This window comes from Tiliqua scincoides, chromosome 7 (genome assembly GCF_035046505.1).
Source record: "Tiliqua scincoides isolate rTilSci1 chromosome 7, rTilSci1.hap2, whole genome shotgun sequence".
In the NCBI taxonomy this organism is placed as follows: domain Eukaryota; kingdom Metazoa; phylum Chordata; class Lepidosauria; order Squamata; family Scincidae; genus Tiliqua; species Tiliqua scincoides.
This window is the reverse complement of record NC_089827.1, coordinates 59074360-59130682: the sequence shown is the minus strand read 5'-3', so window position 1 is coordinate 59130682 and position 56323 is coordinate 59074360. Positions and strand designations below refer to the sequence as shown.

General features: G+C 45.4%; 2 protein-coding genes across 2 annotated transcripts; both read right to left on the bottom strand.

Annotated features, from left to right (window-relative positions):
• Positions 1–779: 779 nt before the first annotated feature.
• On the bottom strand, positions 780–24734 carry WBP2NL (WBP2 N-terminal like). The gene is made up of 8 exons (XM_066633465.1): positions 24607–24734; positions 20327–20435; positions 16260–16395; positions 15005–15097; positions 13033–13236; positions 5579–5722; positions 4753–4829; positions 780–3421 (listed from the first exon to the last, which is right to left on the bottom strand). The coding sequence occupies exons 1-8, from the start codon at positions 24663–24665 to the stop codon at positions 3374–3376; spliced, it is 870 nt and encodes a 289-aa protein (XP_066489562.1). The 5' UTR covers positions 24666–24734; the 3' UTR covers positions 780–3373.
• A 10788-nt stretch (positions 24735–35522) lies between these two features.
• SEPTIN3 (septin 3) lies at positions 35523–46011 on the bottom strand. The gene is made up of 9 exons (XM_066634474.1): positions 45849–46011; positions 44648–44776; positions 43644–43725; positions 42429–42566; positions 41545–41662; positions 41325–41420; positions 39835–39934; positions 36588–36639; positions 35523–35658 (listed from the first exon to the last, which is right to left on the bottom strand). The coding sequence occupies exons 1-9, from the start codon at positions 46009–46011 to the stop codon at positions 35523–35525; spliced, it is 1014 nt and encodes a 337-aa protein (XP_066490571.1).
• Between the last annotated feature and the right edge of the window lie 10312 nt (positions 46012–56323).

Here is a 56323-nt window from a genome sequence, read left to right as displayed (position 1 = left end):
GTGCATAGGACTGCAGCTTTACAGCCCAAACCTAACCAATTTCCAGCACCAATGTAAATGGAGCCCCAAGGCAAGGGAAAAAATGTTTGCTTACCTTGAGGAGGCCTCCATGACTGTACCCCCCCCCCCAACAGAGTGCAGCACATACCCTGTTGGCACTGCTGCATCGGCACTAGAAAGTTGGTTAGGATTGGGCTGTTCATCTCTCTACACAGTACTTTCACATTTTAGGGTGTGAGCCCTTGAGACTAGGATCTACAACTTGCTGTTCTTGAAAAGCACCAGGCACATAAATGGGACTTTATTAACCCATTTTTCCCCAGCCCACAGACGTGCACATTTGGTCCCAGTGGTGTATATGCAACATTGGGCAGAAATTTAACAGCAACAGATGGTAGAGCCACATTCAGCTCACCATCTTCTTCTGGTACCATGTAGTGAACACTCTCTTTAAGTAACCTGCTCTGGAGTCCCATTTCATATAATGTTAACAACTTGGGCTGTCTTCACATGCTATAGCTGAAGACTGTATGAGCCACCAAATTGAACTTATACAGGCCACAATGTGTATGACTAGATAAGATATTGGTACCTAAAGCCTCTGCTATCACTGCAGTTTTAATTTGCAACAATGTTTTTTTTTTAATTTTGAACATTTAGTATTTCTCTAAGGATTAATCATCATTTAAGGCACCTGTGCATCAAAAGTATTTGAAGCTAGCACAGAAGGCCTTCTACAGGAATCTATTTACTTCAAAGTCAAAAAGAAACTGCGTTCCTTAGAGGGAAATTTTTCCTACCATTTATTAGTGAAAGAAAAAAGTACAGTACAATCAACTGAGGGATAAAAAGAAAAATGTATGTGAACTGTCAAATCCTAGGAAGTCTCTCAAACCAGTTTTTATTTTATGCACACTACAACTTGGAAACCTTGTTGGTTATACCTCCCCAGCTTGTTCAAATGTACTCTTGCTCATACATAGGTGTCCAGTCTGAGAAACCTAGGCTGCAAGAGTCACTCAGATGCGTTTCTCCCCCTCAAATGAAGGGGGGGATGTGTGTGTCATAGCTCACACTTCAAACACCAAGCCCTTATTTTGTACAGTACACATTCTAGTACGGCATCCAGAATTACTTCTCTTCAGCTGTTCAGGCTCCAGTTAAAGCAAATGGTTTAATGCTTGTTGTGTCAGCCCTGGAGTTAAGTGACCAAACAAATATTCCCAAACAATTCAATTACTAAAAAACAAATTCCTCATCCAACCATACCCCCCCCCCCCAAAAAAAAAATCCAGGTTCACCAAGTTGCCAACACATCACAGACACAGTACAAAGATTTCAATATGACTGTATTAAAGTGCAATCCAAAAATATTACAAACAGAGCTAAATATTAAGTTATGGAAAGTTATAAGCATCTTGGGTCAGGTTAAAAGATTTTATTTAAAAAGTTTATCCTATGCCTGCTACATCAAATAACATACTCAGGTACTAAAGGAGACCAGATGGATGGATATGAACACATACCAGTGTGCCTTGAACTTATTTTTTAAAAAGGAAAATTCAGCTCTAGGATAGAGAAGGAAAGAAAAATTTTCTAAGTGACTGGGTTTTGTGTCCATTACATTGGTGGTGCAAAAGGTCTTTTCAGAACAAATAAGGGAATTAGCATGTGAAAAATCACAGGTAAATCATACCAGCTTGGTTAAACTAGGGGCCAAAATGTTATTATGTTATGCCGTTATGTTAACACCCCTTACTGTTCCTGACATGCTTAATGCTTGTTTATTAAATAGCAGGGGAGGAAGAGAGCCAGACTGTGGCTCAGCATGGGGGGGGGGAAGCTTTAATCCTCCCTCCCACATTTCCAAAAGTCCTGTAAAGGTTCAGTAAACAAAAGCTAAGCATGTCAGAGCCAATTACACAGTAAACATCATGTGTAACTTGACCTCAAGACATCTAGAATGAGTATACCAATTGTCTCTACTTTGCACCTTGACAAGTGTCTTTCTAGCCTTAGTCAAATTTAATCAGGCTCCTCCAGGACGGTTCAGGTGCAAAATTCACATTCCAACATGGCTCTGTTATGCGTAAAAGGAACTTCCAACTGTATTTTCCCCCACCATTCCCCTGTAGTGCTTTATAGCAACAATAGTGCCCAGTAAAGAGAAATGGCTTCAGTATCCAAGACTTTGCCAAAATCATTTCCAGAATTTGTTTCCTGCTAGATAATCTCTCTGCTGTACTGCCTACTACTCAATAAAGAGGAATATTGGGCAGGGAAGTGGCTGACTTCTGAGAGGCTACTTTGGATCCCATTCTTACTCCCATTGAGGGCTACTGTCTGTTCTTAAGTTCTGTATGCAGACTCTGTATCAGTTACTTAACTACCTTTTATTTTGTACCTGACCAGTAGTTTCACAGAAATGGCTTTATGTTCCAGTCCATTCAAATGGATAACCACAACCACCAAGGTCTTCTGTTTGCATGAATAAAAAGGGGAGTCAACCTGGCCTTATTTTCATGAGACCATTACTACATCCCCCACACCAAGAGCCACCAACACAACAGCCAGAATGAAAGAAGCAGAGGAGCCTAGTACAGAAGACTTCAAACACACACATCTCCCTTGGTGCTTCCACATTTTATCAGGGATTAAGTTAATGAGGCTTCAGAAGAGGCAGAGATCTCTGCTGCAATATGGTTTTACACCTGTGGCTGGAAATGCAGTGACATTTCAAGGGAGCACTCCTGGTAGACCTTTTTGGTCTCTCCCACTCTACCAGCAGCCTTCCTTCTAGACATTACAGGAGATTCTCCCCCAGATCCTTCCTGCTATTTTTCCAGTAAGGAGGTACAAACCTCCACATATTTGCATAATTCTCTCTAATGCATTAAACTGCACAGAAAGTTAAGAGTGAACACATCACATGATGCCAATAGGCAAGCAGGGATAAATGACAGCATAATCTATTCCTTTCATACTTGCACCTGCAGGTCACAAGAAGAGTGTGTCACTTCATCCAAAGAGGTTCAGTATTTTGTTCCTACATATATGAAGTGGCTTCACCCACATTATTCATAATTCACCTTTCTCTTCAAACTACAGGGCTAAAGCAGTCATGGAACTCCTTCCCTGGCCTTGGGAAAGAAAGCAAGCAGTCAGGAAAGCATTGCTGTCACTGTTCTCTTGTATTGCCATGCTAAAAAGTTTAAGAAGAGCGGACACTATGCCACCCAGCACAATGCATGTTATTGACGCAGGATGACCTAGGGACAAAGAACCAGAAGGAGGAGGTGGCAGCGACAGCAGCAGCATTGACGGCAAAGTCTTCAAGGGCAAAAACCAGAAGAGGGTGGCTGCTAGGCTCCTGTTAGTTGTTCTTTTTTTCATCAGGTGGTGCGTAAGGAGGTGGCGGATCCTAACACAAAAGATGACAGTATGCATTAGTATATCCATTCTATATAGGTTTTTTAAGACTCATTCCTGTCTTTTCCCCTTTTCTTCCCAGGGCCACTATTAAAATTCTACTGTTAATAAAGCAGGGCAGCCCAATCCTGCCCAAGTTCTCCTGCACCGATGCAGTGGCGCTAGTATGGCTTCTGCTGCAGCCTGCAGAGTAATCTCAGCTGCTGGAGGTCTCCAGGGATTAGGGGACATTTGTCCCTTGCCAGAGGGTAGGCCCCCAGGGTAAGCCCCAGCAGCCACAATGGACTACTCAGGCCCGCACCAGCTGTATCACTGGTGCAAGTCCATGTTGCCCCATGTCAGCAGATGAACTCTGGTGCTGCTGGTGCTGCCCCCCTTCACACTCCTCCACACTCTCATGCTGCTCAGCATGGAGCTTCTTTGCTCTAGCAGGTGCTGCTTCTCACACAGGCACTGGTGGGAAGGCTTCAGCCTTCCCACCAGCAGGCCTAAATGGTGTACTGTCAAAATGCACTGCATAGCACATTTGCAACAGTATGTGCTGGTGAACCATTCGCTCCACCAGTGCAAAGCTTCAATAGGTTTCTGCAATAAGACTCCGTTAGGTTAAGAAATGCCAATCCAATATCCTTTGTGATCATTCTGATAATGTTCCAAGAAGTACAAGCCATCCAACTGAGAGTCCTCAATTAAGAAGGCATCCTATTCTCCACACAGTACAAGTCCATATCCCTCAGAAAAAAGGTTTCAAGTCAGAGGACACAGTTTTACATGATCTGTGCATGCTTGCAGTAGGCCAGCAGGCAAGCAGATAAAAGACGTATCAGCAAAGCAACTACCACAGCTTTAAAAAAAAGCAAGGGATGGAGAGGGAGGAGCCTCTGCATTGACTCCAGCATCTATATTTTTAATTAAGTAGAGTTTCTTCTCTACAGTTCAATCCTCTTCCATTCTTTAGCCTTGCTTCCTTCTACATCGTAGAACAGGGTTGGTCAAACCCCGGCCTAAAGGCCAGATCTGGGGTTCGGTTGAATCCATCTGCACCATAAACAGACCGTTCCATTCCACATCAGCACCATGCAATGTCCCCCTTGTTTGGGGGACTGGCACAATGGAAAGAAGCAGTCTGAACAGGGACTGCCTTTCCATTACACAGCAGGGGTGAGTTTGGCCACTGCAATTTTAGAAAGATGCCAGGCGTTGTTTACTGTGCTGCAAAAAGCTGTCCAAAACCAACAGCAGCAAGTTACATTAATTGAAAAGAGTAGTCTAGTGAGTCAATCGCTTCCCATCCCCAACAGGTCAGTTCTGGAAATTCCTTACCACAGGCATGTAGACGTTATGAGGATTGGCCGGATTATAATAAGCACTGGAAGTTGCCTCTGCTGCTTTGTTGCTGGCTACAGCATAAAAAGAAAAAATATCAGTCAGAGTTTTTTCCCACAAACAAAACAGGTACTCATATTTACAAATCTCTCTGTTTTAGTATCATTTTCTGAGTAAGGCAGGAAAGCAACAGGCCCCGACTAGAATTTCAGCAGCCAGGTTTGGGACACACTAAACTACAATGATTTTGGGAAAGCAGGGGATGAGAGAAGAGATTCCACAAGGCCCACACAGACTGAATGAGATCAAGAAACATGTTGACAGAGAGGAAAGCATCCACATGTGGATAGTCCCATCTCTGTTTGGAGTATTAAGTAGCCACCTGAGCTTTAGCCAAGTTGCGCACTAGTGAGTACTTTGGAATGCAAAGGTTTTGAAGCTGAGTAGTCCCTCACAGGTCTCCATACTTCTCAAAACTACATACACTCTCACTGGCTCCCATGGCTATTACAAAGAGGCAGGTCTTCAGTATAGGATGTGACAGAGGAAATCAGTGATCACATCTGAACAAACTCTAGATTTCAAAAATATATTTCAACGAAATATCATTGTCAGAAGAAAACTTGGAATTTCACGGAGTATGAAAGAGTAAGAACCAGCCAGATCAGAAGAGAATTACTGAGATACACAGCAGCTTGACAGTTTATATGGCTTTAATGAAAAACCACTTATTTAAAACCCAGGAATTGGTACCTTATGAAGAATCCAATGAGGATGATCCACATCCCAAAATAAAAATTCAAGCTCTATCTGGCAACATTACCTGGCATCCCAGGCTCTGTCCAATTTGCAGAAGGGCCTGCCTCTGTTGGGGCTGAAGGTCTTGAAGCAGAAGGAGGACCAGGGTATGGAGGAGGAGGTGCCACGTACATGGAATTCATCCCAGGAGGAGGAGGAGGATACATGCCTGATATAGGAAAAAAGACCCTTGGTTCTATAGCCATCTATGCACACATCACAGAAGTATTCACAGCGGCAATTTACCCAGATGTTACACTGCTGCATTACATTCCTTCCCCAAAGAGGTTAGGCAGCTTTTCCACCACCATTTGCACGTTCAAAGTTGGCCAACTGTTATGCAAGGTGTTAAGTCTGGACTGGCCTTGCAACTGTTCCCATCAGCTGTATAGCAAGCAGGAGACCTACAAAAGCCAAATCACTCTAGAAATGGATATGCTGAAACAATGCAAACAGTATATGACTGTAAGAGCCCTGCAGACATACCTATTTTATTTAATAGACTTATTTACACTGAATGTATCCCAAGAGTTCAATATTTAACACATTTTAAAACATTTTTATCCCACTTTTCCCTTTTCCATATGGAGGTGTCCAAGACAGCTTATAAAAAAGCTAAACACAGTTTTAAGAAATCACAACATAAGCCCAATTAGACAGAACAAACCTGATAAAATCAAATCTACAAAGAACATGACGCCAATTCAACAGGGAGAATTAGGGTAACAAAGGCCTGGCCAAAAAAAAAAAAAATGTTTAAGAGGCATCAAAACAAAACCAGGGAGGGATCAATCTACTCCCAGGAAATACCACAACACCCTCTCTCTTGGTTCTGAGAAATGCGAGACATAACACAGCCTCCTCAGATGACTTCATGGAACTAGCAGTCACATGTTAGGGAAGGCAACTTCAGGTACTTTCATCTTAAGTCATGTGCAGCACAATCCTATCTTGTGCTGGAACAGGCAGGCCAGGGCGCCTATGCTGTATCCAGTGCAAGACTGGGGCCAGAATGGGTTCAGCTGGAGGCAAAGGGAATCTCTTCCCCTTATCCCTGGGTAAGCCACCACAGCCCCAATGGGTCTCCTTGGACCTGCACCACCTCAGGAGGTGATGCAAGTCCGAGGAGAACGAAGAGGCTTGGAACCACTCCACGCTGCTCAGGAAACAGGTTGGGATCCAGCATAACTGCCAGGTCCTAGCCCACCTCCCGCTCTCTGCCCACCCCCTGGAACACCCTTTGCCTACCCTGGAATGCCTCCCTCTTGCCTCCTCCCTAGACCCCTGTGTTGGCCAATGCAACCTTCCCTCCCTGCGTTGGCACGGAGGCTGGATGTAGCTTCTACGGGCCAGCACGTGTTCCTGCGCTGTCCCAACAGATTCACGAGGAGGCGCGAATGTGCTTTACAGCACATTTGCAACCCTCCTGGATCAGCGCGAGGGACTTGTGCGGGCCTAACTGTTAGGATTGTGCCCTTAGAGCTTTAAAGGTAATAAAAACATCTGCAGTTGTACTTGAAAACAAACTAGCCGTCGGTGCAGTTGTAGCACTAGTGTTACTTGATGGAAACACCTGGTGCTAGTCAGAACACAAGCAGCTGCATTCTGCACTAATTCAAGTTTCCAGATGGTCTTAAAACAGTACCCCCAAACAGCAAATCTGATCATTTGAAGGGAGTGAAACCCTGTTTAAAATAGACCAACAATCTATAATCAAAGTTGCAGCCCTATTGAGCAGAAGGACCTCAGTTTTGCCCAGATTCAATTTCAATTTGTTTGGCCTTATCCAGTCTACCATGGATCCCAAATAGTGGTTCAGGAATTTTACAGCCACGACCAGTATCCAGTAAAAGGGAGATGCAGGGCAAGAGTATCACCTGCATATTAATGGCATCCAACCCCAATAAATTCTCCCAGTGGTTTCACGTAGGTGTTAGCAGGGGAAAAACAGAACTCTGCAGCATGCCATGAGCCAATGCCAAAAGGTTGAACAGAAGTCCTCTAGCACCACTCCTGGAGTATTGTGCCCAGTTCTGGTCACCACATCTCAAAAAGGATATAGTGGAAATGGAAAAGGTGCAAAAGAGAACGACTAAGATGATTACTGGGCTGGGGCACCTGCCTTATGAGGAAAGGCTACAGCGTATGGGCCTCTTCAGCCAAGAAAAGGTAGCGTTCTCTGAAGTGCTACCTGTTCCACGCGCAGGGCCAGCTAGGCAGGCGGAGATCAGGGGTCTCAATGCGTGGATGAGACGGTGGTGTAGGGAGGAGGGGTTTAGATTCGTTAGGCACTGGGGAACGTTTTGGGACAAGCGGGGCCTGTACAAGAGGGACGGGCTCCACTTGAACCAGAATGGAACCAGACTGCTGGCGCATAACATTAAAAAGGTGGCAGAGCAGCTTTTAAACTGATCCCTGGGGAAAGGCCGACAGGAGCCGAGGGGCATCCGGTTCGGGACTCCTCATCCCTATGGGATGAGGATGGGGAGGTTAGAGAACAACAAGACAAAGGCAGGGTAGGAGAAGAAATTGGGAAAGGTAGGGTGATGGGATGTGATAGACGGTTTGGCACAATGAGAGGATGCGGGGACAAAGGAGCAAATAAGCAGCCCATCCTGGGGCATTCCGTGTATAAATGCTTTTATGCGAATGCCCGAAGTCTACGAGCAAAGGTGGGAGAACTGGAATGTCTGGTGACAAGGGAAAATATTGACATAGTGGGCATAACGGAAACCTGGTGGAATGCGGAGAATCAGTGGGATACCGCAATCCCGGGCTATAAACTCTACAGGAGGGACAGGCAGGGGCGTGTTGGAGGTGGGGTGGCCCTTTATGTTAAGGAAGGGATAGAATCCAGCAAAGTAGAGATTGAAGGTGGGTCCGACTCCACCGTAGAATCTCTGTGGGTTAAATTACCAGGCTTGTGCAGCGATGTAATACTGGGGGCGTGCTATCGTCCTCCAGACCAGAAATCTGATGGGGACCTTGAAATGAGGAAACAGATCAGGGAGGTGACAAGGAAGGACAGGGTTGTAATCATGGGGGACTTCAATTATCCTCATATTGACTGGGTCAATTTGTGTTCTGGTCACGATAAGGAAACCGGATTTCTTGACGTGCTAAATGACTGTGGCTTAGATCAGCTAGTCAAGGAGCCCACCAGAGGACAGGTGACTCTGGATTTAATTTTGTGCGGTACGCAGGACCTGGTTAGAGATGTAAACGTTACTGAGCCATTGGGGAACAGTGATCATGCTGCGATCCGTTTTGATGTGCACGTTGGGGGAAGAATACCAGGCAAATCTCTAACAAAAACCCTTGACTTCCGATGGGCGGACTTCCCTCAAATGAGGAGGCTGGTTAGAAGGAGGTTGAAAGGGAGGGTAAAAAGAGTCCAGTCTCTCCAGAGTGCATGGAGGCTGCTTAAAACAACAGTAATAGAGGCCCAGCAGAGGTGTATACCGCAAAGAAAGAAGGGTTCCACTAAATCCAGGAGAGTGCCCGCATGGCTAACCAGCCAAGTTAGAGAGGCTGTGAAGGGCAAGGAAGCTTCCTTCCGTAAATGGAAGTCTTGCCCTAATGAAGAGAATAAAAAGGAACATAAACTGTGGCAAAAGAAATGTAAGAAGGTGATAGGGGAGGCCAAGCGAGACTATGAGGAACGCATGGCCAGCAACATTAAGGGGAATAATAAAAGCTTCTTCAAATATGTTAGAAGCAGGAAACCCGCCAGAGAAGCGGTTGGCCCTCTGGATGGTGAGGGAGGGAAAGGGGAGATAAAAGGAGACTTAGAGATGGCAGAGAAATTAAATGAGTTCTTTGCATCTGTCTTCACGGCAGAAGACCTCAGGCAGATACCGCTGCCCGAACGGCCCCTCCTGACCGAGGAGTTAAGTCAGATAGAGGTTAAAAGAGAAGATGTTTCAGACCTCATTGATAAATTAAAGATCAATAAGTCACCGGGCCCTGATGGCATACACCCAAGGGTTATTAAGGAATTGAAGAATGAAGTTGCAGATCTCTTGACTAAGGTATGCAACTTGTCCCTCAAAACGGCCACGGTGCCAGAAGATTGGAGGATAGCAAATGTCACGCCTATTTTTAAAAAGGGAAAGAGGGGGGACCCGGGAAACTATAGGCCGGTCAGCCTAACATCCATACCGGGTAAGATGGTGGAATGCCTCATCAAAGATAGGATCTCAAAACACATAGACGAACAGGCCTTGCTGAGGGAGAGTCAGCATGGCTTCTGTAAGGGTAAGTCTTGCCTCACAAACCTTATAGAATTCTTTGAAAAGGTCAACAGGCATGTGGATGCGGGAGAACCCGTGGACATTATATATCTGGACTTTCAGAAGGCATTTGACACGGTCCCTCACCAAAGGCTACTGAAAAAACTCCACAGTCAGGGAATTAGAGGACAGGTCCTCTCGTGGATTGAGAACTGGTTGGAGGCCAGGAAGCAGAGAGTGGGTGTCAATGGGCAATTTTCACAATGGAGAGAGGTGAAAAGCGGTGTGCCCCAAGGATCTGTCCTGGGACCGGTGCTTTTCAACCTCTTCATAAATGACCTGGAGACAGGATTGAGCAGTGAAGTGGCTAAGTTTGCAGACGACACCAAACTTTTCCGAGTGGTAAAGACCAGAAGTGATTGTGAGGAGCTCCAGAAGGATCTCTCCAGACTGGCAGAATGGGCAGCAAAATGGCAGATGTGCTTCAATGTCAGTAAGTGTAAAGTCATGCACATTGGGGCAAAAAATCAAAACTTTAGATATAGGCTGATGGGTTCTGAGCTGTCTGTGACAGATCAGGAGAGAGATCTTGGGGTGGTGGTGGACAGGTCGATGAAAGTGTCGACCCAATGTGCGGCGGCAGTGAAGAAGGCCAATTCTATGCTTGGGATCATTAGGAAGGGTATTGAGAACAAAACAGCTAATATTATAATGCCGTTGTACAAATCTATGGTAAGGTCACACCTGGAGTATTGTGTCCAGTTCTGGTCGCCGCATCTCAAAAAAGACATAGTGGAAATGGAGAAGGTGCAAAAGAGAGCGACTAAGCTGATTACGGGGCTGGGGCACCTTCCTTATGAGGAAAGGCTACGGCGTTTGGGCCTCTTCAGCCTAGAAAAGAGACGCTTGAGGGGGGACATGATTGAGACATACAAAATTATGCAGGGGATGGACAGAGTGGATAGGGAGATGCTCTTTACACTCTCACATAATACCAGAACCAGGGGACATCCACTAAAATTGAGTGTTGGGCGGGTTAGGACAGACAAAAGAAAATATTTCTTTACTCAGCGCGTGGTCAGTCTGTGGAACTCCTTGCCACAGGATGTGGTGCTGGCGTCTAGCCTAGACGCCTTTAAAAGTGGATTGGACGAGTTCCTGGAGGAAAAATCCATTATGGGGTACAAGCCATGATGTGTATGCGCAACCTCCTGATTTTAGGAATGGGTTAAGTCAGAATGCCAGATGTAGGGGAGAGCACCAGGACGAGGTCTCTTGTTATCTGGTGTGCTCCCTGGGGCATTTGGTGGGCCGCTGTGAGATACAGGAAGCTGGACTAGATGGGCCTATGGCCTGATCCAGTGGGGCTGTTCTTATGTTCTTATGTAAAAGAGACGCCTGAGGGGGGACATGATTGAGACATACAGAATTCTGCATGGGAAGGATAAAGTGGATAGAGAGATGCTCTCTACACTCTCACATAACACCAGAACCAGAGGACATCCACTAAAATTGAGTGTTGGGAGGGTTAGGACAGACAAAAGAAAATATTTCTTTACTCAGCGTGTGGTTGGTCTGTGGAACTCCTTGCCACAGGATGTGGTGATGGTATCTGGCCTGGATGCCTTTAAAAGGGGATTGGACAAGTTTCTGGAGGAAAAATCCATTATGGGTTACAAGCCATGATGTGCATGTGCAACCTCCTGATTTTAGAAATGGGCTATGTCAGAATGCCAGATGCAAGGGAGGGCACAAGGATGCAGGTCTGTTATCTGGTGTGCTCCCTGGGGCATTTGGTGGGCAGCTGTGAGATACAGGAAGCTGGACTAGATGGGCCTATGGCCTGATCCAGTGGGGCTGTTCTTATGTTCACTCTAAGGAACCTGTCTGCAAGAGTGGAACTACTACAGAGCAGCACCCACAAGCACCATCCCTGCTAGTTATTTCAGAAGGATACCCTTTTCAGTGGTCCTGAATGCCACTGAGAGGTTCAGTAGAAACAGGGATATGCGCTCGCTCTCTCTAGTTTGTTGCATAGGTAATTATCTAGGGCAGTGTTTCTCAAACTGTGGGTTGGGACGCACTAGGATGGTCGCAAGCCAATTTCAGGTGGGTCCCCATTCATTTTAATATTTTATTTTTAATATATTAGACTTGATGTTACTATGGTATGTGTATTTGGGGAAATGTCACTGACCTGTACTTTAAACTACTATGTATAATCTTTTAACAATGATAGTAAATGGGACTTACTCCTGGGTAAGTGTGGGTAGGATTGTTAAAAATTTTCCTGCTTGATGATGTCACTTCTAGCCATGACATCACTTCCAGTGGGTCCTGACAGATTCTCATTCTAAAAAGTGGGTCCCAGTGTTAAATGTGTGAGAACCACTGATCTAGGGGCAACCAAGACTGTTTCAATCCCTTAGCCCTGCCTGAAGCCAGACTGAAATAGATCCAGATATCAGTCTCATCTAGGAATTTCTGGAGTTGAGATGCCACTGTCCACTTGAATGCTTTGCCCAAGAACAGAGTTTAGAGACTGACCAGTAATTGGTAGGGCAGAATCTAGGACTGACTTCTTCAGGGGAGGGTGGACAGTTGCCTTCTTGAGATAAGATGGCACTATGCCTGAACAAGGTGTTCTTAACCTTCTCCACCCACTTAGCCAGCTTCCCCACCCCCAGGCATCTTTTATTAGATCAGAAGGGCAAGAATAAACAAAGCACAGGGATAATCTCATGTTAGTAAGAATCCTATCTTCACCCTCAGGCTGTACAAAGTGAAAAAAATATAACATCACTGGATAGTTGCAGAGGGCACGTCTACTGTTCTATAGGAACTGTTAATGTAGTATCCAAGATGTGGCAGATTTGAGCCAATTTATCTGCAAAGTATCTATCAAATTTATCACAGCAGATCATTGAGGTATCCTCAACACTCTCTAATTGGCTGAGATTTAAACAGCCATAGACTAATAGGAATAGCTCTACTGGATAGTTCTTCAGATGCAAGGATGGCAGAGGCATACACTTTCTTTGCTGCCATCATCACAATGGCACAATCCTCTCTACATTGGCAAATGTTCCTTATTTTCTAAATTTAGACCAGTTGCTTCAGTCATTTCATCTACATGGAATGATTACACATTTATCCAGTCCCACAATACACACTACAGATAAGTACAATACTGTCCTAATTTGAGCAACATTGAAGACTTTTTATGAAGATTATTAAAAATATTTACCTGGAGGTGGCGCATATGGATATCCCATAGGTTGTGGAGCAGGTCCATATCCATTCATTTGTGGGGCCATATAAGGGTATCCTTGAGGTGGAGGTGGAGCATAGCCTCCTGGCACAGGTGCATACCCTCCCATAAAAGGTGCATATCCCCCAGGAACAGGTGCATACCCATAGCCAAATCTTTGGGTAGGAACTCCCCTGGAAGCTAATCAAAATAGTTAGGAAGAAAGATGCAGAGCAACCAACTTTCACAACACCGCGCACACAATAAAAATGCCAAGAATTCATTTGTATATATTTATCTAGTTCAGGAGTGCCCAAACCCCAGCCCTGGGGCCACCTACGGCCCTTGAGAACTCCCAATAGTAATAGTAACAACAACAACAACAACAACAACAACAACAACAATTTTATTTTTACCCCGACTTTCTCCCCAAAGGGACTCAAAGTGGCTTACAACAGGTTAAAACAGATTAAAAACATAATTTAAAAAACAGATAAAAGCATATAACACATCATAAAAACAGTAGTCAGATAAAAAGTAATCAGGTAAAAAGAGCATAGAGCAGCAAATCATAAAAGAATCAGGCCTGTAACCAAGTATTTAAAAAATATTAAAAGGTGTTGAAAAGATGTTAAAAAGGCCAAGAACTCAGAAGGCTTGTTTAAACAGAAGGGTCTTCAGGCCTCGCTGAAAAGTCTCAAGAAAGGGAGCCATTCTTAAGTCAAGGGGAAGGGAATTCCATAGCGTTGGTGCCACTACTGAGAAGGCCCTATTTCTTGCCGATGCCCCACGTACCTCCCTAGGCGGTGGCACTTGTAAAAAGGCCTTCTCTGATGACCTAGGCGGACGAGCCGGATTGTACAGGAGTAGGTGATCTCTAAGATACCCTGGCCCAGAGCAGTATAGGGCTTTAAAGGTCAAAACCAGCACCTTGAATTGGGCCCGGAAACGAATGGGCAGCCAATGCAGCCGCTGGAAAAGCAGAGTCAAACCGCCTACCTCCAGTAACTACATGGGCCGCCGCATTCTGCACTAGTTGCAGTTTCCGAACCGTCTTCAACGGCAGCCCCACATAGAGCGCGTTACAATAATCTAACCTCGATGTCACCGTGGCATGGATCACCGTGGCCAGGTCGGCATGATCCAAGTACGGCCGCAGCTGGCGCACCAGCCGAAGCTGAACGAAGGCCCCCCTAGCCACCTGGGAACCCAGGAGCAGCTGCGAGTCCAGGTGGACCCCCAATCTGCGGACCTGCTCCTTCAGGGGGATCCAGCCCTTAGGGAGCCCTCAGTCTCCAATGAGCCTCTGGCACTCCAGAGACTTGCTGGAGCCCGCACTGGCCTGATGCAACTGCTCTCAGCATGGCGGCCAACTGTTCAACCTCTTGCATGAGCTATGGGATGAGGGCTCTTTCCACTGCTTGCTGTTTCACATCTGAGATGCAGCAGCGGCAGCAAAGGAAAGGCTGGCCTTGCTTTGTGCAAGGCCTTTTATAGGCCCTGAGCTATTGCAAGACCTTCATTCATTCATATAAGTTTCATCTCTAATATATTCATTTACGTAAATTAATTCAAATTTGAAATGTAAATTAATTCTTTTTTTCCCTGGCCCCTGACATAGTGTCAGAGAGATGATGTGGCCCTCCTGCCAAAAAGTTTGGACACCCCTGATCTAGTGCCATCAATGAACAGATTTCTCAACTCAAAGGAAATAAAACCCTGGACCTCAAGTCACTGGGACTTAGCCAACTAAAAGGTGACCAATGTGGGGAAAGGAGAATGCTCTGCCAAACATATCTGGTGATGATTTTGCCAGTTCTGCATCTAAAGCAACAATGGACAATGAAGCTGGAAATAAATCAACCTTCAAATTGTAGACTAAAGTCTACCTGAAGGTACAATTACTAGTATCAAAAACATAGAGCAGACAAAAAATAATTTGGATGGGAGGAAAGGAGGAAAAACTTACCCTCACTGGCAAGTTTGAACAACATTTGCCCAAACTCGATGGCACCTCCACTGTAGAAGCTCATCTTAAATGAAGCCTCCCCTTCCCAGCCACCTATGGGGGGGAAAAAACATGTTAACATGTTGATGGTGGCAAACTCCCAATCCAAAAAAGATCATTACAACAAAATAATTATGATTCTCCAATCTACAAGCCTGGCAAAGCACATCTTGATTCCAAAAAACAATTACAATGAGTGCTCAAGAAGCATTTCAACCACATTATGGAACTAGGTCAAGACTGATAAAGCCTTCCCTCTCCACTATTAATCCATGAAGTACTTCTCCCACAATCTCAGTTTCAATCTGTGCAAGAGCAGCACAGTTGGAACCCTGGTATCAGGGGAAGTGGATCTATTCCTGCCCCCCACCATGGACACTGAAACCTGCAGATCTATGCCAAAATTACCTCTAGATGCAATCGGAGATGTTCTCTGGAGGTGTTGGAAAGGCACTTCTGGAGGCCTCAGAAAACCTCCCGGATGTGACCGGAAAACACCTCCAGTCATGCCTGGGAGCTCAGATTTGGCCCTCCACCACAGATTTGGAACCTGCAATGAGTTATATCCACAGGTTCCGAACCGGCGGACTTGAATTAGGACTGCTCCATCTTTCTCTGAGCTCACGGACCAGTTTAGACTAGTATCTCAAAAGATGGAGTGAAGAATATGAAGGGAGTAGCATGAGCTACTGAATTATACATTTAATCAGAAACTTAACCAGAATGTTTTTCTACCACTATAGCAGATCTTTCAATGTCTTCTTCTAGCTAAAACCTGTGTAATTCTGGTTGACAGTGCTTAGTTGAAATGACTGCTTTCTGAAAAACAGATTTCCACAGTGAAGCTCAGCTTTTTCCTCTTCTCAAACCAAACTATCAGAACATTGCACATGCACTCAGCTGACAATCCTCATGTCACTTTCTCTTGTCACTAAAAGAAAGCAATTGCAAGTCAAAAGAATAGTTTTATAAGATGAAGAGTCAGGTTCCTCCTGAAAGAGTCAGGTCCCTCGTGAGTTTTTTGGCTGTGGGAGAGAATAAAACACTCAGCAAAAACCTGCAACTGGCATGTAATTTTCACACTGGAATTCTGCCCAAAGAGGCCTGTACTGTAGACTTCCACTGGAAGATAACAAAATTGAAAAATGGAATCACCCAGTAGATTTTGCAGATATCTGCTCTAAACGAGTTTGCCTCTACAACCAACGATACATACCTCCTGCTTCTGCTTGTATCACACCTTTGATATAATTTGCAGAAAATACTGGTTGCTCAATGGAACATCCTTTCATCAGGTTGAATGGCATCATGAAGGACATCATTGGGTCCTTGCTCTTGGACACAAAAATGACCTGAAAGAAATATGATTGTCAGCCACCTTTTTCTACCATTTCCTATCTTCAAAACAAGTTTCAAGGCAGATAACTTAGGGATAAAATAAAGACTTACAACAATTCAGTGTGTCATTCGCATTCAGCACAAGAGAAAGCCAATTATCCATATCAAACCATTAACTATGAAAAACAAGGACAATTATTCTATAAAAATAAACAGAATCTTCAGTCTCTTCCTAGCTGTCTACAGCATGGGTCACAGACAAGCCTTCACCAAATTCTCTCTTTGGCACATTCCTAGTCCTCACAGCTTCCACTGAAAATCTCAGTAAGATAAGGGGCTTATTAATGAAGTATACACTGAATTGCCTCTATCCACAAGCCTCTTGATACTCTCCAAGAACTCTAGAAGGACAGTGAGGCAGGACTTGCTTTTGCATAAACCATGCAGTTTCTCCTTCAGGGAGACTCATTCTTGTATATGCTGAATAATTTTATCTTTGATTATATTTACCATCAGGTTACTCAGAACAGATATTAAGTTCATTGGCCTATAATCTCCTGGATACCTCCTGAATCCCTTCTTAAACACTGGTGTTACACTAGCTACTTTCCACTCTTTTGGCACTGTCAAAACCCAAATGGGTCTCAGAGTTCTGTCGTCTGGGGACTCTATATACTCTTTCAAAAAGCACTGATCTGCTAGTTCTGGAATTTCTTCTGATTAGCTTATCAAGAATGAAGGGGAGGCAGGGGAGACTAGAAGGCCAGCATTTGCAGCCACTGAGTTTCGATTCTCTGAGGCTCAGGAGAGATAAAGGGAAAGCAATGCATGGAAATCAATTTAAAGAATATTACATATTTTTGTTCAAAGATAAGCAATTTCACATTTGAGTTCCTTGCAAACTCTTGGATAGATGTTAGACAGATCTGGCCATCTGTTAATTTTTTTTACTTTGTTAATATGCTGAAGGCCTCTACCACAACACCTTTATTTGACTGAGTTCTTCAGATTCCCTCCCCAAGGTCAGTTCAGAAACAGGCATCTGCCTTAAGTCTTCTGAAGTAGGGAGAGATGCAACTGATCCATTCAGCTTGTTTACCCAAAATACTACCCATGCCTGATTTTAGAACAAAGGCTGCTGCTCCTTAATTAAAATGAAATATTGGGCGGAGCTACCCAGCTCAATATTTCATTTTAATTGAGGAGCAGCAGCTCTGTATCCTACTGACAACCCCACTCTTCATGTAATATCTTCTACATTAATGTAGATGTTGACCATGATTAGCAACTGGACAACTCGAAAATAGGTGAACCCCCACCCCCAGAGGACAGTTAGGGCAGTTCCATGTGTACCCCACAAACCTATCTAGACGGTCCAACAATACTCATGAGATTGATAAGCCACATCTTTCAAAGATGACAGAAATCTCCCTCTCACAGAAGAACCTATGATGGGAACCCCCCCTCCCACAGAATCAGGTCCCAACTTCTATTAATGACAGTGTCCTGCCATGTATCACTGGAATAAATCAAGACTTCTTTTTAAAAAAATAATCTAGATTCTAGACCAGCGTTTTTCAAACTGTGGGCCAGGAACCACTAGGTGGGTCATGAGCCAATTTCAGTTGGGTTCCCATTCATTTCAATATTTTATTTTTAATATATTAGACTCGGGGCAAATCAACTTTGGATAATTGCCTGATCCTGTCTCATTTGGCCTATAAGCAGGTCAGGATATGTAAGGCCCGTCTTTATGTAGCCTTCCTTGATTTGAAAGGTGCCTTTGATTCTGTGGCTAGGGAGCTTCTTTGGGCCAAGTTGGAAGACATGGGGATTGATAAAAGATTACTGCTGCTGATTAGGTCCCTCCATCTAAATACCTCGTGCAGGGTTAGATGCTCCTGGAGGGGGAATCTAACTCACTCCATCATCACTAACAAAAGGGTCAAACAGGGCTGTGTCTTGGCCCCCATGCTTTTCAATCTATTTCTAAATGATCTTGCCCCTTCCCTGAAGGAAGTAGATGGCCACTGTCCAAAGCTTGGCGCAAGCCAAGTGCCGCTACTTCTGTACGCGGATGATGCAGTACTGATATCTCGTACTAGGATTGGCCTGAAACGTCTGCTCAGTCGTGCCACAGAGTATTTTTTGACCAACAAATTGCAGATCAGTTATGCTGAATCTAAGATAATGATATTTGCTAACAGATGGAAAGCTTTTAAGTGGTCTTGTAATGGCAACAAAATGGAACAGGTTAAGCATTTCAAGTACCTGGGTATCAACTTCCATTACAGACTCACTTGGGCTTTTCATCGCAAGGCAGTGCAGAACGCATCCAAACTAGCTTCCTCAGCCATTTCCCGTTTCTTTTTCACCTGCGGAAATGGTTATGTTCCGGCTGCTCTGGAGGCGTTTAAGGGAAAGGTTCTTTCCCAGGTTCTTTATGGTTCTCCTGTCTGGTATAAGGTTATTAACCAACCACTAGAACGCGTCCAAGCCTCCTTTTTACGGAAGATTTTGGGCTTACCCAGGTGCGTTCCCTACTCGGTCCTGTGTCTCGAGGTGGGGTTAATTCGACTAAGGACTACTGTATGATTAAGACTTTTGAAATTTTGGTTTAGGATTTTATTTAACCCCACCTCTTCTGATCTAATGCAACAATTATTATCGGATCCAGTCCTGCCTATTGAGATCACTGATCTTCTAACTAAAATTAAGTCAATAGGGCTGGACACTGAAGAGTTAGGTATGATTGGTTGTGATGCAGCTTACAGAATTGTCAAAGGAAGAATTCTAGATATTGAACAACAAGAGCTGTTTAGTGCCGCCAGAACCACATGTTCTCCACTCCATCTTCATATTCCAGTCAGTTTTGGGAAACCGGCCTCCTTCTTTTACCACCTGGTGTGCCCACAGGCCCGGAGAGCTTTCACACTGGCAAGGTGTAACGCTCTTCCATCAGCCTTGTTAACGGGCAGGTTCAGCAGTATCCCCTACTTAGAGAGGAAATGTAAGTGTGGTAGGGATTGCGTTGAGACTTTAATGCATACCTTTTTTTATTGCCCGCTACATGTTGTGTCACGCAAGAAATTTCTAGGTCCATTGCTAGCTAGGATGCAGGGCTGGGAGGATTCAACCATGCTTCAGTCTCTCCTTTCCACTCCTGATCCTGAGACTCTGGATAATGTTGCTTCCTTTTTATCTGGGGTAATAGCCAGGCAGATCCCTGGGACTCTGGGCAGTGACTGATGTTTTTGCTTATGTTGTGTTGTCTTTGTACATTCCTGTCTTGTTCTGTTCTTTCTCTGTATTTTATGCCAATAAAGGTCTTACTGAACTGAATATATTAGACTTGATGCTACCATGCTTTGTGACTGCATTTGGGAAAATGTTACAGATCTGCAATTTTAACAGGCTACACTGTATATGCTTTTAACAATGGGAGTAAATGGGACTTACTCCTAGGTAAGTGTAGGTAGGATTGCAGTCCAGGATGTTAAAAATGTTCCTGGTTGATGTCACTTCCGGTCATGACATCATTTCTGGTGGGTCCCAACAGATTCTCATTCTAAAAAGTGGGTCCTGTTGCTAAAAGTTTGAGAACTACTGCTCTAGACAAACCCAAACAATCTTTGGATGACATTCTGAATGATCAATTCAATTTCAACAACCTTTAATGGCATAGCACATTCTTAATGATAAAAGTCACCAACATAGCTGTAGAAAAAGTAATCTGCACAGTATAGAAAAGAGAAACACACATTTGCTATACTGAAAAATCTTACATGGGCCATCTCAAATAAGGAAGTGTGGACAGCAGCTATGATCTCAGGTTTCTTTTTACTCTTTTCCTTAATTAAACAACCTAATTATCCTTTTAGCCCAGGAATCTTAAAGGAATGTCACTGAATATGCAACTGGGCCTATAGCCAAGACAAGATTTACCCTGTAGGGGGTGAGGAATACTGTTCCTTTCTTGGTGCCTTTGAAGATCTCAGGTTTGCTGGTCACATCAGAGAAAGTCAGCTCCACATCTTCACATTGTTTGAGAATCCTTCAGGGAAGAAAACATACGGATATTAATTAGCATGCGCTTCACTGAACATGTCAGCACAGATGAATAAAGAATTGGTTCTACGTTTTCAAGCAGAGTGATTGCCAAATAGTGATATTTGATCAGAAAGGACAAGGCTCCTCCATGGTGCACTCACCTTCAGACACAAGTTGGAAGGGCCAATTTCCTGGACACACCAATCACAACTGTTACTCTAGAACCACAAAACTGAAGAAAAGCACCCTTTGATCTCTGCCATTGGCTGGAAGACTAAACACAACCAAGAGGTTGCACCTCTCAAAAAGAGCATGCTAGCAAGGAAAAGACCAGCTCATCCCTGTCCCACTGGCCAGAGAAGGAACAGCTGCACGGAGATGGCTTTGCTTCCTCTCTTCCTTCCAGAAAGAACTGTTGCCACTGTCAATTACCTTGGGACTGCAGAATTAAGCCCAGAGGACTTACAGGACAAACCAATGCATACTTACTCAAAAATAAGTCCTACCATATTCAATGGGACTTACTCCCAGATAAGTATGCAAAGGACTACAATCAAAGGTTGTCAAGTTGAGCGTATACGTTGTTTTAAAAAAGTTATTCAATACCTTGCGTGCCACTTCAAGGATCGTTTTGTTGATGGTGGGTATCAAACCTCAAAATAAACTAACCCTTCTGCATGCCCCAACCCCTCTCGAGGCATGGTTGGCAGACTTGGGGGAGACAGACTTTTTCAGTTGGGGCACCCTCTGCCTGGAATTCCTTGCCTCAGGAAATCTGTTTGACCTCTTTCTCTGGTAGCATTTTGCCATCTTCTATTTTATTAAGCTTGCGATTTGCACGTCAGCCAATTTACCCGCTTTGCATTTGTGCTGCTGCTGCCTGCGATGTTATCCACTGCCTGCTTTACTTGCATTTTATTTAGTCTCTTGATTATGTTTTTAATTAAATTTTAGTCACTTCGAAGGGTTGAACTAGGAAGGCGGAATATGATCTCTTTAATAAACAAACCCTAAAATGAGCAGAATGAGAGAACCTCTATGATGAAACTCACACCACCTCTGCAATTAGCCTTTTATTCACAGGAGGAGATGCCTATCATTGGAAACCCGTAACTATTAGCACCAGGACTGAAATATTTTGGGAGTAAACCTATGTCCATTACCAGACTTTTCAATCTAAAAGGGAAAATTCTGTTCCCTGAGCATCCCAAAACACTCGGTACTACTGCTTGGGAAACAGCTCTTCTCATTAATAAAACACACACCATCCTCTGCTGTAGTTCAGTGGTTCCCAAACTTTTTAGCACCAGGACACACATTTTAAAATGACACTATCAGAACCCACCTAGCTACACAATACTTAAAAAAAAAATTTTTTTTTAACCTTACAAGCTGCTCAAGCCTGTTTTTACTATGGTGGAGGGGCCGCCTTCTGGAGTGTGTTGAGTTCCATATTCGCTGGATCAGAACCAGAACCATTCTGGTGGCCTTGCACTCTCCTTCGCCTGGCCTTCCAGAGGAGCTGAGGCGTGCTTGTCTACTCATTATTAAATGCTCAGTTACACTTTCCATAGGGCTCAATACAATATTCTTCTTGTCACCTGGGGGGGACGGGACACAACTTCCTTCTCAAGTGTTTTTCCGGACCTGTGTTAATCGGATCAGGACCACTTTGGTGGTGTTGCATTCTTCTCAGCCTGCCCTTTAAAGTGGACCAAGGAATTTGTGCAGCCCAGTTTCACTTTCCATAGGGCTCAATATATTTTTCTTTTTAACCATCAGCTTGTCAGTTTCACAACTCACTATCACATTGCAACCCACTGGTGAGTTCCAACCCCCAGTTTGGAAAACACTGCTATAGTTCCTACTAGAATAAAATTAAGCCTGGCAGTTCACTTATGAGTGGGCATTTGTGCATGAACACACCCAGGCTAGCAGTTTGTTGTAATAAATGGCCTCAAAGCAAGTTCTCAAACACTATGCACAGAGTTAAACATACTTGAGTAGGGTTCAAATCTTACGCACGCTTACTAGTAAGCAAACTTCATGGAATCCAAAAATATTTACTTCTGAGTTAGCATGGCTAGAATCCAACTAGAAGAGTACAAGTATCTACCCTACCTATCTTAAAAAGGAGACATATAGTTATTTCTAACTGAAAAGGCAGGCCCCACACTATCCTCTACAGCTGGTTCTCCCTTAATCTCTCTCCCAATGCAACAAACAACAATGAATATTAAAGATGCAGGCATTGCCATGCAAATCTGTAACATGCATATTTTCTACCCCTTTCATAATCAGTTCTTCAATGCATTATCTTGCAAATCTCATTAAAACATTCCTAATGTATTTCTTGCTCAGGAAAGTTTTACTGGTGACCCATTGCTGTTCAATAATGCATTATAAAAAACAGTGTAGGGCCTTCTGAGTGAGCTGTCTCAGTGACCAACTGGAAATCATGAGACTCCAGTTTAACTCTTGCCAGCATTTCCTATACCAGGGGTGCCCAAACCCTGGCCCTGGGGCCACATGTGGCCCTCAAGGCCTCTCAATGCAGCCCTCAGAGATACCCCAGTCTCCAATGAGCCTCTCGCCCTCTGGAAATTTGTTGGACCCCACACTGGCCCGACGCAACCGCTCTCAGCATGAGGGCGACTGTTTGACCTCTCATGTGAGCTGTGGGATGAGGGCTTTCTCCACTGCTTGCTGTTTCACATCTGTGATGCAGTAGCAGCAGCAAAGGAAAGGCCAGCCTTGCTTTGTGCAAGGCCTTCTATAGGCCTTGAGCTATTGCAAGACCTTCATTCATTCATATAAGTTCCTCTTTAATATATTCATTTATGTAAACTTAAGTAAATTAATTCTTTCCCCCGGCCCCCAACACAGTGTCTGAGAGATGATGTGGCCCTCCTGCCAAAAACTTTGGACACCCCCGATCTATAACCAAAGTTGCAGCCCTATTGAGCAGAAGGACCTCAGTTTTGCCCAGATTCAATTTCAATTTGTTTGGCCTCATTCAGTTTACCATGGACCCCAAATAGTGGTACAGGAATTTCACATCCACAACCAGTATCCAGTAAAAGGGAGATGTTGAACTCAGTCTGTTAGACTTAAGCACACAATTACCTGCATGGAAACTGCTTTCCCAAAATCTTTCCCATTTTTACCATTATGTATTTTAAAACCCATTTTGCCCAGGCCCACACTTGGTCCTTGTTGTGTATATCCAACATTGGGGAGAAATGGCTTTAAAAAATCTATTGAAATGACATCACATGAGAAAAATCTACTGAAGCCACATCACATGAGAGATTGTGTGAATCAGCTGCAGCACATTTCCCAGTTGTTTTTGAGAAATACAACAAGAGACCTCAATTTAGCAAGAGCTCTGCACAGCCCGCTAAACAGAATAGTCCTCAACTGAAGCTCAGATGACATTTGTCTGTTGGACCCACTGCCCACCTTGCTGAGATTCTGCCCTGTATTTTCCATAAGCAGTGTGCACTGTGTACAACTATACCAGAGACAGGGCTATGTCACTATCCTGCCTGAGAAGTGATAAAGGAGAAATGTATCCTAGGCCCAGTCTGCTCCAGGGACCAAAGCAGTGTGTGGGGAGGTCACAGGATCAATGTGCACTTAAGCATAGCACATGGTGGAAAGGAACAGAAACACAGGAGAGGATCCCAGTCACATAACCCGCGCAAAGGCTGAAGAGGAAAGAGAGAGACTGTGTGTGTCATGACCACAACTTGTGTGGAAGACTGAGGAAGCTGTGTGTGTGTGTGTGTAAGTAAAAGAGAAAGAGATAACCACAACCTGTGTGGTGGACTGAGGAAGCTCTGTGAGTGTAAGTAAGAGAGAGAGAACCAGAACGTGTGGTGGACTGAAGACGCAGCGAGAGTGTGTGCGCATCACAACCACGACCTATGTGGCGAGCTGAGGAAGCAGAAGGGCGATGACCACCACCCGTGCGGACTGAGGCGGCGCCCGGCCCGGCCCGGCCGCACAGGGTCTGGACTGCGGGAGCGTCACAATCCCCGGGACCGGGAGGAAGCCCCACCGCGCTCCACGGGCTCCCACACGCGCGCCTGGAGCCACAGCCCGGGGACGGCCGGGCAGGCTCGCTGCTACCCCACGACCGCCGCAGCTCCGACCGCCGCCCCCGCGCTCACCATTCCCCGTGGGGCGGGAAGACCCCGCCGCCCTGCGAGTGGTTCCTGTTCACCGCCATCTTCCCAGCACTGCCCGGCCGGGACGCTCCCGCTCTCCGTCCTGCGCCCAGGCCCGCCCCGCGGTGACCTCAGGGCGCTGAGCCCGCCCCCTGGGGCGGGGCCGCCTCGGCCGCGAGGGGCTCGGAGCCTAGAGGGCGCGCGCGGCGGAGGCTCCGGGCTCAGGAGGAGTCCCTTCCCAGGCAGACGTTCTCTGCGGGCGCGGGACACCCGCTGTCGTCCGGGGACCGCGCGCTTTGCGCTGGCCGAGTGGAGGGCGGTCCCTGCCTCGGTCCATCCCCTGCACAGGGCAGAGCGACCAGGAGCGGAGCGGAGCAGAGGGAGGCTGGGCCCTCGCCCGTTCCCTCTGACTGGGAGGAAGCCCCGCTGCCTGTAATGGGGCTCCCTTCTGAGTAGGCGACCACAGGGCGGGGCTCCAAGGCTAGCCACACTTTCCTGGGAGTAAGACCCATTGCCTGTAAGGAGACTTGATTCTGAGTAGCCATGCCTGGGATGGGGCTCTGAGGCTGCAGTCCTACCCACACTTTCCTGGGAGGAAGCCCCGCTGGCTATTATGGGGTTTACTTCTGAGTAGACATGCACAGGCCTGGGCTGTTAGGCAGCTGCAGCTTTTCAAACCCTTCATAAGAACAGCCCCACTGGATCAGGCCATAGGCCCATCTAGTCCAGCTTCCTGTATCTCACAGCGGCCCACCAAATGCCCCAGGGAGCACACCAGATAACAAGAGACCTGCATCCTGGTGCCCTCCCTTGCATCTGGCATTCTGACATAACCCATTTCTAAAATCAGGAGGTTGCGCATACACATCATGGCTTGTAAAACGTAATGGATTTTTCCTCCAGAAACTTGTCCAATCCCCTTTTAAAGGCGATCCCCTGCATAATCCCCAGCATAATTCATGCTGAGCTGCACCTGCCCCCAGCCCTGAAAGGCAGAGGCAGCCTGCCTGTCCCTCTCTGCATCTGGCTTGCAGTTGATGTTCAGTCGCGCCAGGGAGACAGCAGAGGGGTGGGGGCAGACAGCGGAGTACTGACACTTGGAGTCACAGCAGGGAAGGGGGCCCAAGACGGGGCCAGATGCACTGGAGGACAGAGTGCCTGTCCCTTTAACCAGTGCATAGGAGAGGCATCTTGGACAGGTGCAGCCCAGCATGGAAGGGTTTAAAAAGCTGCACCTGCCCAAATCCCTCTTCTGTACATTGGTTAAAGGGACAGGCACTCTGTGCTCCAGTGCATCTGGCCCCAGTTAGAAAGAGCCTCAACTCCTGTCTTTGCTGCTGCTGCTTTTGAGGTTGTGACAGCAGCACCTCCAGAGCCTGGATTTCTCTCCATTGATTTCCACGGACCGCTTTCACTCCCTCTCTGGGCAGCCAAAAGAAAAAAACTTGACAATAGCAACTCGGCATCATGCCACTCAGATGAAGGGAACGACCACTCTGGGAAGTTTCTAGCTCTGTGGTCCAAGGGGAATCCCCTCCGGAAGCGCGCTGAAGCAGCTGACCTTTTCGCAGCAGGGAGGGCGTGTGACGTTACCTGGGCGGGATTCCCCGGGGGTGGACCGCGGGCGCCTTTAAACAGAAGGGGACCGTAGAAACAGAGCAGCAGGCTGTGTTGGAGGCGCCTGAGGACAGTCGCAAGCATACAACTGGGGTGGCCCCATGCAAAGGGGGCAGGCAGGCAGGGTGTCTCTGCCTTGCACCACTGCATAGAAGAGGGCACGTGCACTCAGCATGGAAGGCTTTAAAAGCTGCACCTGCACCCCTACCTGGGAGTAAGCTCCATTGAACACAGTGGGACTTGCTTCTGAGTAGACATGCTTAGGATCATGCTGTCAGAGCCCAAGTCTAGGCATGCCCACTCAGAGGTAAATCCCATCATAGTCAAAGGGTCTAGCTCCCAGGTAAGTGTGGATAGGATTGGAGCGTAGTGGCCCAATCCTATCCAGCTGTGCCAATAGGGTGTGCACTGCATACCCACTGTGCTAGGGAGATAGACACAGAGGCCTCCTCAAGATATGGGAACATTTGTTCCCTTAACTTGGGGCTGCTTTGTGGCTGCACTGGTGCTGGAAAGTTGGATTGGGCCCTAAATTCCTTCTTGGGCATGGGAAAGGCAGGATAGACATCACTCAAATAAATGAGTAAATTCTTCTATTAATGAGTTATGTTGAATGCTTCAGGAGGCTGAAGTACAGCTGAGAAAAAGAGATGTAGAGTGCCTCCACCTTTAGCCATTGTGTAGAACAGGAGCAGGCAAACTTTCAGCTTAGGAATCCTGGATCTAAAGAAGGGGGAATTTCAGCAGGTGCAGCTGGTCATCTCACAGATGACCAGCTACACCTGCTGAGATTCTATGTCCTTCACAATTGTTAAAGACTCAGGATCCCTAAAGTTGAAAGTTTGCCCACCCTGTTCTAGTTGGCAACCTTCAGTCTCGAAAGACTATCACGCTCTGAATGGTGGTTCTGGAACAGCATCTGGTGTGGCTGAAAAGGCCAATTTAGGAGTGACAACCCTTTCCACACTGGGAGCAAGTGCAGTCTATCCCTGGTCTGTCTCCCTGGCTATGGGCCTTCCTTCTTTGCCTCTTTGCCTCAGTCTGTTGGCCAAGTGTCTCTTCAAACTGGGAAAGGCCATGCTGCACAGCCTGCCTCCAAGCGGGCCGCTGAGAGACCAGGGTTTCCCACTTGTTGAGGTCAGCTCCTAAGGCCTTCAGATCCCTCTTGCAGATGTCCTTGTATCGCAGCTGTGGTCTACCTGTAGGGTGCTTTCCCTGCACGAGTTCTCCATAGAGGAGATCCTTTGGGATCCAGCCATCATCCATTCTCACGACATGACTGAGCCAACACAGGCGTCTCTGTTTCAGCAGTGCATACATGCTAGGGATTCCAGCATGTTCCAGGACTGTGGTGTTTGGAACTTTGTCCTGCCAGGTGATGCCAAGAATGCATTGGAGGCAGCGCATGTGGAAAGCGTTCAGTTTCCTCTCCTGTTGTGAGCGAAGAGTCCATGACTCACTGCAGTACAGAAGTGTACTCAAGACGCAAGCTCTGTAGACCTGGATCTTGGTATGTTCCATCAGCTTCTTGTTGGACCATACTCTCTTTGTGAGTCTGGAAAACCTGGTAGCTGCTTTACCGATGCAATTGTTTAGCTTAGTATCGAGAGAAAGAGTGACCCTGTTCTATACAATGATGAAAGGTAGAGGCACTCTAGTCCCTTTGTATTTGGTCACCCTAGTGGTCTTCAAACCCAGTTTGAGGCAGCCCTACCTCTGTTTTTCTCAGTTGTAGTTCAGTCTCCTTAAGCACTCACATAGCCCATGTTTAGAAGCAACCAAAATCACGGGACGCATTGGAACATTTGGGTCCAATATAACAAGTTACAGCCAGCACTGAATAGGGTTGGGCTGTGAGATGTGCTTTGATCTGAGAGAGACTGCAGTGGAACAGAGAGAAGAAACTGCTAGCAGCTGCAGACCCATGTAGCCGATATTGTATATGGAATTACATGCTACCTAACTGCATCCAATGTATGAACCTGAATATTTGTAAATAAGCAAATATTGCAATCATCATCCTTAGTCTAAAGGAACCCCAGGTAATGCTGCACCCATGGAACTTATTATTTTTATTATTTTTTAATTTTTCACATTTTTATACCGCCCTTCTTCCAAGGAGCTCAGAGCGGTATACATAGCTGCTATCCTCCATTGTCCTCACAACAACCCTGTGAGGTAGATGTTGATAGCGCAGAATGGGGGTTTCAGCCCCTTTTCTAAGAAAACCATTCATAGCCTGAAACAGGTACCGGAAGGTGAAATTTGTGATTTGTTGTCTATCATGCCAGTTAGTTTGATAGGCCTTATGATTTTTGTTGCTCTGCCTAGCTAGGGCCCAGTCCTATCCAACTTTCCAGCACTGATGCAGCTGTGCCATCAGGGCATGCACTGCATCCAGTGGTAGTGGGGCAGCCTTGGAGGCCTCCTCAAAGTAAGGGAATATTTGTTCCCTTACCTAGGGACTGCATAGGATTGGGCCCTAAGTGTGCTTGGAAGTAATAGTCAAGTGATGAAGTCCACTTGCTCCTAAATTACAATGCTAACATGTTCTCTGGTAATGTCAAAGTAACAATAATGTATGATAGTATATGATGTTCCACTTGAACATCATGTAGTATGTCATCCTAAGCAGGTAGAACAAAAGTCTATCACAGGTTACAGTTTGGGATGGGTATGTGCAACCTCCTGGTTTTAATCATAGCCTACCTCAGAAGGCCAGGTGCAGGGGAGTGGCCACAGGATTGCTGTCTTGTGCACATCAGGTGGGCCACTGTGAGATACAGGAAACTGGATTAGATGGGCCTTTGGCCTGATCCAGCAGGGCTCTTCTTATGTTCTTATTTATTTGCTGACATCATAAGCATGTAGTATCTGAGTATATCAGGCTTTTTTTCTTTTCCTGTTATTTTCCATGCTAGGACAGTCCCACTCCCATTGTGTGGTCTCAAAGCTATTCTATGGGATAAAGTGATGCTGTAGGTAAGTGTGGTATGTACCAATTCAGACCCAAATGAGGGAGAAATGTAAAACACAAAGAAACAACTGAGCAAATAAACCAACTAACCACTTGTTCAAATGCAGTTTTTTTACTCAGACAATAGAACACACAGATAGAAAGTTAAGTCTAGCAACATTTACATCACTGGTATGTGTCTTTTTGTCATTTTTCTCAATCAGGGCTGGATAGATAACAAGAGGACTTCATTATAATATTTTCATGGGCTAGAGATACCAGGAGGATCTAGAGATTCATTCATTCATTCACTCATGCTTGTATTTGTTGATCAGCATTATCTTATTGTAACCTACCAATGATCGTGAACTTATTTACTTCCAAGAAGAGTTTAGATTTCCAAAATGCTTTGTGTACATATTGATATGCACAATGTCAATGTGGATTTTTCACATATGACAGTAAGAGCCTGTTGATATTGTCTCTCTTTGTGCTCTGTATCTCGGTTTATGGCCTTGTTGTTTTGGTGTTATAATACAGATTTGTACATAGCATTAAAGAGAGAAAAGCAAAAAATTGCTAAGGAACATTAAACAGCTTACTAAGCTGTTGGAACTGTATATCATTAAATAGTAGTAGTAAACTAGTAGTCAAACAGAGGACTGTTTTGGTGTCCTAGCTGATGTTTGAATCAGGAAGATTGGAATGAAGTATGTTATTGGCTGCAGCAGGAGGTTGCAAACTTGTGGATCTCATTGCTGGGCTCCAGAAAGGCAAAGTCAACAATGGCAAGGAATGTGTGTGTGTGTGTGTGTTTGCTTTTCCCATTATTATGGACTACGTTGACCAGATTATGCAATTTATGGCCCAATCCTATCCCCCAGTGTTCTAGTGGCAGAGTTTGCTTTTCACTCATTGTAAACAGCCTTACAGAAGCGTGCGGAACCGCACGCTTCTGTCCTGCTGCTGGGGAGACCACAAAGGCATTGCGCACAGTGGCAGAATCTGGGGCTGCCACCACCTGCAAATAAGCGATAAAGCCAGGGAATGGGAGGGGCGGATGAAGGAATGGGAGCAAGGAGGCAGCAGGATGGGTGGATTTGGCAGCAATGGCACACACTGGATTCTGTCCCTTCCTTTCCAAGGCTGCTGTCCTTTTCTTCCTCTCAGACTTGCACCAGCTAATGAACTGGTGCAGGTCCAAGGAAACCCATTGGCAAGTAGAGACTTATGGAGGGGTAAGGGGAAATAATTCCCCTTTTTCCTCCTGAGCCTCCTGATCCACCACCACCACTACCAGCCCCCGTTGGATATAGCGTGTGCCTTTTTGGCATAGCTGCCCCAGCAGAGGGGGAGAAGGATAGGATTGGACTCTAAGACTGGCTATAATGTTGATGGAAAATGTTTTTATAAGAAGTCAAAACAGCATGAGGATGGAATTCTAAATCCAATGTTGTACTTGGAATAGAGTAACAAACAAGAGTAGTTTACTGTAATACAGGCAGAAATTGTTTAGCAGGAATGGAACCCATCAAGACTCCTCCATTTTGGGGTCCCCAGACCAAACTTTCCACATCCTCATACATTGCTGCCATGTACAATCAATGGAAAATATAGCCCTATAGTTGCATAAGTTATAGCAAAAGGAAAATCTTTTCTCTTTGCACACGTGGTCTGGGGTATGCCACACCTTCAACAGACAGTAGCATCAATGCCATTTATATGGTACTGTGCTTCTTGTCAGTAAATGTGCTATCTGAAGAAGAGGCCTTATCATTACCCTCAGTGTTTGCTTCAGCTCTGAAATGGAAAGCACTGCCATGGATGAATGAGTGCTAATGGCTTCTGCAACCTTGGAAAGACACAACCTTGCAGTATCACTATGGGCTGTTGCACCAGTTTCAGCTATCAAGCAGAGGCCAAGCTACCTGAGAAATTTTAGCAATCTTACAGGAAATATTTTCTCCATTGTCAAAAACACTTGTCTCTATCCTGCCATTCTATTCCACTCCTTTGGGTTATTTTGTTCCTCCATACTTTGGCAGTCATGGCCACTTATACATAGAGCCCTCTCCCTTTACATATACATCTAGCTTCATTTTTGTCCTATAAGAAGCTTATTTTTAAAAAGCCATCTTTTTTCTCTTGCCTTTACTTCTTGATGTTCCTTTTATTTGAGTCTCTTCCTATGTATAGGTTAATTATTGTATATTTCCACTCCTCAACATTTGCTTTGAATTTCACTTTTGTCAAGCTGGTGTCAATTCCACATCATTGGATGTGATTTTCAGGATTTCCACAGGGTAGCTATAACATGTCTGTTCTAGGTGCAGCTCAATGGGAAACTGCTGGCGGTGATAACATTAACTGGCTAAGGGGTGCTTAGATGGAAACTATGCATATAAACCCCCATTGAAATGTTTAGAAAATGCAGATATATAGTTTGCTGCAAAAAAGCCTTTGTGCCTTATGTTAGTAGCAAACAGTTGATGGAGGCCAAAATGGGCACAAGCAGCCTGCAATGTAATGGCTAGTAAGACAGAAGGATGCCCAGGTGGCATATTGATGAAACCTTCTGCTTGCATGAACAGCAGATATGCATGGATTGAAGCACCATTATGGAGCCTTTCCTCGTGCTGGGGACTATATGGCTGAACCAGGTTAAAGGGCCTTAGGACCCATTTACGAGGCTGCCACTTCTCAGATTCTAGCAAAGCCATAAAGAACAGACATAGATGGATGGACAAAAGCAATGCTACTATAAATGTCATGATCATAAAGAGGCCACCATGCAAATGTGGTAGCTAAAGCCACAGGATCCAACCAGGCATTTGTAACACACCTCCACTGATTTCCTTCAATTCTCCCCACTCTTTCTGCTGTTCTGGTCTGTTTTTGCATTGGAACATCTTATATACCCTTCTTTGTCTAGTTTCAGTGCTGCTTCTAAGGACTGCAGTGTTTGGGCAATCCTTCTCAGAAACTAGTCTTCCAAAAGACAGAACAGGCTGTGCATTCAGCCAGCTATTGTAATAATAGATGACTCCCCCAGCGTTGCTTTCAACCAGCTATTGTAATAATAGATTACTCCCCCAGCTTTACATATTTTTTTTCAAAAGGCCATGCAATGAACTGTTTCTCTTGCAGTGCTAGGGATGCCTGCCAGTCATAGAAGGTTCACACAGATCTTCTCAGGGCCAGGCACAGGTTGCTAAACTCACATCATCTTGGACTCAAATTAGGATGGATTAGGCATGTTCCTACTGGTTGGTCTCACTGGCCTCTAGATGGCTTTGTCAGATAGAGGAAGAAGTAAGGTATTGTTATTTCTGCACGGATATAATTAAAGGCGTGCCCCAATTTGAGGTGAACTCCTGTTTCACTAGACCTGCATTGAAGACTTAGATCTTTGGAACCCACAGCAAAGAGGGGGATCATTTGTCCTCAAGATTCTAGCACTATGGCAATGTGATGAAACACAGATATTAGCTAACTGGTATTTGTCTGAGCAAATGAAGACCTGGGTCTTTGGCTCATCCTACAATAGATGTTGTATACTAACATCCAGGATCACCACTGCACAGACCAAGACAGACATTGTCACCTTCATCCTCATGCCTGTGTGGGTCTCTCCGTCAAATATTGTCCATTAACAAGCCCCTAAGCCACCTGAAATGAATAAGGAGGAGGCATGAGTAGCAGCTATGATTTTGCAATGGAAAATGATTAAATAGCACGGGACTAGGTGAGGATAGAAGAACAGATACACGATGCTAATAACCTAAGGGTCAAAGTATTTCTGCTTAGATTAATTACATCATTTAAAACGTTTCTATAGTGCCTGTTTTGGAAGTCTGCTCCAATTGTAAAACCTGCTGGGCTTCAGATATACCAAATGAATGGGTCTGGATCCCAAAGTGGTGTTGACAGTGACACTGTACAAAAGCTCATGGGAACCTTTGTACATTTTCCTTTCCAGTTTTCAAGGAGCAACATCCCTTACAGCAGAACAGACATTTATGCCCCATCACCTCACTGGTCTGATCAGATTTTGGTGACTGATCTGGAGTTTGTCACTTTCTTGTTCAAGTCAGGGTGAGCCCATCCATGAGGCCAACTGAACAAGTTGTCGCAGGCAGTGGATTGGTGGGGGGGGGCATCCAGCTCTGTCCACCTACTTACCTCCACTGCTGCTGCTCCTTCCTCCACTCCCAGGATTGATAGAGGAAGATGGGGACAGAGAGGAAGAGGAAATGTGGAGGGGAGGAGAATACTTAGCTAGTTCATTGGAGAGTAGTAGGAGCAGGGGCTGACACATCACTGGGCAAGAGGGCATCATTTGACATGTTGCCTCAGGAATCGGGCCAGCCCTTGTTTAAGTTCAGCCACAATAGCTTCAATGGCATGTATTAAGGTCATCCAAAGAGGCTCTATTCCAGCTCCAACTTATCACTGTAAAATCAAGGAGAGCAAACAGTGGAGCTTTTTCTGTGGCAGGTTTGATTTGATGGAATGTCCCACCAGAACATGGACCTCCAATGTTCAAATCTTCAGATTTTTGAAATTTTGTACAATGCATCTTTCTTAGATTCACCTTTAGAGATCTTTAGTTGCTTGCTATTGTGATTAGAAAACAGCAAATTATAAAAATAGTATTGGTGTCGTATTGTCTTCTGTTCTCATGTGTCTCTGTCATGTGTCTCATGTGTATTCTGTCAGACAGAATTAGTGTATGAATTTTCATACAGGAATTTTCTCGTATTTTTTAAAAAATTATATCATGCCTTTTCTTTGTTAAAAATGAACTCAAAGTGGCAAGTTAACATTTGGAAACAAACAAAGATTGGAGTCTGGGTTTTTTTCTCTCTCAAAGAAGGAACAATACTGGTTGATAGTTATGGCGCTTTGAGAGGCTAGGTGAAATAAGAAAGACAGAGCTAGACAGGGACAGTTTGATATCTGTGCAGGGCAATGAAATCCACCTGGCCACTGAAGTTTCAAGCAGGACACCTGCTTTCCAGGCCTTCAGTAGAGACTGGTCATATAGCAGTAGTCTTTTTTCCCATAACCATGAGGGCTAGGCACTTGCTTTTTGTTTAGCAAAATAAAAGCTGAGATTTTCAGGATTGGAATGGAGCTGCCAGATTTCATATCAAAAGATATATTCTGTAATCAACAGCATACCTGCAAGATTCAGTTGCTGGATCTCCTGGGCATAGCCAACAACAACCAAATGGAAACTGCCCCATTATAGTGATCAAAGAAGATCTCAAGTACTCTGTTCCTTCATAGATTCTTCATGTTGTTTGGCCCTCGGATTACACAATAGGCGAGAGTTCTGGGGGAATATTTCCAGCATAAGACTCTCTGCTTAGCAGAAAGCTGCCCCCTCATAGTCAATGGTTCAGAGGGAAGAAAGGCACAAGTGGGAAATGTTGCGTTGTTATTTTTGGCTCCTGCTACCACCTAAAGGGGATTGTTCCATCCTTTGGACAATTCTGGCAGAGCTAAATGCCAGGCAGGGCCGAGAAATAGGAGATGTTTAATGATGACCTAAGGAGATCCTTTGTACCTAACCAAAATTCTTTGCATCACAATCTGAAAGGGGTTCCTCTCTATAAAATATGCTTCTTTCCATACCAAGAACACTTACTGCTTCCAAATAAAATCTCAACTCTTACTTTCCTCTTTAGAAGTTGGCCTCCAGTCAGCCACACCATGGGAGAAGTCCCAAAGCCTGTCCATCTTTCCCGCACTAGTACAGTAATTCTAAACACACTCACTTGGCAACAAAATCCTCCTGATGATTTCACTGGAACTTGCTTCTGCATAAGTGTGCTTAAGATGCAAGTCCAAGTCCACTTCTCCTGCTTCCACATTGAGAACTGAGCCCATGACACAAACCACCTGTCACAGTGGAAGAGACACCAATCTCTTCCGGAACTGTGACACTCAAAAAGTATGGCTCTCTGTTACCACCGTAGGGCTAACATCCTTACACTGATCTCATTTTTATTTCCCCCTGGAGTCATTCCTTCTGACCCCTCCCCACCCCACACACACCACTTTCAGAATTCCTGTCAACATTTCCCACAATCAGGATGCACAGTTGAATCTTGGAACATGTGACAACGGAAACTCTACTCTGCTGTGCAAAATACAAAATTCAAATCTTAAAAGGACGTTTGACAAAAGTTGGGGGCCATCATGTCCCTGGGTTTTCCCCCATCTGAACACATCATAAAAGATATTCCACATGCTTCAAAGAGAGGCCTGAATTCAAATCAAGGGAAGGGATAATAATAGTGGTTATAACTCAGAGATCAGCAGGACGAGGATGGGTCATTCATAGGTTACTTTCATGGCTTTCTTCTGTCTCTATGGTCACAGGAGGGAGTCCTCCATTGTCATTCAGCCGTTTAGCTCTGTAAGTCTCATAGTGGATGTTGTGTGTTACTTCTTTGAGATCTTGAAGGTGGGTCCTGAAGAGCAGGAGAAAAGGAGAGGGAGGGTAGGGTAGAGCACAGGCATAGGAGTACTAATGTAACTCTTTAGGCTTAAATAAATAAATAAATAGGGGTAACAAACCAACAAGATCCTCCCTCTATATTAGCCTATCCTTTCATATACCATTGATTTTATCCCGTTCACTGAAAATTATTTATTTGGAGATTGTGTGCTCCTCCTACTTGAAAGCAATGGGGTGGCCGACCGGGAGTGGGGCAGGATCAGCAGTGCCATCATGCATCACATCCTACCCCCTTCCCAGACCTGATCCATTGACAGGGGTCAACACAGACTTGTGCCATCTATAAGCTCATGCTGGTCTGAGTAGACCCATTGCACAGGCTGGGCCTTACCCTGGGGCAAAAGGACAAAAATCTCCTTACCTTGAGGAGGTTTTCCACCTGCTAAATTTCCCCACAGGAAGCAGCACAAGCCAGTGCCACTGCATTGGTGCAGGGGAATTTGCACTGCATTGGGCTGTAAGGCTGTGCAAAACCTGCCATCTTATTTTTTATCCTTTTGCTAATAAACTCTAGCATGGAATTTGCCTGTTTCACCAGCATGACTCAGAGCTAATGTTTTCATTGAGTGACCCACCATGACCCCAAGATCTTCTTTCTGGTTATTCAAACACCAGTTACTTCAGGCCCTTTCTTTCTTTCTGCATCAGTGTGCATCTTTTTGATAAGTGCTTAAATGGAACCTCATTTGCCATTTTCTTGGCCTCATGACCTGCTTTAACTGACTCTAAAAAAGGCATTCTTGTTTCACTGAAGCTATAGCATGATAAGCTATAGCAAAGACTCATAGATATTACCCATTTTAGACCTTACCAACAAGTTACTGTATTTTCAGTTCAACAGGCTGACCCGGTAAAACAACCTTTACCAGTCAAGGAACTCACCTAATGACAAAGTCTCGGAGTAGGGCAAATTCACAGTGATTGAGATTTTCCACTGCAAATAGAGGAAAATACATTCAGCACGCCTTAAACAAGTAGTAAAACAGAATGTTTCTATCAAGGCCAATGTTTGCCTGAAGGGGCACTGTGGGCTGCAAGCTGTTTGTTTCAGAACTCCCATATTATTTGATATTATCTGAGCCCTCCAAGCTTAGTAGAGACTGTGTGAAACTTTTTCACCTGATTTCCATTATGTGTTTCCAATACTCCATATTTTCTTGTTGTAGGCTCTGTCACCTCTGGGCTAAACATCCTAAACATCCTGGGTTAAGACATCCTAAAATTCCTAGCAAAACATCTTGCCAACATTTCCTTGGAAACCTTCCAAGAAGTGGATTCCAGTTCCCCTTGGCATTGTGATGCATGACCAAACTACTGTTATATTGGATGTCTCTCCCCCACCCTGTTAATTTAATCTCTCCTACATTTTAAACCTTTTTTCTTATCCTGCATGTGTAGCATAGATTGTCCTCCTCCTTTCTGACATCCTTTGGAATATTTTAAAACTGTCATCACATTCCCTATCAATTGTATTGCCTAAAACTCTAAAAACAGACTAGTTTCTTTAACTAGTTTTGTATCTCGCTTATCTTCTTGGGGTTTTTTTTTTTCCTTTTCTTATAATCAACTGGATCTTCTCTCTCTTTTCTGGTTTGTGGTCTCTGGAACTGAACACAATACTCTGGAGGAGTCCTTGCCAATGCTGAATAGGCAAGCACTATCGCGTGACGAGTTTGAACTCAACTCATTTCCTGATAAGCAATATAAAATGGCATGTTGTTTTTTGCCATAGCATCACTTCCTGGTTTTGTTTACCATGATGATCTCCAAATTCTCAGAAGTGATGCAATCTTGCCATTTATTATCTTTCTGCACACACATTTGATTCTTCCTTATGTGTTGCTTTTGGTTTGTTTCCCTATAGAATTTCATTCTGTTGCTATCAGTGCTCCAGTTCCCAGAAATGATTTTAAATGTTTAGCCTAGCCTCAAAAGTAGCTGCATTCCATTTCCATTTTGTTCCACTGGCAACTCTGACAGGTTTGTCCCCACTGCGCATATACCCAAATAATGAATGGCTAATAGACTCCATTAAAGGAGGGAGAAGAGAAGTTAGACAGTTCCAGGGAGGGCAATGATGAAAAGGCAGGACATCTTCTCCAGGAACACTAGTGCATGTAAGAAAAGCCCTGCTGGATCAGGCCAAAGGCCCATCTAGTGCAGCATCCTGTAGATCCTTCAGTGGCCCAACACCAGCCTCTGAAGACCACAACCTCAAGATGAAGGCATACCTGTCTCCTACCACTGCACCCCCCCCCCAACTGGTCTTCAGAGACATGCTGCTGCTTAACCTGAATGTAGTGCATTACCATCATGGCTAGTTGCTAGCAATAGACCTATTGTCCATGAATTTGTCGAATCCCCTTTTAAAGCCACCCAAGCTGACATGAACATCACCATATTGTCTGGCAATGAATTCCAAAGACTAATTATGTGCTGTGTGAAAAACCTCTTTTTGTCTATCCTAAATCCAGTGGTGTCGCTAGGGAGGTGTGGGGGGTGCGGGCCACACAGGGTGATGCACCCTGGGGGTGATGTGCTAACATCATGGCATTAGGGGCTACCCCATCATGCCATATACCATCGGATGTGGAATTCCCAGCAGAGTGCAGTGCAAAACACAGAATTGAAATAGCTCTTTTCGTTCAAAAGTTATGGCCAAAAAACCGGAAAGAAAAAATGCATGGAGCCCTATGGAAAGTGAAAGTGAGCCATATTGCGTGTTTACTCGTGAGTAGACGTACTTTCCATAGTCCATTGGAAAGGGTCCTGATCCAATGAATGCAGCCCCCAAAAACACCTGAGAAGGAGGTTCCTGCCTCCCAGCTGCCCTATTGAGCCCTATGGAAAGCAAAACAGCCTCACTGTTGCGTTTACTTGCGAGTAAGCAGACGAGCCTTGGCTGGTGGTCAGGCCAGGCAAAGGGGAATGTGAGGACACCAGAATTGTCCAGATTCAATGGAGCTGCTCCAGATGGCAGCCCCCCCCCTAAAAAGGACCAAAAAGAGACTTCAACTGGTAAAAGGAAGTTTTCTATTTTGTACTTGCAAAGTCTGGAGGGACTTTATCTTGATCTACTTGAAATAGAAGCACTTTAAACTGGGCACTAGGGAGGGCTGAAGATCTCACTGATTCTTTTTTGGGGGGTGTTATTGCAGACAGACTACAGAGTAAGCCCCATTGACCACTGTGGGACTTACTTCAGAGTAGACATGCATAGGCTTGGGCTCACAGGCTGCAATTCTACCCACACTTTCCTGAGAGTAAGCCCCATTGACCACTATGGGACTTACTTCAGAGTAGATATGCACAGGACTGGGTTTACAAGCTGCAATCCTAACCACACTTTCCTGAGAGTAAGCCCCATTGACCACAATAGGACTTACTTCAGAGTAGATTCACTTGGTGGAACAGGACTGGCTCCCCCTTATTTAATTATTTCTTTTATTTTAATTTAATTATTTATAATTATTTATTTTAATTGCTTGATGATGTCACTTCTGGCCATGACATCACCTCCAATGGGTCCTGGAGAGATTGTCATTCTAAAAAGTGGGTCCCAGTGCTAAAAGTTTGAGAACTGCTGCAATAAGGTGTTAGTAAGTTGATATGGGTGTGGGTGTGTGTGACTCTACAGGTTTTCAAAATCACTAAAATCAGAATTTGGAGGAATAATCCCATCATGTAAAAAAAATCAATCAATGTGTAATTTCATGCAGAATGCAATGAAACAAACCACATTGAAATATCTGTATTCTCACAAAAGGTACAACCCAAAAACCAGTGGGGTGGGCGATGGTACATCACCACACCCACCACCTGGGGCATTGCCCCGCCCACTGCATGGGGTGACGCGCAGGCCTCCTGCACCGGGTGATGCAAATCCTAGTGATGCCACTGCTTAAATCTCCCACAAATCAGTTCCATTGGCTGATTCCTGGTTCTAGTATTGTGGGTGTGTGTGAGAGTTCTCTCTCCCCCCCCCCCCACATCATGCATAATTTTATGCCTCAAATGGTAGCAGTACCATTCTGATGCTGGGGCCATTGATTTCACCTTTCGATACCCACCACTTACAGACTACTAACAATGCAACTATCAAAAACCTATAGGATTATCCTTTGTTTACCTTCAATGACGCCCCAGGGTGTCTTCCGGCCCAGCACTCTCTTTCCATTCACCTGATATTCCTTGTCACTACCCACTACTGCAAATGGCATACTTTCCTGCTGAGAAGAGACAACAAGAGAGGCTACATCTCTCATGGGTAATAGTTGTGTGTGTTTTCCCCCATCTTGTTTCAAACTTCTCTCTGTCCCTGTCACCACCCTTACTTCTAGCACATGTTCTTTTCTAGAAAAGGACATTCACACACTCCCCTTGTAGTCAAAATTTACCCCTATTCTCAGAGCTCCAGGTCATCAGATTGAAGATTTCCTTAGTATTTTTCTAATTCAGTATTGACACATTTCTGTGGTTCCTGTGCAAAATGTAGCAACCTAAAGGACCTTTTTCCTGCTATAGTTGTATTTATTTATTTGTCAGGATACTGGCCCTTCCCATGTTGGCTCTCTTGCGTCTCTTTTAGATTGTGAGTCTTTGGGACAGGAACCTGCCACATACATAGATGATGCCATACTAATTTAATCATAAAAACAAAGATTCACAAGTTTCTTGTATGTTAGGCCTGAGCAACAAGTTGAAGTATTAGAGCTATTTTGCAAAAGTTGGCTATACTTAACTTGGATAGGTTGGTTACATTGCTCATTTAATGTAGGCCCATGTCACATTTCATAATGTGCAGAATGTGGCAGCCCATGTTGTCATGGGAGTTGGCATTTTGACTCTGTTGGATGTCTGCTCCAGAAGCTACACTGGCAGCTGTTTTGTTTCTGGGCACAATTTATGGTGTTAATTTTGACCTTTAAAGCCCTTTATAGTTTGGGACCAGGATACTGGAGGGACTACCTTCTTCCATATATATTGGCTTGCCCCTTGAGGTAATCTGAGGGGGCTATCCTGTGCATGCCACCTGGGTACAATTCAAGTGGAACACCTAATAGCCACCCTGACAGCTTAATAAGTAGAAAGACAGGGTACAAATATTTAAAATAAATTACAAACCTTTGAATAGAGGGAAATTTCTTCCCGCTAAAACATTGTGGACAGAAATTCCACATAACTCTGAACTCAGCCACCAAAAGATGTGATCTAATTTTCACTTAAGGAACTATCAAAAACAAATGTGTAGGGGTTCAACAGAATCTATGGTTTAGTCCTCCTTAATCACCATAGGTTTTAGGAAATTTAAACAGCAATTCTGTACCCACTTTCCTGGGAATAAGCCCCATTGAATATAGTGGGACTTACTTCTGAGTAAACATGCACTGCTGGCTGCTTCCACCTCATACCCAGCATTAAGCATGGTGACAAAGACAATCAACTCACTGTAACATTTTCAAAACAAGACTCATTGTCCCTTAATGACTATCCAATTTATTTCAGCATAAGTTTTCATGTGCCACAATCTGCTTTGTTGGATGCATTAAGTATTAGTGATCCCAGTTTCTACAGTAGCAAACTCTACTCAACAGGCAGTTACAATCATGAGCAACCTACCCTAATTTTGTCATTTTCTGTCTTATCTTCAAGGTCCTCATCAAACTCTTTCTGGGGGTAAAACTCAATTCCGTTGATTTCCAGTTCTTTGCGAACCTGGAAGGAAAACATTTCAGAAGGAAAAGCAATGTAAGTGAATAGCTTTCCAGGCAAATGACTGACAGGTGTGCCCACTTGTGTGCTTTACTACTGCATGTTTCTCGGGTAAGGAGATACTTACTCTCTGTTTGAACTCAGTCTTCTCCTCCAGAGTCATGGTATCTGCTTTTGCAATGACTGGGATGATGTTGACTACTTTGCTCAAGTGTTTCATAAATTCCATATCCAAGGGTCGCAAGCTGCAGCCAAGAGGGAAGATTATTAGAAACCATGACTGCCTTTACTGGGTTAATGCAAGAAAGATAAGGCTATAAGATATAGCTTTAATAGCTTCCTATGTCTAACCTCCACAAAATTCACCCACTTTACTCAGTTTCTAGATAATATATTTTTGGAGCTTAATTTCCTCTGGTCATGACCTTAAACAACATTTGGGGACACACACACAGACACACACGCCACCTGATTGGAAGAGAAAATGGGGATACTGTAAGGGTCTGCAGCCCTAAGGAAAAACTGGCAAAAAGTCAGGCAGACAATAATAAATAATCTTTACTTTACAGTGTTTGCTTTGTGAGATGAACTCTTGTTGGAAAACTTCTTGCCAGTGATGAAAATGGACAGGAATAGGCAGACACTGTAGTGAGTACTAACCAAATGTTATGGATGAAATGCTTTTCTGACACTCCTTATGCATCACTAGTCTTAGAGATTTAATATTAGAGGATTCTTGGCAAGGTATGCGATTTACTTCCATCACTGCCTACCCACTCACTCAATCCAGCCCAAAAGTGGAAGGGTGCCATGGTTCCCAAGTGGACAGTGCCACTTTTACCAACCAACCCTTTTACCCCCTCAGTCTGCTGTGAGGCTTATTGGCAGTCTTGTGTGCACTCTGCATGAGTGCCAAATGGCTTCTTAGGGATCATGCATGCTGAGTTAGCACATCAAAGGGCACACCTTGCATTATACAGACATACACTACAAGTGGTGAAAGATACGTACGAGTGGCCCGTAGGAGAGATAAAGTAGAGGCAACAGTGGACTCTTGTGTCTGGGATTCGTTTCTTTCTTGCAATGTTCACTTCCTCTTTCAGAAATTTCTCGTATTGCTCATTGATGTATTTTTCAATAGGCTCCCAGCTAAGGCGGCCGTGGGGGGGGGGGTGAAGAAGAGAAAACAGAGTTTGATAGACATACTTTCATCTCACATTCAACCACAGACCAATCTGTGTCTAGTATCTTGTTTCATAGGAAAATGAATGAGGAAAGCAGGAATATTTCCAAGACTAAAACCACTTTAATTTGTTTCTGCTACAGTTTTAATATCCTGAAAGAGGAAATATTTTGAGGAGGAAAGAAGTGGTGAAGTGGGGAATCTTTTAAACAGGGCTTGATATATAACTAGGCTTTGGTATACTTTGCATTATTCAGTTAGAACAGGGGTTCTCAAACTTTGCCCCACCATGACCCACCTCTTCTGTGGCAGAGGGCACTGCAACTCCCCTCCTTTTCTGGCACTGGGCCTTCACAGGCCTCTGGAAGCAACTGAAAGTCACTTTCATAAACCTGGAAGTAAACCAGAAGTGACTTTCTGGTTGCTTCTGGAGGTCTGCAGAAGACTTCTGAGGCCTTCTGAGGCCCGGTGCAGCCTCCAGTTGTGTCTGAAGAGCTTTGGAGACAACTGAACACAAGGGCTGGTGGAAGGGTCCAGTCCCAGACCCACTGGGCATTGGATCATGACTACTAAATGGGACATGTCCAGCAGTTTGAGAAACCTTGAATTATATTGTTCAAATAGGTGTTTACTAGTTTGCCCGATTAGTTTTTGCCCAACCCCCTTCTAGCCTGGGAGATCTGACACAGGTCTCCTCAAATCTGCACCTGCTCAATAGTGGACGCAGATCCAAGGACACCCATAGGGGCTGCCTGGAGACTTGAATGTCACAATAGCATCAGACACATAGTACGGAATAGCTAGACGTTTATAAATTAATACACCACCATCTGTGTAATTGGCACATGGCATAGAATAAAAAGATAAGACTCTGCCCAAAGAGACTTACAACTGACACTTGCAGGGCGCATACCTGCCTCCACAATCTTTTTCCAAAAGTGGTGCTTGGTTCAGAGCCAGATTCTGTATTCTTCTAGTTATGGCAGTCTCCCAGGAGAAAAATCAGGTGGAGCTGAGAATCAGAAAGAGAACAGAACACTCACCAATTTTCATTGTTGATCTGGTCACCAAATCCAGGGGTGTCAATAACTGTCAGCTTCATTTTGACTCCTCCTTCTTCAATAACTGGGGGAGATAAATATTTCTGTTACCTTCCTTCAAAATGTATGCTTTTGCAGTCAGGATGGCACAAAGCCATTCACATCACTAAAGCCCCAATCCTGTTACCAGTGCCAATGCCTCAATGTCTGAAAGCTGCACGCTGCATCCAGTGGTGGTGGTGGGCAACCCAAGGGCAGGCAGTAAGTACAATTTTTATTTTTTTAGTATTATATTTACTTACCTCCACATAAGCCCTGGGGTCACCTATGGGTCTCCTTGGACATATGCCACCTCTTTGATGGCATATGTCTGAGAACAGAAAATAGGCAGGGAGGTTTTAGAAAGAGGGGATAAGATCCCATGTGTGCCCATTGCCATTGGATTCACCTCCTCCCTTCTCCTCTCCACCCCAATTTCTCCTCTATCCAGTTACATCCTCATTCCTCCCACAGCCTGCCCCCACCACTGATTTACTCGTGCCAGAGGTTCCAGGCAGGTCACTCCCATATATGCAGTTGTATTTTGCAACACCGTAGGTCAGGCTGCACTGCCAGAAAAGTAGTTCCAGCAGTGCAGTCTGGTCATAGGATTGGGCTGTGGGGCTGCAATTCTATGTTCATGTTCCTGAGAGTAAGCATCACGGAACACAGTGGGACTTGCTCCTGAGCAGAATTGCATAGGATTGCGCTGTGAGTGGGAAAGGTAGAGGGCCCCTCTCAAACTCAGCCCTGAACAAGAGCTCTCCTCTTCTCACTGTCATATTTTGTCACAGATCCCTCTTGTCTTTATTATATTTGAAGGCCAAGAAGGAGATGCGAGAGACAAAGGCTGCAATCCTATACACCTTGACCTGGTAGTAAGTCACACTGAATTCAGTGAGATTTCTTCTAAGTAGACATCCATAGGATTGCATTGAAAATCTGATGACCACTGTTTTGGCTCTTACCGTGTCCAATAGCCTTAATTTCCACTGTCTTCGGGATCTTCTCCTCACGGTTCCAGCCAGAAGATTTGCGGCTCACTTGGGATTTGAACAGTGTGTTCACAAGCGTTGATTTTCCAAGTCCACTTTGACCTGGAAGAAGTGCACAGAATTTGCCACAGCCCTTTTGTGTCAGTCAGCAGAACCAAGTACTGTATACCCTGACTGCTAGAAAGAGATTCTGGGTTAAAAGTATGAGCTTTTACATAGCTGTAAAACAGCTGTACAGCTGTAAAGCTGTAAGAACAGGAAGAGCGCTCCTATAGGCTCCTGGTTTGGTGTTACCAGCAGACAACCAGGGGCGCATCCAGCATCCAGTGAAATGCAAGTAGGCTTTTCCCTGCAGTGAATGTGGCAAGGGAGCTATGCTGTCAGCTGTCCCTCAGTCTCTCTTCATAGCAAGGAGTCTTTTCCAGTGGATGTTTCTGGTATCTGCGTCTCTTTTTAAACTGGGAGCCCTTTGGGGGGTAGGGAACCATTTATTGATTTATTTTACCATTAAAAAAATGCACTTTGTGTGCTACTTTTTGTTGAAAAGCAGTGCATCAATATTCTTAATAATAATGAACAAATCAATGTGGGCAGAGGCATGATGCATGCTTGAAATACAGACTCATTCTCAGCCAAGACCCTTGTTACATTTCATTTCACTTTTGCCCCCTTATTCATAAATAATCTTTGCACATTTTGTATTTATATCCACTTCCTCTTCTTAGGATAGCATGACTAGAACATTTGCTTTCATAAACAAACAAATACTGTACCACATTACACAGATGCATGTGGGTGCCTATACCCGCCCAAATACCTTTGATGTAATGTGCTGGAATAAGTGAAGACCTTGAGATGATTGAGGTTTCCAGGGCTGTGAATCAGAAAATACCCATTTTTTTAGCTTCTGCCAGATGATGAGTTTAGCAAAGTGTCTTGCTGGATCTACCACAATCACAGTGAAGTATAACAGCCCAGAGACAGATTTCTAACAGTGAGAGCAAGGCCTTTGCATCACAAGGTGCTGGCATAGAAATGTTGGCATGGGAGTGGTCCTAGTCTTCTTGCTCTTGGCATTCTGGTGCCTTATGCTGTGTGGAGTCCACACATTAAAGTAGTAGGTATCAAACCCTGATTATAAATCAAAGTATCCCTTGGCTCTCATCCTTCCTACCTACAACCATGACGTTGAAGTCAAATCCAGTTTTCATGGTTTTCTTGCGCATTTGCTCAATGATGGTGTCGATCCCAATGTAGCCCAGCAGGTTCGAATTACTGCCAACTGGCTTCATGGGCACAACTGGCTTTGGCCGGGGCTCTGGCACCAGCTCAGACATGGCTGTTTCGGTCTTGGTATCTGTTGGCCCTGAAAGAATGGAAGGAAAACAAACACTTTATATTCCTACAAATAGCTGAACAACAGGTCTGAGAGTAACTGGGGTAACGGATTCTTTTTATGTGGTATAGAAAGAAAAAGAGCAGAATCCACTGGGACCCTCCTTCCTAATGGCTCATATCTCCTCTCCATCCATTTGTCCTTCTGTAAGTGTGAATGGTAAAAAAGGAACAAAAAGCCAGTACACACATATACACCTCAGCAATTTTCTACATATGATTATGGGGGTACGTAACTACATGGTGAGTCAAGGAGTACTGAGATACAACCATATCAATTCCTGAAACTCCTTTGACAACAGCAACTTGTACAATGGACACAGCACTACCTTTGCATAATTTTTACACCTGAATCAGAAAGTCAACTAGGACACCCCCTCCTTCCCACTACCTGCACCAACTTACTGGTGCCAGAGGTATCCCTGGTCCGCTGGTACATAAACCTGGCTGCTTACAGCTGCAGCCATGCTATGCCAAATGACTTGTTGCTTTTTGCAACAGCTCTAAAGGGTCTCACACCACCAAAATGAGCTTTCCGGATATGAAGACCCACTTAGGATTGGGCTGACAATACAGTACAATGCAAGGCTTTACATCCCTGACCCCCTGCTCAGGAAGATGAGGCCCAAATCAATGCATGCTCTGGATCAGAACCTTGACAGTGCTTCAGGAACCAGAGGGGAAAAGGTTTAGGTATAAATCTGTGGAGTTAGTCTCTGATAGTTGCTGATGTTATACCTCAACTGAACTGCTCTGAGTTCCAGAATTTCCTAGCTGGACAGCTCCTTTGCAACCTTGTTTCCTGATGTGCTGGACAGCTCCCTGGCCTTATCACTAGGTGGGAACCTGACTCACACAGCAGTGGTAGCTCAGTGCGAACCCCCACAGGGCCATGTTCTAACTTGTGGAACTTACAGAGGAGGGGTCCCTTGAATTATAGAAACAGGAATGTATAAAGTACAAAGGGATGCCATCACATCTGTCTACACTTATTTGGTTTTTAGTACACAACATCTCCCACCACATGGAGTAGGTAACACCATAAAATCTTAAAAATACGTAAGCACAGACCTTGTAAACCATAAGCTACAAAATGATCACTGAAATGGAAAGGTCTCCTTTGATCCACAGGCAGCGAATATTCAGCTGTACTACTTGAAAGGTTGACACATCTGTACAAAACTACGCAATACAAGTGCTATTTTTCTTGTGGATCCAAGTGAAAAGCACTACCCAGTTCTTAGTTCTATGTCATTTTGTGTATCCAGTATCTCTTTCTGCCAGGGGAGTTTTCCAGAGCAGGAAAAAAAAAAAAACCCAACCCCTTTTAAAATAGAAAGACAATGTCACTCCAGCCTAACAAGACTCAGGGCACAATGCATGTCTACTCAGAAGTAAGTCCTATTGTGTTCAATGGGACTTACTCCCACTTAATTGTGGATTGGATTTCAGCCTCAGGTGCTTTGGGGACTTTTCAGTACCAGGATACCCAGCCTTAGGAAACTGGCGCTCCCCAACAAAATTCAAGCATGAACTTACTAGGCGCTCTTCGGCAAGCCTCAGCCTTATCTCAGCCTGCTCTCGTTGGCAGCATAGAGCTCATGCTACTGACTTACAAGAAGATGGGGGAAGGGCAAAGGGGAGAATTGACCCCTAAAACAAAAAGAGGAATCACAAACCAGGATTCTTATTTGCTCCCAGGGAGGTGAATCTTTATACATGGTTTACCATCCAGGTCATGGCAAGACCTAGCAAAATTCAAAACAGAAAATATAAGGCACTTTTAAAGGCATGGAAATGGGTCAAGATGCTTTTAGGGTGGAAACGCCAGCAGCCCTGCTTATTTTTATGCTTCTCTACTCCATTGCTGCCTCCCTGACAGGAGTCATTGTAAGCCTTCCTTTCTCCTTCCCCTCCCTGACATTCTGAAAAATTTATTGAATTCCTACTGACTTGGAGCATTTTCCTTCAGTTAAAAATAACACCTGGAAGATTTTTCACTTGCAGATGAATTTAGAGGTTCCACATGGCTATGGGGCGAGGCACTTCTCCTCCTCCATGCCTTTGTTCAATACTCTTCGAAAGTCATTCGAGCTATTGGCCGCCACCATGCCTTTGTTACACAAAGTGTAGCATACATACCCATAGTGTGAAGCACATGTGCTACATGTATGTTACACTAAGCCTTGCTCTGATCTTTGACCCCTGCATCTGATACTCACAGATCTACTGCCACAAAATGCCACAATTTTATAAATTGATAAGGGGGTAGAGGGAATGTTTATCAAATTTGCAGATTTAAGCCTGGGAGGGATAACTAGCACCCTGGAGGTCTGAATCAGGATTCAAAACTACCCTGACAGCCTCAATCATTAGGCCCACACCAAGATGGAGATGAAGTTCAAAAGAGACAAATGTAAAGTCCTGTACATAGGTACAAAAAAGAGGCGCAAGTACAGGACAGCAGAGTCCTGACTTGGGAGCAGCAAGTGTGAAGAGGATCTAGATGTCCTAGAAAGGCTGAAAGGCTGTCTTAGCACCCAATTTATTGTGCCCTTGTGCTAATGCTAGTGCTGGGTGTCATAAACATACTGTAAAGTACATTTATGATACCCTCTGAGTAGGGAACACCAGACAGAGAACAATGCAGGAGCACCCAAAGGTAATTTGCACCACCAGGCAATGATGTGGGTTTTCGGGGTGGGAGAGAGGCATTCTGGGGTGGGGGGAGGGCAGGGGAGGAACTGGTCGAGGAGGTAGGTGCGACCAGCGGAGCCCTGCTCCTCCATGTCCGGCTGTATGAAATTCCAATATGGAAAAATAGCTGGGACAGACTTAAGAAGCCCCATTGTAGTGTCAGGAGCTTTCCTTAGGAAAGGGATAAAAGTCCCCTTCCCCCAAGGAGACCATCAGCAGCTTCCTGGCACCCATGGGATACAGTGTTCACCATTGTGACGCCTCTGTTCCTCTGGGCAATAGGATTGGGCTGTTAGTCTCTGTGATTCCCAAGTGCAGAGCTAGAACTAATGATTTGTAACTACAGGGGAATAGATTTGGAATAGACATGAGGAAGAATTTACTAACTGTAAGAGCTGTTCAGCACTGGGATAATCTACCCTGTATAGTGGTGGGCTCTCCTGCATTACCGGTCTCAGACTGAGTCTGGACATCCACCTGTAGGGATGTTATAGCACTTGCTTGTGCTAAGCAGGAGGTTGGACTAGATGACCTTCAAGACCCCTCCCAGCTCTTTGCTTTACATCAGGGGTGCCCAAACCCTGGTCTGAGGGCCACTTGTGGCCCTCAAGGGCTCCTAATCCGGCCTGTGGGGAGCACCCAGCCTCCAATGAGCCTCTGGCCCTTCAGAGATTTGCTGGAGCCCACACTGGCCCGACACAACTGCTCTCAACATGAGGGAAACTGTTTCACCTCTCACGTGGGATGAGGGCTCCCTCCACTGCTTGCTATTTCACATCTGTGCTGCAGCAGTAGCAGCAAAGGAAAGGCTGGCCTTGCTTTGTGTAAGGCCTTTTATAGGCCTTGAGCTATTGCGAGAACTTCATTGATTTATATAAGTTTAATCTCTAATATATTTATGTAGATTTATGTAAATTTATTCACATTTGAAATGTAAATTGATTCTTTTTTTTCCTGGCCCCCAACACAGTGTCAGAGAGATGATGTGGCTCTCCTGCTAAAAAGTTTGGACACCCCTGCTTTACATGATGTTTGCTTGACACAAGGATCATCAAATTCCATGGTGCTAACATTCTGGGATTCTTGTGTAAAGCACAGTACAACTTAGGGATGCAAAACCAGTCCCTAAGTGCTCAGCTAGTGGATAATAACATTGAGCTAATTGTGAGATTTCTATTAACTCTCTTCTAATGCTTCTAATCATCAACATTGGATGCATTTGCTGCAGTCTCTTGGAACTCAAGTAGCAAACAAATGGGAATGCCTGTGGCTTGCTACTGCTAAGAACAGGAGCCCATTTTACTTATTGTCCCCGGCAGTGGAAGGCTATTTTTCTCTTCCCTTTGCCTTCCTGTTCTTTGTCTGGAGTGGCACTATTGACTGTCAGGGAGATTGAAAGCTGAAACATCTGACAGTGAAGAAGCCAGCTTTGGGTAAGAAAATCACAATCAGCTCTTGTCCAGCATACTTCCAGTTGTGTTTTGCAATACACCACCCAGCTGAGTGACAGAACGCCTGTCATTCATTAGGCATTGGGTCAGCACCCACTTCCATTGAAGCCTGTGGAAGTGCCCACACACAGAATCTCAAAATAAACATATTAAACCTACATCCCTGGAAGCCAAGCTGTTGCTATTGAAATAGTTTCCATGAGGCTTTCCAATTAGCAGTCTTTTAAAAATCCTGTCCTAGGAAAATAATTACAAGATACAGCTGTTGCTTCCAAAGCTGGGGAGGGAGGGCCTTTGTTCCAAGGCACACAAACTTCCACACAACATAAAATGTATGTAGGCTTTAGAACAATCCACTCTCAAGTAGCTTACAGCTTCATTGGGTGGCCCAGTGGTTCATTTGACTTGATTTTACACATCAGGGAGATGTGAGACAGGCTTAATTTGGAGCTTAATTTGAGCCAAAACTCATAGGCCTTTAGCTCTCAGATCTGTTTAAAACACCAATCTCAACCTTAGAACATGCGAATGTATAAGAAAGGCAGGTTGCTGAGCATGTGCAGTGTCTTGTCCTCAATCAGTAATCACAGCCAGCCTTCACACAGCTAGGCTTAGAGACCAAAAGACATGACATTTCAGAGAAATGAGCCTACCAAAGAAAAAGGAAAAAAAACTGGTAGGAACATCTTCAACCAGACCCCTGAGCTGGGACAATCCTAGCAGTCAGTCAGTCAGTCAGTCAGTTTCTTTCTTTCTTTCTTTCTTTCTTTCTTTCTTTCTTTCTTTCTTTCTTTCTTTCTTTCTTTCTTTCTTTCTCCATTTTTGCGGAGCCCACAGGTGCACACATTTGGTCCCTGTTGCATATATGCTACATTGGGCAGAAATGGCTTAAATTAAGCCATGCTTAGGATTTGCCCAGCTCTGGCGCTGCTGAAGGTCATCCTAACCCCAGTTTAGATGATGATGATGATGATATGCAGAGACAATAGATCTGTTAGGCACTCACTCCTTCCCCAACCATTCTGGCACTCTCCTCTCCTGTGGTGTGTTTTGCACTTACTGTAAAGCTGAATCAAAATTGATCCTCTGAGAGGTGGGGTGCATTTTTCCTGACCATATACAACCAAGCGCAGCTCAAAAGCTTGTGTTTCTTTCCAATGACAAGAACTCCTCCTTTCCCCCCCCCCCAAATCTGCCTCTATATATATCAACACTGTGACCTGATTTCCCCCCCCCCGCCTTCACCACCAGCCCATTTCATTCATTCTGTCCTCCTCCCCCACCGGCCCTGATGCTTTCACCACTGGACTCCAGTGGGAGGCCCACAGACAATGCCATCTCAACCCTGGTTCACCCCGACCCTCAAATCTGCCAGCCCTGTGGCCTGATCTCCCAGCTCTCCCCATCAGCCCATTCATTCATTCATTCCGTCCTCCCACCACTCTGCCCTGCCTCCCTTCTAATCTTCAATGCCCGCTGCCAGCCCCCACATCATCACACCCCCTTCCCTCCTTTCTCCATTTCCACCCCCCCCCCCCGTGGCTTCCCATTCCCCACCTTCACGCCAGTCTTGATGTTTCTGCGGCGCACCAGAGGACTCCAGTGGGAGGCCCCCCGACAACGCCACCCAACCCTGCTCAGGCAGGAGGAATCCCCACCGCCAGCCCCTCCGATCCCCTCCCCAGATCCCCTGCGGAGGCGCCCCCGCCCCCCAGGGAGAGCCCGCGCCTGTGCCCAGCAGTGGCCAAGCCTGCACACAAGCCCCGCAGCTGCCTCCTGGACCCAGGTGGGAGAGGCGGGCGGGCGGGCGGCAGCGTCCCTGTCCCTCTCAGCCGCTCTCCCGACGAGCGGATGGATGGGCGAGGCGGCGCTGAGCTGCGCGGCGAGGGTCGTGCGCCTGAGCCCAGCCAGAGCCTGCACAGCAGCACCCACCTTTGAACATGAATCTTCCTTTGTCTCCAGATGCGATCCTGCAGCGGGGAGCTGGACTCCGAGCTTCGAGCCTCCCTCTCTCCCCTTCTTCCTCTCCAGGGATGCTGCCGCTGCCACGGTCACGTGACCAGAATATTCAGCATCCCTGCGAAAGCTCCCCCACATCCCCCCTCGCTCTTCCCAGGATCCGGGGCCGCATCAGCACCATCTGAGCATCCGGGAGACTTGGGCTAGGAGCCTGTGTGCTGGCTGGCTGGCTGGCTGGCTCCTGAAGGGAGGTGCTACGGGAACTGGGGCAGACAGAGCCGGAGAACGTCCCCTCCCCTGCACGCCTGCCTGCCTCTTTCTCCCTTGCCTCTCTCTCTGCCGCCTTCCTGGATCCCAGGCAGCCTGCTCTCACATGCTGCTCTGGGGCTGAGCATCTCCAGAGACAGTGATGGGAAAGATTTCCTCACCCACCCCCCCCCACACACACGCACACTGGACATCGATATGTTCCCCAAGCAAGGGAGAGTGTGCCTGCATGTCTTTGATCTTGGGCGTTAGCCTTGGTGCCTACTTGCCATCTTATTGGCAGAGCTAAACAGGGGGTGCAATCCCCCATTTCCGTCCCACGCTGCATAAACGCAACAGGGATCCTATGTGTACACCTGTGCGCTGGGCAGACATGGGTTAAAGCCAGCAGGGTCTCTCTAGCGAACAGGCTTATGCCGATGGCACCTGACTGCAGCATGCTGCCTGCACCATTGTGGGCTCTTGAGGACATCAGACAGCATTAGTCCCCTGGATGGAGACTCAGATTGTCTGCCAGCAGTAGCCTGCGTGACAGCTCAGGCAAGGAGAGCTCTGCCTCGGTGTCAGTGTGCATAGTGCACACTGGCTGGCTCTCCATGCGCCTGTAGGCATCTACATCTGTATGTGTCTCTGTGCATTTGTCAAGGCAAGCACGGACCCCTTGGAGAGGGGAGAGGTGGCGGCATTCTAGGATGCACCTCCAGCTCTCTGCTTCTCCAGGGGGGGGCTTGCGCTTGCCGTGACAAATGCACAGAGACACGCACTGAAAACCCTTGCACGTAAGTCAGAAGGGTGCAACCTGCACATAGATTGCCACATGTGATGACTGTAAAAATATAGATTTTGCTGTATGTAGCATGCTGGAAAGCCACTGCCCCACATGCGCACACAGTGAAATGTGTGATTGTGTGTTTAAATATATATATGGAGGCCACCGTCGCATGTGATAGCTGACTCAGGGGTAGCGGATAAGAAATGGGTGTCACTTTTAGCAGTCTTTGAAGCAGATGTCCAGGAAGCAGCAGCACAAAGAAGAGAGCCAAGGACTTCTGCCTGTGTCAAAGCCACAAAGAAAGCTGCTGCTGTCTACTGAGTCAGGCCATTGGTCCATCAAGCTCAGTACATTGACTGGTGAAAGTTCTCCAGCCCTGCCTGGCAATTCAAGGGATTGACCCTGCAGGGATTGACCTTCTGCATTAAAAATGGATACCCCACCACTGAGCTATGGCCCCGTCCTGTGGCTGAATATTTGGTAATGCTGGGATGAAGTGGATGGGTACAGTCCATGGCAGTGCTTGTGCACTTGAACTGGCATGCCTGACCCCTGAGAAAACATCTCCCTGCCATTTCCCAAACATTTCCTTTGCTACTGGTTGTTCCAAAGCCCAGTTAGAAACTGGAACAATGAACACTCATTTGAACTTTGCCAGGCACTGTGCTCACAGAAGTGGCTGCTGGCCACTGAAGCACTCTGTGTTAGATACATGATTTGCATGCCCCAGGCCCAGAATTCAACTGGAGGCACCACCAGTGGGAGGATCTCAAGAAGATCAAGGTGCTGGAGACTCCTCACTCTACACCACCATGACAGTATACAGGTGAAGGGAACTGCTGGCCAGATCTCCAATGGGCTGCAGTGTCACCACTGCAGATGTCCACCATGAGCACAAATGCAGCTACCAGTCCAGTGGAGATTAGGCAACACAACAGGGTTACATCTTGCCCTGTAAAGCTGCTGCTCTGACTTGCTGTTTCAGTCTGAGCAACTTTACCAAGAGCTGCTTGCAGTCACTTTTCCCAGACTGGCTACTTGCCTCCAAGCCACCAGTCCTGACAGATAATAGGGTCAGGAAAGATGTTTGGAGTGTCATTGACACCATTGGAGTGCCATCTGAGTAGACAGTGTTGTGCTGGCAGGACCAGCAACCTGATTTATTATAAACTGGCTTCATGTATTCACATTCTTCATTTCTTCAAAGTGTCTTGTTTTTAGGAGGAATCATTTAGGGTTGGGGGCAGGGAGTGGATGTCCTGCATGTGTGAACTGACCCTGATTGACATTCTGCTTCTGCAGACTTGCTGACCTGACCAGGCATAACATGAAACCAGAATGTTACCTCATGCAACATGAAATACTGTGGTAATTCCTGCACATTTCTCTGCTTTACTCAAGAGAAGGCCCCTTCCCAGCTGCCAGCACTTTTGGACTTACATTCAAACCCTGTTGCATTTGCCACAGGAGCCATTGGGGAATCCGCCATGAAGAGGTTGCCCATCGCAGCTTCCTTTTCGAGATGTTCCTCCAGGAAGGGAACAGAAAGGGACATGTTTCCCAATTCAGATGAGCCTTGGGGTGCACATCCATCTTTAGTGGTGCCACAACTCTCATTGGAAAGAATCTCATCAACAGCTGCCTTCAGGGATAAATTCATGGGATCATTTCCTGTGGTTTGGTGACGTAATGGAAGAGGTGGTGATGGTGAGCTTGCAGGGGCCAAACTCCACTGGGAATCTGCCATTTCGTTGCTGGAGAGATGATTTTCACTTTCATGGCAGGGGCTCCTTTGCATATCTCTGTGGCTTTCAGTTGCACTTTGGGTCAGGTTTTGTAATCCAGACAACAGTTGGGGGCATGATAAGGGCAATTCTCCTCCCTTTCCCAGTGTTTCCTTTCTCAGGTGAACCTTCTGGAATTCCCTCTTTGCCACAGAGTGTGAGAGGAGTTGCCGGCCAGGTGGAGATGCACCACCACGTTGTCGAAAAGTAAAAGAGAGAGAGCTTAGTTTCTGTGGTGCCAGACCATTGGCTGCTGTCCACTGAGAAGTCTGGGATGTCGAGGGAAGAGTGCTTGATGTGGAGTGCTCATAGCTACGTGGTGGTTTGGGAGGTCCAAGCCTGGAATGAGGTCTGGGAATCCCTCCTCTGTCCTTTGCCAAGGGGGCTTGCTTGGTGGAATCCTGCAAGAAAAGGTTATGACTAGCTTCCTTTTTCAGGGTGGGGCTGAGAGCTGCCTGTCCTCCAGAGCCAACAAGGCGAGTGGAGAGTTCTGGGATGCGACTGAGGCTGGATGAGGTCCCTAAGGGTGGAAAACGCCTACGGATTCTGTGAGGGAAAGGAGCAAAGTCCTTGTCCATAATGAACTCTGGCTGCTTCTGTTTTTCCTAAAGAAACAAAGCAAAGGGTTAGTGCAAAGCTGACATTCACTTCCCTCGTATTCTTACTGAACTATATTCTCTGGGAGGCTCAGGCTGCAATCCTGTATACACTTATTTGGGAGTAAATCTTATTGAACTCTATGGGACTTATTTGTGAGTGTATATATAGGATTGCACTGCAAGGGACAGTATATTCCTCAAGATATTGTCAAAGCCCAACTTCTCCCACACCTTTGGCATAGGCCCTGAGTGCCCATACCCAGTAATTAAGCCTAAATACATGCTCAGTTGGTAGAGCTGCAGCCTTGTATGCCTGAAGATCTGAGGCTGCCAGTTCGAAACAACCGGAAGTACCGGAGAACTGACGACACGCTGATATACTGATGAGCTGACCCTCGGTGGCAGAGAGGAGTTGCCATCAAGTGGAGTGTGAGGCGCGAAGGACCAGAGAGAGGCCAGACCTGGAAGGAATCCAGCTGGAATGAGGAGTTCTATGAAAGACTAGAACTATTCAATTGTCAAAATCCCTACGGGGGTTTAGAACAGCCTGCCTATGTAAACTGCCTTGGATTAAAAGTCTGAGGAGAAATCTGATGACCAAAGAAAGGCAGTATATAAATACCTGTATAAATAAATAAAATAAAAATAAATGCACATTCTTCTCTGGTTCATTCTGGCCTCACTCTCCCTCCCCTTTCTTCTGCTGTCTCCCTTGTGTCAAATTT

What these genes read in the sequence shown, in the direction of transcription:
- SEPTIN3 (XM_066634474.1), bottom strand. Translation starts at nt 46,011, where the DNA reads ATGTCTGAGCTGGTGCCAGAGCCCCGGCCAAAGCCAGTTGTGCCCATG. An exon ending in AATTAAGGCTATTGGACACG is followed by an intron (nt 43,726 to 44,647) that starts GTAAGAGCCAAA and finishes TATCTCCCCCAG; the next exon opens with TTATTGAAGAAGGAGGAGTC. An exon ending in CTCCGAGACTTTGTCATTAG is followed by an intron (nt 35,659 to 36,587) that starts GTGAGTTCCTTG and finishes CCTGCTCTTCAG; the next exon opens with GACCCACCTTCAAGATCTCA.
- WBP2NL (XM_066633465.1), bottom strand. Translation starts at nt 24,665, where the DNA reads ATGGCGGTGAACAGGAACCACTCGCAGGGCGGCGGGGTCTTCCCGCCC. An exon ending in TATTCCTCACCCCCTACAGG is followed by an intron (nt 16,396 to 20,326) that starts GTAAATCTTGTC and finishes TATTTCTTTCAG; the next exon opens with GTCATTTTTGTGTCCAAGAG. An exon ending in GTTCAAACTTGCCAGTGAGG is followed by an intron (nt 13,237 to 15,004) that starts GTAAGTTTTTCC and finishes TATTTTGATTAG; the next exon opens with CTTCCAGGGGAGTTCCTACC.